The sequence below is a fragment of the Ziziphus jujuba genome, chromosome 10, assembly GCF_031755915.1.
Source record: "Ziziphus jujuba cultivar Dongzao chromosome 10, ASM3175591v1".
In the NCBI taxonomy this organism is placed as follows: Eukaryota; Viridiplantae; Streptophyta; class Magnoliopsida; order Rosales; family Rhamnaceae; genus Ziziphus; species Ziziphus jujuba.
The window spans coordinates 7868695-7929642 of NC_083388.1; the positions used below are offsets into that span (position 1 = coordinate 7868695).

General features: G+C 32.2%; 2 protein-coding genes and 1 pseudogene across 4 annotated transcripts; all 3 read right to left on the reverse strand.

The window, feature by feature from the left end:
• Positions 1-4478: 4478 nt before the first annotated feature.
• LOC125420803 (uncharacterized) lies at positions 4479-6721 on the reverse strand. Of its 2 annotated transcripts, XM_048467947.2 has the most exons (4): positions 6342-6715; positions 6070-6246; positions 5524-5964; positions 4479-4869 (listed from the first exon to the last, which is right to left on the reverse strand). In XM_048467947.2, the coding sequence occupies exons 1-4, from the start codon at positions 6561-6563 to the stop codon at positions 4633-4635; spliced, it is 1077 nt and encodes a 358-aa protein (XP_048323904.2). In that variant the 5' UTR covers positions 6564-6715; the 3' UTR covers positions 4479-4632. The 2 variants fall into 2 exon arrangements, with proteins under 2 accessions (XP_048323904.2, XP_048323903.2); XM_048467946.2 differs by having other exon boundaries at positions 5524-6246; positions 6342-6721.
• Positions 6722-32625: 25904 nt separating this feature from the next.
• On the reverse strand, positions 32626-49099 carry LOC112491114 (uncharacterized; annotated as a pseudogene).
• Positions 49100-49611: 512 nt separating this feature from the next.
• LOC107410961 (uncharacterized) lies at positions 49612-54087 on the reverse strand. 2 transcript variants are annotated; one of them, XM_060811753.1, is made up of 4 exons: positions 53952-54087; positions 51418-52129; positions 50579-51322; positions 49612-49937 (listed from the first exon to the last, which is right to left on the reverse strand). In XM_060811753.1, exons 2-4 carry the CDS (start codon positions 52048-52050, stop codon positions 49854-49856), a joined length of 1461 nt encoding a protein of 486 aa, XP_060667736.1. In that variant the 5' UTR covers positions 52051-52129; positions 53952-54087; the 3' UTR covers positions 49612-49853. The 2 variants fall into 2 exon arrangements, with proteins under 2 accessions (XP_060667736.1, XP_060667737.1); XM_060811754.1 differs by lacking the exon at positions 53952-54087 and having other exon boundaries at positions 51418-51904; positions 51985-52123.
• Positions 54088-60948: the final 6861 nt, after the last annotated feature.

A 60948-nucleotide genomic window follows, 5' to 3' on the forward strand; every position in this document is an offset into this window, starting at 1 on the left:
TTTAAATCTATCACTTAACATGGCATTATCAAATTTTTGATGTCATTGCTTTGGAGATTGTTTCAGGACTTCACCAATCTACAAACTTTCTTTTCTCGTCCTGGAGTGGATAAACCCTCGAGTTGCTCCACGTAGATCTCTTCATCAAGATTTCCATTAAGAAAGGTTGTTTTAACATCCATTTGATGTACTTAAAGATCCCACAAAGCAGCGATCGCTAGTACCATCCTTATGGAATTTATCCTCATTACTAGAGAATAAGTATCAAAATAATCAAGGCTTTCTTGTTGCTTGTATCCTTTAATTACAAGCCTTCCCTTGTATTTATCTATTATTCCATCTGCTTTCATCTTCCTTTTAAAAATTCATTTGTAATCCAAAGGTTTACAACCTAGAGGAAGATCTACTAACTTCCAAATGTGATTCTACAAGATGGAATCAATCTCACTTTTTATGGTTTCTTTCCATAAATTTCCTTCAAGAGAATTTACAGCTTATTGGAAGCTTTGAGGCTCACTTTCTAGCATATAAGTAAGAAAATCCAGATCGTGATATTTTTCGATTCTTCTCTCTTGTTACATTTAATCTCAACCTTAGTCTCAACTTAATTCTCTTGTTCTTGATGACTATCATGATTATCATAACTGATCGCATCGTAAGGTCATTTAGATGAACTCGATCCTTCTTCATATTTATACGGAAAAATGTGTTCAAAAAATGATATATTTCTCAATTCCATTATCGTGTTCTTATGAATATTAGAAATTTCTGACCTATACACGAGAAACTGATATGCACTACTATTTTGTGCATATCCTATGAAGATGCAATTAACTGTTTTAGGACCTATCTTTACTTTCTTAGGACCTATCTTTACTTTCTTAGGAGTAGGTACCACTATTTTGGCTAGACACCCCATACTCGTAAGTATTTATAGGAAGGTTGTCTTCCCTTCCAAAGCTTATAGGGTGTTTTTAACTGATCCTTCAGGGGCATCTTGTTTAAAAGGTCATTCACCGACAAAATGACTTCCCCCACAAGTTCTGAGGTGATAAGAATTTATAACATTTCATTCATCATTTCCTTCAAAGTTCTATTTTTCTGTTTAGCCACACCATTAAATTATGGCAAATATGGTGGAATAACTTCATGTATAATACCATGTTGAGCACAATACTCTCCAAAAGGAGTTACATACTCCCCACTATGATTACTTCTAATCACTTTAACTTTTCTGTAGAATTGATTCTCAACTTCAGTTTTATAAAGAATAAATTTCTCTGTTGCCTCATCTTTGCTTTTAAGTAAATATATATAGTAATATTTCGTGCTATCATCAATAAATGTGATAAAATACTTATTTCCACCTCTAATCGGTGCGAATTTCAAATCACATACATTACTATGTATTAAATCTAAATGTTCATTATTTATTTCTATCGTTTGATATGATAATCTCGTTGATTTTGCCTCTACACAAGTTTCACACTTATGTTTGGAATTTATTTCAAAAGTGGAAATAAGATTTAAGTTAATTAACCTCTGTAGAGAATTAAAATTAACATGACCTAGTCTACCATGCCATAAAATGGAAGACTTAAGTAAGTGAACAGAAGAAGTACTAGCTTCATTAATATTTTTTGGCTTTATAGCCATTACATTCAATTTAAATAAACCATTAACACATAGCCCTTTCCCACAAACATTCCATATTTGGACAAAATAACTTTTTCTGACTCAAACACTAAGCGAAAGCCATGCTTGCTCAGTACTGAGCCAGACACAAGATTCTTGGGAATGTCTGGAATATACAACACATTATTAAGAATCAGCTCCTTTCTAGAGGTCATCTTCAGGACTATCTTACCTCTCCTTGGATTTCTGAAGTGGTGGAGTTACCCATGAACAACTTTTCTCCATTTTTTTTTCGTTCGAAGGAAGTGAACATGTTCCTATCTGAACACATGTGGTGGGTCGCACCAGTATCTATCCACCACTTTCTAGGATTAGATCCCAACAAGTTCATCTCAGAGATAATAGCACTAAGGTCAATCTCATCAACCTCTAGAGTGATGTGCTTCATCATCTATGCCTTTTTGTTCTTCTTTCTTTTCGACAATCTACATTCCGCCGCTCTGTGACCCATCTTGTCACAGTTAAAGTACTTGCATTGAAACTTGGCCTTTTTGGAGATCCCTTCTTTAGGCTCTACCTTGAAATCTTCCCATGTTCCATAACATTGGCCTTCACTACGGCCTTCATGGATCTTTTCTCAGATCTTCTATTGTCATCTTCGATATGAAACTTGCCAACAGGAGGCTCCATATCCATTTTCTTTCTCTTGTGCTTGAGATAATTCCTGAAGTCTCCCGAATTAGGAGGCAGCTTCTCAATCATAACAGCTACTTGAAAGGCTCCATTAATCAACATCCCTTCAGTAATAAGTTCTTGAATAAGCACGTGTAAGTCATGTACTTGACTCTTAATGGCTTTGAATCCAGCATCACATAGTCCAAGAATTGGCCTACAACAACTTTTCGAACCCTACATTCTCAGTTTTGTATTTGCAGTCCAAAGTTTCCTGTGAAGTCCCACATCGGTTGAAGAAGGGAACGAAGCATGCCTTATAAGGGTGTGGATATCTCTCCCTTGTGGATGCGTTTTGACAAAACCGTGCGGGCTGGGCCCAAAACGGATAATATCCACATGCCGGTGGTTTAGGCGGTTACAGTTAGTATCAGAGCCAATACTCGGATCGGTGTGCCAGCGAGGATGCTGGACCCCAAAGGGGGAGGATTGTGAAGTCCCACATCGGTTGGAGAGGGGAACAAAGCATGCCTTATAGGGGTGTGGATACCTCTCTTTTGTGGACGTATTTTAACAAAACCGTGCGGGTTGGGCCCAAATCGGACAATATCCACATGCGGATGGTCTGGGCTGTTACATTTCCCATAGCTCTTTTGCTGACTTTGTGCCACAATACACTCTATGCAAAGCATCAGATAGGCTATTCAGGACGTAATTCCGACATAAATAATCAGAATACTTCCACGCATCCACCACCATGAGTGTCTCTTTATCACTCTTTTCATTACTTGGTGGTGCGTCTTCAGTCAAGAACCTCACAAGGTTTAATGTAGTTAAGTAGAACAGTATCTTCTGTTGCCACCTCTTAAAATTTGCTCCATTGAATTTCTCTGATCTCTCCACATGATTTGCAGGAGGAGACACTTCAATCAGTCAGAGTTGACACTTTTTCAATGGACACAATTACATTATCTCTACTTGCCATTTATGTAAAATCACAAAAACAAGAAATCAATTTGTTGTTATTTCTATCTTAACAAACTAATTACAACCAATTTCCAATAGAAAAATACAAAAAATGTGATTTTTTAGGGTTTCTATATACACCACAAAATTTATATATACACCCACAAGATTACTGTACATACCCACAAAATTAGTGTCTACACTCACAAAAATTGCTTTATACACCCATCAGGCTGACATAATTAATTACATATCAATGACATCATCATTAACGTATCACTGTGCTGATGTGGCAATGACAGGTGGCACCCATGCTATAATGGCATACCATGCTTACGCAGCACCTGCCATATGGCACCCATGCTGATGTAGCACTAGCCATGTGGCAAATCTAGTTGACATGGCACCGGCCAGGTGTCCATGGTGTTGATGTGGCATCTACCAAGTGGCAGTAGCAGCTGACATGACTATAGCCACATGGAATCCCACGCTGATGTGGCCATAACCACGTGGCGTATCACGTTGACATGGTAGTCGATGTGTCGGCTGACGTCATATAACATTAGGGCACATGGCCCCACTTAGGGTCACACGTGGTGCTCTCTTTGAAAGCATTGCCAGGAGAAAATCTTGATGCTTTTGTCCTAGACTACGAGACAAATGAAAACATTTATCAAGATCATCAATGGACTTACCAATGGCAGCTAAATTGGTGATCTTGAGAAAGTCATCAAGTGAAGAACTTCCATTTTTAAGTCCCATAAGACTATCTAATGAGAAATAATTCTTTCTTCTTGGTGGCTTGCAACAAATGCTATTCAATCTTGTTCTAAACAAGATATGTCGTACCCAAACCAAAAGAAAAGCTGAGAACATCCATCAAGAGTCCATCGTTACTTACCCGAAGAGAATAATTTGGATTAAGTATTTTCTGATCACTTGAATCCTTGATTTCCTTCTCAGGAATATTTGACAAAAAAATATGATGAGAGATCCCTAGACTTCGAATAAGAGGTAAAATTTGGGACCTCCATAAAAGTAATTTGTTGAATCAAGTTTAAGGGAAATCAATCTTAGCACTGATAGAACGATTGAATGGTTAATGTAGGTTCAATTTATGAGTTTGTGTTGAGATTTGGTAAAAGGATTTCACTCTGCTTTGATACCATTTGAAACTCATTATTGCTAAAAAAATATTACTCACATATATTCAATAAAGCTGTCTCTTTTTGTTTTACATTCTGTCAATAATTCATATATATATATATATAAAAGTAATTATAAGATAACTATAACAACACTTATCAAAGGTCTCACAAATAACTATTATTGGAGATAAAGCTCTTCTAGTTCGGTTGCTTATTCAGTAGCATCCTTATCACTCTGTTTTGGTTGCTCATCAACAAGGGTTATTGTATTGCTCTTTTGTTTATCAATAGTAACAGCTTGTAGTCTATCACATAATGCATCCTCTTTCTTTTCTATCTTTTGATACATATTATCCTTGGTTTCCTCATTTGCTCGCTTTAGATCTCTACTGAAGGTATTGGTCAGAGCTGATTCCGACTCAAAACAAGTTTGTAAAAGATTCAAAGCCTGCAATGCAAAACACTTTTAAAAGACTATATTAAGCGTAAATTGAAGGTTTAAAAAATGTGTATCAAACACACATTGATGGGGCAATTAAAAGTAGTAAAATAGGCTGCTTAACAAGGTAATTAGCTTCTGGGTTGATACAATAACATCCATCTGACAAGTAGGAAAAGGATTTGGCTTGATGTCTCTGCATATATTTTCGTAGTAAAGATTTTAACTTGAAAAATGGAAATTACATATGGGGATAACTATATTTTACCCCCTTAAGGATACTACTTGCTACATTTTGCCCACTATAATACAAAATCCTTTACACTTCCCTTTGAACTATTACTTTATTGTTAGTTAAATCCAATTATGTGAATTTGATCAAATTAAACATACACAACTCATGTAAGTCTGTTTAGAAAATGTTCTATCCTACTTTTATAGTAAGGCTAATATTGCCCAAATTATTATAGAAAATTGAATGATTGGACTAATTAAATTGATAAAAATATAATAGTTGGGGAAGGCAATATGAGGGTTTTTATATAGTGTGGGGGGCAAAGTGCAAAAAGTTGTATGGTTAAGGAGTGGACGAATGTAGTTACCCCTTTAAAAAAGAGTTAAGAAGATTAGTAGTTTAACATATACAAAAAGCTTTAAGCTTACCTCCTTCTTGCCCACAACCACAGTTTGCTCCTCAATGTCATTAAAAGGTACCTTCAAGTCATTGAGAATGGAGAGGCCTAAGCTTATTATCAGACTATCTGTCACTGTGAAAATTGCCTGTCCTGTTATAAATCCTCCACCATCTTTGTCATGAAATTTTGGATCCACAACTTTCAATTCGGTTATCTTTGTATCATTACCAGAAGGAATAAGACTTTTGTCACTGGTAAAATATGAACGATTGCTTTTGTACGCATAGTAATATGGAGGTTGTGAGGCTTCCTCAATTCCTAATAAATCATTCTCATAACCAATACTAGAAGGAAGCTTGGGACTGACTAGCATTTCCTTGTGGTAATTGGACTTCAAGCATTTCTCATCAAGATTTTGTATACTCTTGTACAAGTGATCTATGCATCCATTCAAAGAAGTGCTACATTTCTGTTTTATAAAATGTCCAAGTGGAATGGTCAGGAAACTGAAGAGCAAATTAACAAAGTCTTTCTTCGCTTCTGCATACCAAACTTTCTTTTTAGATTTGCTCACCATAAGCTTGATAGTAATCTTTCCATCTCGAATATTCTTCTCATCTTCCATTTGGTATTCAACAGGTTTACCTTGATCAAAATTTCCTGCGTTTAACTCGGTCACTGGTTTATGCTTCAGAAGAGTTTCTGTCAATGGCGTTTTTGATACTAATGAGCGCACCAGCAAATTCAGAACCTGAAAGAGGACATGATGAGGTGACAAAAAACTGAGTAACTTAGACATGTAAAGACACAATCTTTGACATTTAAAAAATTAAAATTTTGATGTACCTCACCAACCCCTAGATTGAAAATGTTCTTCTCAATGCCACTCCAATCCATGATTCCAAGCTTAGAAAACAAAGAGAAGCTTGCTGAAGTGGTCAGGGGCATCACTTGTAAATCATCACTAATTATGAATCTGCTCAACCCTTTTACAAATACACCTCCATCTTTATCACTAAAAGAATGCGTTTTCGACTCTCCTTCTTCTATCAATACTTCCCAATCCATGGAACTTCCACATCTACAAAGACAACCTCTGTAATGACTTAATAGCCCAGAACATGTTGTGGTTTTGCTGCAGGCGAAGTACCTAGTAGTCTGATGATCTATTTTCAGCTTCAGCTTACTGCATTGAGATTCGGCATTATTGCGGGGACTTAGCAACATCTACTTGAATGCTGCAGAATGGAAATGCTTATCATCAATATTCTCAATGCTTTTGTATAAGTTGTTCATGCAACCTATCTCCACTGCTGATTTCTTAGAGGAAAGCCTGATAATTGTTCCCAAAGGAATTGTCAAAAAACTAAAGAGAGTATCAACCAAATCATCATCAGACTCAGCAAAAATGACCCTTTTTTTCTCCTTGTCTACGAAGACTACCAAGCTAATCATATCATCCACTTGTGCATTTGCCATGGATTATTGTATGAAATCTTGAAAGTATGAAACTCAAATCCGTTTTCCTTTTTGCTTTGATTCGCTTCAGATAGCAGCTGGCACTGTCAAAAACAAAGGTTATGTGCAATTAAAACATTGGATTTCGACACTTTTGTTAGATGTGATTCGGTGTCATAATTGCAGATAATTACACTCTCATTAGAGGAAAACAATGCTGATTGCTGAGTTAAAGTCCATTATAAGGTCTATGAAATTTAACAAATAAAGAAAAGCAGGAAAAAAAAAAAAAAGCACTTGTGCTAAACTATTTTGTTGTTTCCAATTGATAAATCAATCAAAATACATACCAACGAAGTTTCAACTTCAGATAAAAAAATAAATAAATTGCTGTAAAGTTGGCAGAGGAAAATCGCTTATTTCTTTAATAAACGTTGTAAAATATATACATATATATATATATATGAGAAAAAAAGAAAAAAGAAAGAAGCATTTCCCTTGGGGTCGTTCCAGAAAACAGGCACAAATTTACATAGTAAAGACACATAACAAATTTACATAGTAAATGATAAGTTCAGCTAAAAATAAAACTAAAAATATGGTGATGATCTAGATTCTAGGGAGCAATTAACTTATAATTAGGCACATTATGCCCTAATATGAACTAAACAGACTATGAATCAAATATTTGTGTGCCTTCTCTCTTAATAAAACTTACCAAGCAACTGGCAACATTAAAAATAAAAAAAATAAAATAAAAAAAAAATCAATTTCAATATAATTAATTAAGCTAGCTTTTAAACTCACAGGTGTTTGTAAAAATGAAAGGAGCATCAAACAAACTATTATATTCGACGTGGAAGATTAATAAGCTTGAGAGAATTGTAAATAGTTATCACAGAATCAGCAACAAAATATTTCACACCTTAGCTGCAGATAGACAGAACAAAAAATAAATATATGAGAATGGGAAAACTATCAAGAGTAAAAAAAACTAAGAAATCTACCAGAAATAAATAAATAAATAACATAAAGTGGTTTTGACTAGATAACAACATAATTTCTATTCAAGTTGTCTTGTATTTTGGCCAGGTCAGGGCAATTGAACTCTTCAATTAATCATGTTTTTGCCAGTATTCAAGCAATTTTCAATCCACTATTATAAAATTGTGTACCTGCAAAGAGAGCTGACAGAGAAGTACCATTAGCAAATAAAAAAATCATGAATTTATAAAGGTTATGTCCAATTAAAACATGGGATTTCCATGCTTTAGTTATATATGATTCAGTGTTATAGTTACAGACAATTACATTCTCAATAGAGGAAAACAATGCTGATTGCTGAGTTAAAAGTCCATTATAAGGTCAAAGAAATTTAATAAATAAGAAAGCAGAAAAAAAAAAAGAAAAAAATTCACTTTGGAGTAAACTATTTTGTTGCCATTTGATAAATCAATCAAAATACATTCCGATGAAGTTTCAACCTCAGATAAAAAATAAATAAACTACCACAAAGTAGCAAGAGGAAAACCATAAGAAATGTTGTAAAATAAATGTTGTAAAATATTGAAAAGAAAAAAGAAGCAGCATTAATAAATGTTGTAAAATATTAAAAAGAAAAAAGAAGCAGCATTTCTTTTTGGGGCCCTCCACAAAACAGGCACAAATTTACACAGTAAAGACACATAAATCATAAGAAATTAATAAATATAAAGATGACAACTTCAGCTAAAAATAAAACTAAAAATACGGTGATGATCTAGATTCTAGGGAGCAATTAACTTATTATTAGATCCATTAGGCCCCATGTCAGTGAACTCTTTCAAGTATAGTCAATTCAAGGAAGAAACAAACTCCATATATAAATTTATAAAACAAGCATGCTAAAATTAAGTTACTTAAAAGAGGACCTTGTTTTTCATAAAACCTCAGTAAAATGAGAAAGTAAAAAAATTGTGATGCTGAATAGAGGACCATTTTCAGAAATTCACTCTGGCACATACCTGGGATTGGTAAACAAATGCCTGACGCAGAAAAAAATGTATGAAGGATGATGAATATAAATAAGAAAAAGAAGAATATATGTTTTGGACATAAATTAAGTAAGGGCCATTTGGGTTTTTGCACAAAGGCAAAGGTGACAAGGGTCAAGATCGACTTTTGAAAAAGAAAGAACTTAATCGGGAAGAAAACATAAAAGGCAAAAGTGCAAGTCAATATTGCTCAAGCTTTTCTTCTCGTTTTTCTTTTTTTATCGAAAAACAAAATTTTCTTTTTATACTAAAAATGAAATTGAAATGAAAACATGTACTATGTACTAATGCATATACTAATTTCTACATTAACAAATATATATATATATATATATATACATATGTTTACGTTAAACTTATGTGTTGAAATTGGCACCAGCTTTTAAAATGCATGTAATAAGAGAAAAAAGAAATACCATGGCACAAAAATAATGTCTTCGTCTTCAACAACATTATGTATGACATTTTTAAATATGTTACATTTTTGAACAAATTTAAATATATATATATATATGTATATAATTGTCAACACTTAAATATAATAATAACTTTTCATATGATAATGTTCTTTATATATATATATATATATATATATATATAGAGTGTTCATCGAAGATGGGCTAAAGGCGGATAGGCGGATTGGAAGCCACAATTTTTAGAGTTTGTTGCAAAGTTTGCTGTAGTTGGCAGCTACCACCTAGCAGCATGAAGAACATCGATTATATTTAATTTTTACCTTTTTAAAAAAACCATCACATATGCTCTAGAATAATAGAATTACTTTTTGCTCAAATAACTATCTCAGTTTGAATCATTACACTTCTAATATATATAAATTATCATGTATTCTATATAGAGAAATAAGGGTAAAAATACATAAAACCATCTTAAACTTTCAATAAAGTTTCAATTTACTTCCAAAACTTTGACATAAATAAATTTTCTCCCTTTTCAAATTTTTTTTATTATAATTTTGCAAAATTGATTAGATAATATTGAAATTGCTTGTTTATTTTTATAAAATTAGTAGTGCTACGTGCAACCAACTCTTTATCAAAAATATTTATAAAATGATATGTGTTCATTTATTATTTGTGAAATATCAATACAACCTACCTATAGATAAGTGAATATAACAAATCAAACCAATTAAATATTGTCATATTATTTAATAGTATTTTCATAACTCTAGCATTATTATAATAATACGTGTCTTGTATTGATCAAACTTAATAAAAAATAAAAGATAAATAAGGAGAGTATATTATTTTTGGTTTACTTTTTCAGCAACTTTGTTTAAGACATATTTTATTAATATAAGCAAGCAATTTTAATTTTAATATTGGCCAATCAATTTTGTCAAATTCTAACAAGAAAATTTAAAAATGGAGCCGAATGGTATTATATCAAAGTTAAGAGGGGACATTGCTAAAAAAATGTTTGGAGAGCAAATTGAAACTTGAGTGAAACCTCAACTGGCATTATGTAATTTTCCCAAAAAAAGAAAATAGAAGGGTAGAAAGACAACAGACTCAAGAATTGATAAAAATAACAAATAAAATAAATAAAAAATTCAGCCCTATACTCTGTAATTTCAGATTACTTTTTTATTTTGTTGAAATGAAACTTAGATAGACATGCGTAATAATTAACCAAAAAAAAATAATTGTTGAAACAAAATATTGTGAGGAACCATAGAAATGCCGTAAAACAAATATTTGAAAGATTTTACAAGTTTATTAATTGCCATCCGAAACAGAGACAAGAATTTACATTGTTTCTATAATCTTTATGCTACCAATAAAAATAGTTGGCTTGTGAAAGATTTTTTAAAAAAAAGACATAAAAGTTGGTTTCACAAAATAAAATAAAATAAAATAAATAAATAAAAGTTGGCAAAAGTGTTATGTTAGCACATACACTCGTTTATTACAGAAAGAATTATTATTCTTATTGAAAAGAAAGTTTCATTTTATTTTAAAATATTCTCTATTTTTGTTCACCAAAACAAATTATCTATTTTTCATTTGTAGCCTGTTACAGTAATTATTTAAAATGCTTGCTCTAAACATATGTAAATGACAGGTCGCATTCATCATACTTGTACAAATATATCTATCACCAAAAAATAAAAATTGTACAAATGCAATTATATTCTATCATATTTTAATGCTTTTTTTTTTTTTTAAACAAATCATCATAACCTTTCATCTTTTTTCAGTCAATAAAAATGAATGATTAAATTTAATAAAATAGTTATTAAAATTAAACAACTTTTAGAAGTTATAATTTATTTAAAATGAAACAGTTATAAACTGTTAGATGATACATGTAATGGCTAAGATGATTAGTTAAAAAAGTTTATATCGGAACTGGAAATTGGACTTTTTTTTTAATTAATAGCTAATTAAGATGGTTAATTAAAAAAGGTTTGCGTTGGATTCCTGAGGCAATGTGAGACCTATTAATTTTATGGAAATAAGAAATATATATATATATATATATATATATATATATATGTGAGCACAAGCTGGTTATGAAATTATGAAGAGACCACATATGGTCGATGAAGTAAACAAACATCTGTCTTTTTTCTTCTTCCACTTTGGTTGAAACAGTAAATCCAAAAATTAGTCATTGAATTTACTTAAAAGATTGCTTAAATATTTGGCTAGATAAAATAATTAAATACGATCAACGGTCTCATCAGAGAAAATTATGCATGTATGTCCTTGCATCAATAAACAAGGTTTGCACTTCCTGCCCCTTTAGTTAGTCCAACAAAATTATTAAAAAGTTGTGGACACCAAAATCAACATAAGTTATGACTCAAGCAAAAACACACTAGTTTTCACATTTTAAAATTAAGGTTACATTTGGTATACAAAATAACTATTCCATTAAAAATATGAATAACTATTCACAAAAATAGAAAATGGAAAAAGAATTGATAATTTCTATTTATATGTTTGGTAAAAATATCGACTTAAAATCAAGGTTTAGATTTTATAAATATTTTATTTTTTCAAAAATGTTCAAATTTGGTAAAAATTAATTAAAAATTAAATTTTATATTTATTTATATATTTTTAATATGTGATAATCAATTTAAATCCAAATATAATAAGAATATTTCAAAGTTTATCCAGATTAAAACATAAGAATATGAATTCTAAAATTTTAAAAAGGGATTGTTATTCTTTCAAGTGGAGACATATCTATGAATCTATAGAATAACTATTGCCAAATTCAAAAACTTACCATACATAGGAAAAATGAAATATATGAAATAAGAATTCTATTCTTATATTTATTCTATAAATCAAACATGCCCTAAGAGCATAATCCAAAACAAAATAAGCCACTAGAAGATGCAGAGCCTGAATGCAATTGAGGGAAAAAAAAAAAAAGTTTAGAGCCTGAATGCAATTTGGAAAAAAAAAATAACCAAAATCAAAATCAAATTCATACGCATAAAAATGCTGGTACAATATAATTAAGAGAAAATCAAATGAAAATTGGTGGCCAAAACCTTGAGATGAATGAATTAGGATAGTAGGATGTAAGAAACAGATCGAATGTTATAATTCATGGAACAATTATATTTTGCAAAGAATTGGTTAAGGAAAAATGTAAATGAGATTAAAGCTTTCAACATTTATACGAGAAAGTATCAAAGTATAAACTCACTTGTCTAACAAAAAATGATTGAAAATGTTATTCATTATTCAAGAGACTCAAATTAACTAGTTTCAATACTTATAATAGGATAGCTTGCGTACTCTTGCTTGCCAACATGCACAACTTTCAGCTCAATATCACTCAAAGGTACCTTCAACTCATTGAGGATGGAAATGACAAGGGCTGACGATATAGGTCTTATGATATCAGACTGTCTATCACTTTAAACATTGCATGTCCTTTTAGAAGCCCATCCCTGCTAGTGCTATATTTGGGATCCATTATAAAACGACTTCCTTGACAAACAAAAGGTGCTGGGTTATGCTTCAAAAGTGTTTCACCAAAAAGTTTCATTTTATTTTATAATTTCTCCATTTTAAAATATTTCTTTACATTCTTTTAAAAAATGATGTTTGTCACCAATGGTGATTGTCACCATCTTATATAGCAGTGGGTCCATGTATATATATCAATAAAAGAAATCTATATGATAGTGGATCCCATGTATATATAAAAGCTACATAAACATTGGATCCACTGCCATGTAAGATGGTGAAAATCATCACTAGTGACATAAAGTGGTACTCTGGGCATCAATGTTCTTAACACTTTCATAAATATTGTACAAGCAACTTGCTCCCATTGTTTTCGATTTAGAGCAAGAAAGCCTTGTAATTGTTCCCATGGGAATTGTCAAGAAACTAAAGAGGACTTTGACAAAATCATTATCTGATTCAACAAAAACAACTTTGTTCTTATGCTTGTCCACCATAGCCTTTAAGCTACTAGACATGGCTAGGAACTAAATAGAACATGAATCAAGTATTGGTGGCCCTTTCCCTTAATAAAACTTACCAAGCAACTAACATCATTCAAAAAACAAAAAAAAAATCAATATCAATATAATTAATTATGCCAGCTTTTAAACTCGCAGATGTTTGTAAAAATGAAAAGAGCATCAAACAAACTATTACAATAGAAATTTGCAGCAATGGCTATTTAAAGTTCGGAGAGGAAGATTAATAAGCCTAGGATAATTGTAAATAGTTATCACAGAACCAACAACAATATCACACACTTTATAGTTGCAGATAGACAAAATAAAAAATAAATATATGAGAATGGGAAAACTATCAAGAGTAAAAAAACTAACAAATCCACCAGAAATAAATAAATAAAACAAAATAAAATGGTTTTGACTAGATAACAACATAATTTGTATTCAAGTTGTCTTGTATTTTGGCGGGGTCGGGGCAATTGAACTCTTCAATTACTCATGTTTTTGCCAGTATTCAAGCAAATTTTAACCAACTATTATAAAATTTGTACGTACAGAGAGAGCTAACAGAGAAGTATGAGTAGCAAATAAAAAAATCATGAATTTTTAAATTAGTCAAGCAAATTTCTCACAAAACAACATTCAAACACTCCAAGAGCAAAACGATAAGCTAGTACTGCAAAACCATCATACCTGAATGAATATAGATGGTTTTGAAGAATTTTGTGATAATACGACATAATAGAGGGCGTTAGCAAATGGAGAAAATCTTCAGTGCTACTGTGGTACCACATTGTACTATACAATATCAAAACATTTATTGCCATCTGTTTAATATTTGCCACATGTATTGCCATATGTTACCTTTTTATTTTAAATTTTCTAGTTCATAATTAAGATGTTTCTTTTCAAAATTTAAAATTTTGAAGAGGTTTCCTTGCACATTCTTGAAGAACGATGTTTCATGTTCTGAACTCAAGTTCTCCTCCACGATTTCATTTGTCCATTTTTTGTTATGTTTGAGTGTGAAAGTATCCATATCTTAAATCATCTTGCATCTTGCTTCAGCTTAACTTGGGTATTCTGCATTCTTCATTTCTCCTTGGGCATCTTTCGAAACTATCTCAAACTGTCATTCAATTAACCTATAAGGTATGATAATATCACTACTCATATAAAACCTTCATTTATATACCCTCCACTGCTTCATTTATGTTTCTTTATTTTAAGTTTTTACTTTTTAACCTTGTTTGTTGTTCTAGTTTTAAAAGCCAAGCTGGTCCAAAATAAACTAATGGTTGGAAGTTACATTTTCTATGCATTTATAAATTGAACAATTCCACTTCAACAATTAATATCAACAAAATGATATTTGCATAATATGTTTATTATTTAAATATGTTTTTATAATATGCTGGATATAAACCATGCAATCTGTATAACATTTTGGTTCTTTAAAATTGTTATGGGAACACATTTTGGTGGACTCTGCTGGATTATATAATGAATATTGGGTATATTATCCAACATAAAAAAATAAAAAATGAATATTGGATATGCTTTAGGATCTTTCAATCCAAACACCTTTCTTATATTCATTTTTTTAGCTAAATTGTAAACGAGTGTAATTACACTCATCATATCTAATAGTTGTATGCTTTATTTTTATTTTTTTAAAATTTAGTTAGGAATGTTGTTTTAATTTGATTTATGTTCCTACATTATAAATTATGTATATGCGTTTTATACAGGATGGATGAGTTTATTGGAGGGATAGCTGATGGTGAAGGAAGTGGCAATATACAACAAGATGATAATGTCGTTTTGGACTACAATGAAGGAAGAGCTCATATGTGTTACTTTTTAATATTTAATTGATATTATTCTTGTGATAATTTTTTTTTCTGTCATGTGTGATTTATATTAATTTAAATATTCAAAATTTTGCATGAAATATACATTTTTTTCTCATTTTTTACAGTGAGGATTGATGAAAAAGAAATTGATGATGAAGAACTAAAATTGGGAATCGAGATCTTTTCTAAAGAAGAAGCTTATAATTTATGCAACATGTATACTTTGAGGAAAGGTTTTAGCATTTGGAAAGGCACTACTCGAAGAGATGCACAAAGGAATATATAACAATGAGAGTTTTTGTACTCAAAACAAGGATTTCAAGATGATGGAGACTTAGGTGAAGTGAAAAAATTAAGAAGATTAGAGACAAGGACAAGTTGTAAGGCTTTAATTTGATTCGCTATGGATAATGGTATATGGAAAATTACTTATCTAAACCTACAACACAACCATAAGCTTGATTTGAAGAAAGACAATTTTTGAGATCGAGACTAAGAATACCACAAGGGCATGCATAGGTTATCAGTTCTATAGTTGATGCAGGTATAAGAGCAACAAAATCTTATTCATACTAAGCAAATGAAGTTGGTGGCCCTGAAAATGTTGGGTTCACTAAGAAAGATTGCCAGAACTTTTTTGCAAAAAAGGAAGGAAAAAGTGATAGAAGTAGGGGATGGACAAAGTTTGATAAATCATTTTAAGCATAAGCAAGTTGAAGATCCTAATTTTTTTACGCTGTACAAGTAGATCAAAAAAATCGGATGACTAATTTTTTTGGGCGAGATGGTAGATCAAAATTGGATTATGAGTGCTTTGAAAATGTTATGTATTTTGACACTACCTTTCGAACCAAAAATATAATTTAATTTGTGCCCCGTTTGTTGGAGTCAATCATCATTGGAAAAATGTTCTGTTTGGTTGCGCATTTTTTAATGGATGAGAGCATCAACTCATTTGTTTGGTTTTTTGAAACATTTTTAGAAGCAATGGGAAATAAACAACCAAAGACTGTATTTAGGGATGAAGATAGATTAATGGCAAGTGCAATTGAAGTTGTACTTCCAAAAGCACGTCATCGGTTATGTACTTGGCATATTACTAAAAATGCTACTAAACATCTTGCTAGCTATTATGATAATCCAGATTTCAAGAAACATTTCAACAAATGCATTCATGGTTGTTACAATGAAGTTGAATTTCAAGCTGTATAGGATGATATGATTTTGAAATTCAATCTTGATAGTCATCCATGGCTAAAAAAGCTTCATGCACTTCGGCAAAAATGGTGTCTAGCTTTTAGCTTAGATACATTTTCAGCAAATATTAGATCCACCCAAAGAACTGAGAGCACAAATAATGTCTTCCACCAAATGTCCAAAAAAACTATGGATCTTGTGGATTTTGTACACCATTATGAGAATAAAATAGAAGAAATGCGACTAGTTGAGTTGGAAGGAGACTTCCATTGCAGGAATGGCATGCCTCATCTCAAACTAAAGAGTGAAATTTTTAAGCATGCGGCTAGTGAGTATACAATTAAAATATTTTCATTTTTCGAATAAGAGCATATGGGTTTCTTTGGAGTAAGGACGACTGAAATTAGTAACAATGGTATTGATTATATTTATGAAGCATTTGAAGAAGGTTGCAAAAGGATCTCAGCTTAGCTCTCTTACTTCTATAGTTTCATGTTCATGTAAATTATTTGAATCAATGGGATTATTATGTTGTTATGCTCTTAGAGTGCTAGATTCAAAAAATTTTACATGTATACCTGAATAATATATAATGAAAAGGTGGACCAAAATAGCAAAAAAGGGAAGTGTGGGTAGTTATGATTTGTTTGACTCACCTAATAAAGAGAAGAAATCTGCACAATCATTGTGTTTGGGTGAGTTGATGTGTGAAGAAAATTTTGTTTTTAGTGTCGGTTCCCTAAATGATTTGGAAACAAAGATCGTTAAACAAAAGTTAATGGAAGCCATGAAGATACTTGAAAATGATAAGGAAATTGCAAATATGATGGAAAACTTGAACAAAAGAGATAACCAGATAAATAATGATTTGTCATCCAATGAGTGCCTGGTGCTAAATTCCTTAATAATAAGAGCTAAAGGTGTGACAAATGTTCGAATAAAAAATAGCTTGGAAAAGAGGAAAAAGAAAAGTGCAAAAGTTGGGAGTTCATATAAATCTTTAAGGCCTAATATCATGAGTTTTAGTAATTTCATTTTATTACTCGCTTTGATAATTTAGTTGGTATTAAATCTTTGTTAGTTTAATATATATATAGGGGGTCTCTCTTTGTTTGGAGAGGTTTTCTTCTCATGCTTTCTGCATGAGGTTTTTGTCTTCTTGATTTTCCATAGAAGGTTTGTCTGCGTCTTAATTCTTACGATGGAGGAGGTTACTAATATGTTTCATCATCATTTAAAACTAATGTTGGAGGAAAAGGATGCTTTAGTTATTCATCGAACCGATAGTGCAGAAGGGAATGATATTTTGCCTTTTTGTCTTCTGGTACAAGTATATACGAAGTCCCACCATAATAAGCGGGCTTTTTTGGAGATGTTACAGACTTTATGGGGCAATTCATGGCCTATTTCATTTTGTGAGTTAAGTGATAATACTTTTCTTTGTGGTTTCTCTTTAGTTGGTGAGAAACAATGGGTTCTAAATGGTGCTCCTTAGCACTTCGAGAGATACTTAATTTTACTAGAAGAAATTTCGGGGGCTGTTCTACCCCGAAACATTGTTATTCACCATGCTGTTTTCTGGATTCAATTGCATAATGTTCCTTTACAATGCATGATAAAATCAGTTGGTATGGCAATTGGTTCTCAATGGGGGGATCTACTTTCTATTGATTCTGATGAGGAAGGCCATTGTTGGGGTAAATATATGTGAGTCCGGGTTAATATTAACATTACCAAACCTTTACGAAGGGGAATGTTAATCCGATTGGATGGTTTTGAGAGTTTTTAGGTTGAGTTTCAATATGAACGACTTCCTGAATTCTGTTTCAAATGTGGTATGCTTGGACATTTACAGAAAGATTGTGATTCTTTGGTGGTTGGCCCTGCCAACCAAGATGAGGCTTGGTTAAGAGCGTCATTCCTCAACATACTTCAAAGTTGAACAAACGAAATCTTTCCCGAGCAGCTGATGGTGGTGGTATTAACAATGAGGAAAATTCACAGTGCATGATTTTGTCGTCACCTATGCGATCGACCTCAAATTCCGGTGAGCGGATGGCTATCCTTCCGGCGGCCGAGACTGCAGATCCAGAAGTTGGTTACCATATCATTAAAGAAATGATTATAACTCCCTATGACCAGTTACTTTTGGCTGAGCAGTTTTCCACATCTAGTGCAGTTGGAGCGGTTGCAAAGACAGCACGTTCTAGCGATCCGAAGCCTATTGGAGAAACTTCCACTTCTACAAAATTTTATGGTCATAAACATCCTTGTGTCTCTAAGCAAGGTTCTTCCATTGTTCACAAGAAGTTCAGATACTCAAAAAAATCCAACAAAGATGATGATATCTTATCCGTGGTGGGGCAGGTGCAAAAGCCCTACCACGAGTCATGAAAATATTATGTTGGTATGTTTGGGGAATCGGGAATCCCCGGACATTCAGAGCATTGTTAAAATGCTCAAAGCTGAGACTCCCGATATTGTTTTTCTTATCTAAACTAGGTTGTTATGTAACCAATTGGAACGGTTACATGTGAAAGTGAATATGAGAGGTTGTTTTGGTGTTGATCGAGTTGGATTTGGTGGTGGATTAGCTCTGCTTTGGAACTCCTTGGTTACAGTCTAAGTTTAATCATTTTTGGTTGGGCATATTAATTCAGTGATTACTCATCCAACTAAGGGAAACTTTCACTTAACAGGTTTCTATGGAAACCAGGATGTAAGTCAACATTGTTTCTCTTGGTAATTGCTATGCTGTCTACGTACTCTCTCTAATCTGGCCTAGTTTGTTATTGGTGATTTTAATGAAATTTTGTTACCTTCTGACAAGTTGGGTGGTATTCCACGTTTACCCATTTTTATGGACAATTTTCGTCAAGCAATTGATACATGTCAATTATGGTGGGTCTCTTTCTCTGGTTATAAATATACGTGGAATAATGGTAGAGTGGGTGAGGATAATGTCAAGGAAGTGTTGGATCGTTGTTTTGCTACAAATGAGGTTTTTTTGTTTATTCCCTCTCTCTAGAGTTCGATACTTACCTAACTCTGTTTCTGATCACTTTGCTATTTTATTGGATCTGGATGCCTCCACGATGTAAACACCTAGATTTGGCCGCAGATTCCATTTTAAAGCAGTTTGGATTGATGATGCTAAATGTCATCAAATAGTTGAAAGCATTTGGAACTCCGGCCGACAAAGGAATAAAGATATGTCCTGTTTGAAGTCAATTATGGATGAGTGTGCCAGCAAGTTGCGTGTTTGGAATAAATATTCTTTCAAATATTTTATGACAACATTGGAGGAATGTACAAGACACTTACCTGAGCTTTATCTCGACCACCTACAGATGATAATATTAAGGAGCTTCATGAAGTTGAACATAAAATCAATTTCTTCTTAGAGAAAGAAGAAGTTAAGTGGAAGTAACATTCACGAATCTCTTGGCTGCGTGAAGGGGTTAGAGATACACGTTATTTCCATACTCATGCAACTACTCGAAGCCAACGTAATTACATCGGTGGGATATCTGACTCTTCTGGACTTTGGGTTGATAATCAAGCTGGTATCTCTTTGGTTTTCTTAGTCTATTTTTGCGATCTTTTTTCTTCTTCTGGGTCTTATGTTGAGTCAGAGGTTCTTTTTGGTTTACAAGGATGAGTCACCGCCTCCATGAATACTCTCTTATGTCATCCTTTTACTGCTGATGAGATTTCAGTTAGTTTGCATCAAATGCACCCTACCAAGGCCCCTGGTTGTGACGGTATGCCAGCAATTTTCTATCAAAAATACTGGACTATTGAAGGTTCAACAGTGATTGATGCTTGTTTGGAGGTCTTAAATAATGATGGGGATGTTAGTGCTATCAATCATACCCTCATTACATTGATTCCGAAGGTTCAACACCCAACTGTTGTGACTGATTTTAAACCAATAAGTTTGTGTACTGTGGTTTACAAGTTAATTTCAAAGACGCTAGTAAATAGGCTAAAATGTATTCTTCCTTCGATCCTTTCCGAAAAGCAAAGTGCATTTGTGCCTGGTCGACAAACTATTGATAACATTATGGTGGCTTTTGAAACAATGCATTTAATCACCAAGACAACTTCTGGTTTGGATGGGTTGATGGCAACTAAATTGGATATGTGTAAGGCCTACGATCATGTAGAATGGAGCTTCTTACGTCGACTGATGTTGGAGATGGGTTTTGCAGGGCAATGGGTCGATCTTGTAATGCATTTCATCTCTTTAGTGTCCTATTCGGTGCTTCTAAATGGTCATCTGTATGGTTCCATCTCACCTACTCGTGGTCTTCGACAAGGGGATCCATTATCCCCATATCTTTTTTTAATATCTTCTGAAGGTCTTTCCAGTCTCCATAAGCATGCACATGCCATTGGTGATATTAGAGGTCTTCAAGTCACTCCTCAAAGTCCTATTTTGACACATTTGTGTTTTGCTGATGACACCATTCTGTTTACACGGGCAACTCAACGTGATTGTGGAGTGATTTTACGTTTATTAGCAAAATATGAAGCTGCATCTGGTCAGAAAATTAATCTGTCCAAAACTGTGCTAACTTTCAATCCAAATACACCGGTTGCTGTGCGTAGTGATATCTCTCACCTTCTCCAGACCCAAAGACATGATGGCCATGTTAAATATCTGAGTTTACCATCCTTTATTGGCCGGAACAAAAATGCTCTATTTCGAGTAGTAAAAGATAGAATCTGGAAAAATTGGAAGGATGGAAGGAGAGGTTGTTATCACAGACAAGGAAGGAGATTTTAATTAAAGCAGTGGCTCAGTCAATCCTTACATTTTCTATGAGTGCTTTTAGGCTGCCAAAGGTTTTTATGCAGTGTATACAAGGCCTCATTTCGCGATTCTGGTGGGGAAATTCTGGTGGTAAACAGGGTATTGCTTGGATTAGTTGGCAAAGGTTATGTGAACCAAAGGCAATGGGGGGCCTGGGATTTCGATCTTTATAGGAGTTTAATCTGGCAATGTTAGCATAGCAATGTTGGCAGCTAATACGTGATCCAACATCTCTCGCAGGACGTGCGTTAAAGGGAAAGTATTTTCCTGCAGGTACGTTATGGACAGCAAAGCGAGGACGGTATCCTTCTCAGCTATGGCAAAGTTTAGTCTGGGGAAGAAAGGTGTTGGAAATGGGTGGTATCTGGCGTGTTGGTAACGGCATGTCTATAAAAGTGTATAAGGACCCTTGGCTTCCAAGAAAGGGTTCTTTGCATGTCCTTTCTCAACGTTCCCTATCTGAAGATGCCACTGTGAATTAGTTGTTGACTGCATCTGGAGCATGGAATGTTCCCTTAATACGGTCGGTTTTCAATTCTGAGGAAGCTACTTTGATTGAACAACTACCTATGGGTGGTTCCATGTGTCCAGATAAACTGGCATGGTCTCATCACTCGAGGGGTATTTACTCTGTTAAATCTGGCTATTGGGTAGCTAGGAAACTAGGACGTGGAGGACTGGTGGGACATTCCAGCAATTCTTACTCAATGAATTGGTGGGTGAAAATATGGCGCTTATCTATTCCTAATAAGGTTAAATTGTGTCTTTGGCGTGCTAGCAATGAGGCTCTACTGTGTATGTCTAATCTTGCTAGTTAGGCTATCGTCTGTGACATCTATATGTCCTATTTGTTTATCTGCTGCTGAAACGACTCTCCATGCTTTATGGGGTTGTTCTGCAACTAAAAGAGTGTGGAAACAGCTTGACCTCTATCAATGTTTGAAGAGTAGTTTTCATGATTCTTTTGTGTCTCTTTCCTGCTCTACTTTTTCTAGTTTTCATCTTATCAGTAGGAGCAATTTGCTTGGGTTATATGGAGCTTATGGCATGGGCGAAATGATTATGTGCATGGTCATATGCAGAAAAGTGATAAAAGTCTTCTAGATGGTGTGTTTTTATTGCAGAACGAATTTAAGGAGGCAAACAATTTAGTCCTGCCACAACCCGTGTGTAAACGAAATATATCTTGGACTCCACTAATTGGGAATCGCTTGAAGATAAATGTAGATGCTGCAACTTTGGGTAGTTCTGGTCAAGTAGGTATAGGTGTGGTTGTTCAAAACTGTAGAGGTGAGTTATTAGGAGCTTTAGCTTGTCCTGTTACAAATTGCTGGAGTGTCCTTTCTGCCAAACTGTTGGCCATCTGTCATGCTTTGGAGTTTTGTCTTCAAGCTGGGTTCTTTAATGGGGATATTATAGGTGATTCTATGATGGCAATAAAGTTGATTCAACAGTCCACTACTAGTTTGGATGAGAACTGCTTTTTAGTGGATGACATTAAGTCTTTGCTTACATGTTATTTTGATTTTTCTTGTGGTTTTGTGGGTAGGGCTACTAATATGGTTGCTCATTCACTTGCAAAACATGCTGTCCATTTAGTTTCATTTGTTCTTGGTTAGAAGTTGGCCCTGCGTGGCTTGATCCTTTATTACAAGCTAATATGTACTCTGTTGCTGGTATTTATTAATAATATTTCCTTTGATTCTCCAAAAACAAATATATATATATATATATATATATATTGGGGGTAACAATCAATGGATCATAACTAGTGGTGAATGTCAAGCAACCACCAATACTCCAAGTCAATTGCCAACATTTCATCATTTCGGTGTAATTATTATAAAATTTATTTTTGATTTTTTTTTCAAATATTAGTTAAACCTATTTAATTTTTTCTTTTTTAATTTTTTTAGGAAAATTAAAATTGACATGCTGGACATCCTAACCTTAACTTTACAATAATGCTTCCAACAAGAGATCAAATGCCGTACTTAACTCATGTATTCATAGGAATTGAATGTATGTATCTTTACATCATCAAATAGTTCCATATATTATAGACATCATCAACAATGTTAGCTACTATAACATAATTAATTTAAATGATAATGTTGATGGATTGTGTTGTAGGATCCACATTTCTATGGTTTTCATCATTTTCATGGACAAGAAGATTGATATTGATCAAAGTTATTCTTGAGGATGTGTTGCTGCAAACAAATTTGTTTTTTGATGTACTTAATGCTTATTTAGATGTTTTCATACCCATTCAGGATCCCTTCCTGGAACCCTAGACAAGTTCTGATCCCAGGAAGACCCTACCAGCAGTTCTATGGAAAATCCGGTAACATCTCCTCCAAAGGTAGGACATGCCCCAAAACTTAGCAGCACGAAAACATACTCCTCTATGATACCACCTTATTCCCCAACCTTACTAAAATAATTTTCAAAATTTGCAGCACTTCAATATCAAACTATATAAAAACATATAGAATAGAAATAAACTAATGAGTAAGGAGCAAAAATATAACTTTAAATGTTCGCATCCGCCCACACCACCCATTTAGTACCATATTGCATGTTAATATCGTTTTACCACATTCCAATTCATAACGTAAACAAGAGAAAATAGGACAATATTAATAATAGTAATATCAATAACAATAACATCATAACTTGCCCATAGGCTTCCACATTTGCTCACAAACTTACCCACTTGTCCGAATGCTTATATACTTGCCCGAAGGCTTACACACTTGCCCGAAGGCTTCTAAATAATACCAATAATAATAATAATAAAAATAACAATAAATGATAATAGTACCAATAAAAATAATAATAAGAACAATGATAATGATAAATAAAATAATAATAACAATAATAATAATAAATAAATAAATAAATAATGGAATCAATACTAAAAATAATAATAACAATTGAAGTAACAATAATAACAACTGTGACGATATTAATACTAATAATAATAGCAATATTAATAATATTAAAAATAATATTAATACTAATACTAGGAACAATAGCAAATGACACTGATAATAATAATGATAACAATAATGATTAACTAAATAGTTAAATACAAATAATAATAATAAGAATATAACAACCATAATAATAATAACAATAATGATAATAAAATCAATAAAGGATATTATTAAAATATCAAATCATGAATATATGAAGTAATATAAGATAAAATAATATATTATAATCCATAACATATAATGAAATATGTACACTCGTAATGGAGGTACATACGATACCATCTAACATGCTACGCGATCCATGATTTTAACTGTCATCAGTACTCTACTACCAATACAGACCAGGATGGTTGCCCATATTGGCAATCCGATCCTCTGGACTCATAGGCAACATAGTTACGAGGCTAGTTCTAAATGGACCACATTGGATCGTTGTCTCCATACGGTGTGGTATATACAAACACAATATAATATAATATAACATACTTGTATAATGAAAAGATACTTGATGCACCATACTATATACCAGTGATGCCAAACGGTATCCAGCATCCCGAGTACGGTCTGACGGGAGGTTAAAGAGAAAAACTTGCAAACGATCACCTTGGCATCCAAATGATGCTGCTGCTTATAATTTTCCATGGCTAAACGGTCGACCATAAGGGTGACTTATGCTCACTGTGCACAATACTTGCCATACCTCGGACCCATAACTCCCACAAGATGGCCATACATGTATGCACACTAGTCCATAATGGCAACCATCCTGTGGCCAAGGGCGGGGACGGCTGGTGCTCTATCTGTATTAAACTTGCCTACCCTTACAAGAATGATCATGAATGAAACTTGCACGCTTGATAAACATCCATCCTACAACCAAGGAGGGGGGCGACTGATACTAATTGTACATATATACTTGCTAACCCTCAAATCCATGGCACCATAAGATAATCAAAATATAATAAACAATAATCTTGGCCATGGAGGAGGACAACTTATGTGCACAATAAAAAACTTGCCAATTCTCAAGTTCTTGGCATCCTATAGGATGTCCATACGAACTTGCGTGCTTATCAGTAATACAGTACAAAACACCAGTAAGTGTATGATGCATCTAAAAACTATAAATTTTTATAGTATTATAAAAATATCGAATTTTGATAAAGAATATCAAATTTGTACACTTTTATCAATTTCATAAAATTTCATATCCTCTTCCAAGACATCATCATAAATCTATCGATTTAGTTATTTCAATTTCTATCATCATAACCCATATCCATTAATAAATAAATAAATAATCAAATGCATAAATACATATTTTTAATCACAGTAAATTAATATAATTATTTTCTCAAGCTTCAGATCAATTTATACCACAAGTTTCTCTAAAATCACATAATGTTTTATATATAATTAAATACATAAGAATACTTTTGTAATGTGTTAAACTTCAATGATAAAATTAACAATAATTTAACAACAATTGAAACTACAATTTCTTAATTTCAAAGATATAAGTGAAATGCTATATATATTTAATTCAACATAACTTTGGCATCATAACTTTAAATAAAAATTTTATTTAAGCATTAAACACATAAATTCCCATAACACAATATATATATACACATACATATGCATACACAAGCATATATGTATATGCATATATAAATATCTTCCATATATATATTTATTTATTTATTCACCCATACTTCTTCATATACGCATGCGCTTTAGATAAAGTATACACATTCTCATATACCCACAAAATATAAGTGCATATAGATATATATATATATATATCAGACTAGCACATATCATAGGATGCACCCACACTTATACACCCGCATATGTATATGTGAATGAAACACATATATATTTACAAACATACACCTACGTATGTATACGTAAACATATATATACACAAAACCCGATTGGCCTTAACTCGAAAGTTGGGGTTTTTCAACATCTTGAGGATTAATTTAATTTAATAATTTCTTTGGCATCTAACAATCATTAGGAACCTAGTTGTAATGACAATTGACTAAAGACTTGTCCAATTTCAACATAAACATAACTTAGCTTCATCAATGGAAACTTCCTAAATACTCAACTATAATGTCACCAATTTGAAGCTTATGATGAGAGCATCAAGAATATACGTTCCATTTGTTCAACCGACGCCAGAGGTGGCCAGAATCCCGCCGGGACCTTGTTGCCAAAATGGGTTTTGTCATATCTCCTAAACGAGTGATTTTTGAGCCGATCCAAGCTTGGAAATGGACTTAGGGGGTCCAAATTTGTGGGAAAGGACCACCCAATCGACGTCATTCTCATTGGAAGACGGCGATCGGAAAATGCACCCTTCACTGGTTTTCATGGCTTTCCGGCAAGTTTAGGCCATTTCATGGCGTGAAAAACATGGCTATGGTTTCCTGGGAATGTGGGTTTCAATTTGGTATAAACATTTCTTGGCGGGTGTCCAAAATTGAAAGGAAATTTGGTGATGGAAATGGTTGCCGTAAACGAACGGGGGTGGTTGGTTTCTTTCTTTTTTTTTTTTTTTCCAGTAATCGGGGAGGAGAGGATGAATAGGAGAGGGGAAGAGTCCAAAAGTATCTCCACCAAAAGAAATTAAAAAAATAATAAAATAATAAAATACTAATAATTTTGAAAAAAAAATAATATAATATGTATATATATATATATAAATGTAGTTAACAGGTTTGTGGGTTTTTAATTAGCCCAAAAAAATAATATTTTAATAACCAAAACTGTACAACACCTCTATGTGGGACGCAATTGTTAAATGATCAAAATGCCTTTAAAACTGTTTTGACAATAATTTTCTAATTTTAACTCTGACTTTGGCGTACTATTAGTCTATGAACTCGTATCGACGAGTACTTTTTCATAATAATTCGGTCGATATAAAATTTCTCTTACAATAAAAAGTCAACCTTGATCAACCCTGGTCAAACGTGGTCAAAAATTTCAATTCGGGCCACTTTTCTCATGTCGAGGCGTTACAGAGGTTGTATGATATCAATTGCTAGATGTAACACATCCATTCTGAGTACTTACTTTGAAGCTTTTATTCTTTTGGTTTGAAAGTTTGCAATTTATTTATAAAGTAGTACTGTTATAGCTTTAGTGCCTTTGTTATAACTTTCCTCAATAGTGCCTTTGCTTATAAATTTTATAGTTACTTTATTCCTTTGTACATCTCTTCGAATAATGCCTTTATATATGAATGCTAAAACCTTTCTATTAAGAAAAATAGAATAAAAACAATAGCAATAGAAGAATAAAATCAAAACACACACAGATTTACATGGAAAATCCTTAAGGGGAAAAAACCACGAGCAAAAATAGGCAAATATTTTATTAATAAAGATTTGTACAAAGGGTGAGCAAACAGAGAGGCAAAAACTCAATACATCCAAAAACCCTCGAAAATGTATAAACCTTAAAATTAGAAAGGTATCGGCTTTGATCTCCGCTACCACCACAGAGCCCCAAATTTTTTCTCAAAATAAATTTCACAAAATGGGTCGCACCATGAGGTTTTCGAGTCGGGTCAATAAGAATTCGGGTCACCAACTCTAACAATCTCCACCTTGACGAGAATTCCATACAAAGAATGAAAAACATAAAACTCCAATATTCAACAGAAGCTGTCATCCTCTTCCCCAAAAGCCTCTAAGGGCAAAGCTTAATAACAAACACCAACCAAGTCTAAGCAATGCTCAAACTTGGCTACTGGAAAGGTTTTGGTCATCATGTTAGTAGGATTATCATGAGTACTCACCTTGCTGACAACAATATCACCACAAGCAATAACATCACAGACAAAATGATACTGAACATCTATAAGCTTTGTCCTCTCATGAAACATTTGATTTTTTATGAGAAAGATTGCACTCTGACTGTCACAAAAGACTGTGGTAATCTGAAAATCATCACTAAGCTCACCAAATAATCCTTTCAACCAAATAGCTTCCTTACAAGCCTCAGTAATATCCATGTACTCTATCTCAGTAGTTGACAACGCAACTATATTCTATAAAGTAGCCTTCCAACTAATAGCACAGCCACTAACAGTAAACACATACCCAGTGAGAGATCTTCTTTTATCTAAGTCTCCAGTAAAATCAGAATCTACATACCCAATTACTCCATCTCTAGTCCTCCCAAACTGCAAACAAACATCAGAAGAACCACGCAAGTATCTGAAAATCCACTGAACTGCTTTCCAATTTTCTTTACCAGGGTTCGCCATGTATCTACTAACTGCACTAACTGCATATCCTAAATCTAGATGTGAACAAACCATAGCATACATGAAAGATCCCACTGCACTAGAATATGGAACTCGAGACATATAGTCAATATCATCATCTGATTATGGAGATAAAGCAGATGAAAGCATGAAATGAGCTGCTAATGGTGTACTAACAGGTTTGGCATTCTGCATATTGAACCTACTAAGAATTTTCTCAATATACCTTTTCTAACTTAGATATAATTTGCCTGCCTGTCTATCTCTAAAAATCTCCATTCCAAGATTCTTCTTTGCCACTCCCAAATCTTTCACTCAAACTCTCTACTAAGTTAGGCTTTAACTTTTCTTATCTCTCTCTTATCCTTGGCTGCTATCAACATGTCATCCACATACAAGAGTAAGTAAACAAATGACCCATTATCACTCCTCTTAAAATAAACACAACTATCATAACTGCATCTCTTAAAACTATTAGAGATCATAAATGAGTCAAACCTCTTGTACCATTACCTGGGAGACTGTTTCAGGTCATAAAGAGACTTTTTGAACAAGCACACATAGTCCTCTTTACCTGAAACTACAAAACCCTCTGGTTGTTGCATGTAGATGTCCTCCTCAAGTTCACCATGAAAAAATGTTGTCTTCATATCTAACTGCTCAAGCTTAAAATCATGCAAAGCCACAACACCAAGCAAAGCTCTAATTGAACTATGCTTTACAACTAGTGAAAACACATCTGTGAAGTCAATACCTGGAACCTGACTCTAATCCTTTGCAAGTAGTCTTGTCTTATATCTGACTTCTTCAACTCCAGGTATCCCTTCCTTTCTTTTGAACACCCATTTGCAATGAGCAACTTTCTTACCATTAGGCAATCTTACTGATTGCCATGTGCCATTCCTATGTAGAGACTCTATCTCCTCCTACACAGTAATCATCCACCTGCCAGAATCATCACAACTGACTGCCTCTGAAGTAGAAGGTTCTTCACTTAAATCGATACTTTCTGCTACATTTAGAGCATAGGCAACCAAATCAGCCTCAATATACCTTTGTGGAGGTCTAACATCTCTTCTAGGCCTGTCTTTAGTGATAGAATACTGTGGTGCTGGAGGTGGTGGTGTAGAAACAGCATCATGTATCTCTGAACTAGGCTGAGGTGTCAGCTCTGATGTAGATCCAGACCTAATCTGAAACTCCACCTGTGTACTTGATTTCTGTTGACTTGTATCAGAAAAGTCACTAGAAGGCAAATCTCACAGCATAGCATTTTCATTAAAAACAACATCTCTGCTAATTATGATCTTACCAGTTTCAAAACACCATAATTTATATCCTTTAACACCAGACTTATAATCCAGAAAGACACACTTAACATATCTGGGTTCTAGTTTTCCATTATCAACATGACCATATGCAGGACATCCAAAAATCTTCAAATTAAAGTAATCAACAGGAGTACCAAACCATACCTCTAGAGGAGTCTTTTTGTCAATAGAAGTTAAAGGAGACCGAATAATGAGAAAACAAGTTGTAGAAGCTGCTTCAGCCCAAAATGACTTTGGTAAACCAGCATTAGAAAGCATACGTTATACTTTCTCCATTATAGTTCTATTGATCCTCTATGCTACACCATTTTGTTATGGAGTTTTATGAACCGTATGGTGTCTCATAATTCCTTTTGACTTGCATAGGACATTAAACTCGTCAGAACAAAACTCCAAGCCATTGTCAGTGTGCAAATGTTGTATCTGCTTCCCTGTTTGCTTCACTATCATGGTCTTCCAATCTTTAAACATAGAAAAAACTTCACTCTTCTGTTTCAAAAAGAACACCCAAAGTCTCCTAGAGAAATCATCAATAATGGTCAACATATAACTATCACCTCATTTAGAAAGCACTCTAGATGGTCCCGATAGGTCAGAATGTATATAATCAAGTATCCCGTTGGTGTTGTGAATGCCTTTTGTGAATCTGACTCTCTTCTGCTTCCTAAAAACACAGTGCTCATAAAAGTCCAATTTACTAATACTCTGACCTCCAAAAAGTCCTCTTTTGCTCAACTCAGCCATACCATTCTCACTCATATGACCAAGACGCATATGCCAAAGTCTAGTGACATCAGAATCTGACAAAGAACACATAATAATAGCCACATCACCTATAATAGTAGAGCCCTACAAGACATGTCACTTGGTAGATTTTCTCTGCCCTTTCATCATAACAAGAGAACCTTTGCTAACCTTATGAACTCCACCTTCACTAGTGTACTTGTACCTTTTCAAATCAAGAGTACTCAATGAGATGAGATTCCTTTTCAAACCTGGGATGAGTTTCACATCCCCCAGTGTCCTGACAACTCCATCAAACATCTTAATCTTGACTGTTCTAACACCTGCGATCTTACAAGATGCATTATTTCCCATCAAGACGGCACCCTTAGATACAATTTCAAACGTTGAAAACCAATCCCGATTGGGACACATATGAAACATACAGCCAGAATCTAGAATCCACTCATCACAAGGTTTCGAGTCATTATTAGAAACAAAAAAGAGCTCTCCATTACTATAATTGCCTTCTACAACACTTGCCTGACAAGAATTGTTCGAATGTTTTCCCTTTTGATTAGCAGCAGCCCTCTTATTCTTATTCTGCAATTTATAATACTTTGATTTAATGTGCCCCTTCTTCTTGCAGTACCTACACACCTTTTCCTTATTGCTAGATTTTGATTTGCCTCTCCAATTGCCACAAAAATTCCTCTCTTGCATCCTGCCTCGAACAATAAGACCTTCTGCATGAGTCTCAGATCCTACTACAAGCTGCTTCATCTTTTCCTTAGAGAACAAAGGATAATAAACCTCTTCCAAAGTAAGAGTATCACGATTATACAAAATTGTATCTCTAAAAGTCGAATATGAAAAAGGCAACGAACATAGCAAAATCAACCCTAAATCCTCATCATCATACTTAACCTCCATAGCCTCTAAATCAGCAACAATTTCCTTAAAGACAATTAAGTAATCAGCCAAAGATGTACCTTCAGACATATGATGAGAATACAATCACAGCTTCAGATGTAATTTGCTAGTCAAACTTTTCATCATGCACAATTGCTCCAATTTTAGCCATAATGCAGCGGCAGTTTTCTCCTTCAAAACGTCCTGCAGAATTTGATTAGAGAGATGAAGTTGAATTTGAGTTTGGGCTTTACGATCCTTCCATTGTTTCTCATCTGCAGTCCAAGACGAGGGCATCTTATCAAACCTTAATAGCGCATATCCCAAATCCATCTGCACAAGAATAGCCCACATCTTAACTTGCCATAACACAAATCTAGTGGCGCGATCTAACAGCATAATATCATACTTCACAGATGCCATTGTCGAAATCGAGCTTAGCTCTAATACCACTTGTTACAAAAAATAGAACAAAAACAATAGCAATAGAAGAATAAAATCAAAACACACAGAGATTTACGTGGAAAACCCTTTATGGGAAAAAATCATGGGCAAAGAGAGGCAAAGCTTTTATTGATGAAGATTGGTACAAAAAGTGAGCAAACAGAGAGGCAAAAACTCAATACATCCGAAAAATCCTAAAAAAAAATAATATATATATATATATATATATATATATATATATATATATATATATATATATATATATATATATATATATATATATATTACGGATGGGATAAACCTTAAAATTGGAAAGGTATCGGCCCTCGACCTTTGCTACCACCATAGAGCCCCAAATTTTTCCTCAAAATAAATTTCATCTAACAGGTTGCACTGCTAACTTTTTGGGTCGGGTCAATAAAAATTCGGGTCACCAACTCTAACACTTTCTTTAAAGCATACATGTTGCATAAATTATAAGCTTCTTCTTTGGAAAAGACCTTAATTTCCAATTTTAATTCCTCATCAATTTCTTATTCATCAATCTTTCCTGTAAAAATGATAAATATATATATATATATATATATATATGTATATATTTCATACAAAATTTTTAATATTTGAATTAATTACATAAATTGCACATGGCAGGAAAGAAAAGAAAAACAAATTATCCCAAGAATGATATCAATTAAATATTAAAAAGTAACATATATGAGCTCTGCCTTTATTGTAGTCCAAAACGACATTATCATCTTAGTGTATATTGCTGCTTCCTTCACCATCATCTATCCCTCCAATAAACTCATCCATTTGTATAATTGAATGCTAGTGTGAGATAGCTTTGGAAAAAACCCAAGGAGAAATGAAGAATACAGAGCACCTAAGTCAAGCTGAAGAATAACTTGTCTTAGAAGCCAACCAAGCTGCAGAGGAATCGTATTTGCCAAACCAAAAATTATACTGCTCTTTCTGGGTTGAGTGGCTTGCAAGATGATTTAACACTAATGCTAAAACATAGCTAACAATGGGCAAATGAAACCATGAAAGAGAAACTTTAATTCGGAACATAAAACCTCGTTCTTCTAAAATGTGCAAGGAAACCTTTTTAAAATTTTAATTTTTGAGAAGAAAATTCAAAATAAAAAATAACAGGTGGCAATACATGTGACAAATATTAAACAGATAGCAATAAACGTTTTGATGTTGCATAGTATGATGTGGTACCATCGTGGTACTGAAGATTTTCTCCTAATGAAGGCTTTGGTCAGAGCAGATTCCGATGCAAGACAAGTCTGTAAAAGACTCAAAGCCTGCGATACAAAACACTTTAAATGACTATATTAAACATAAATTGAAGGTTTAATAAATGTGTATCAAACACACATTGAGGGGGCGATTAAAAGTAGAAAAAGAGGCTGCTTAACAGGGTAATTAGCTTCTGGGTTGATACGATAACATCAATCATGACAAGTAGGAAAAGGATTTGTATTAATGTCTTTGTATATACTTTCGTAGAAAACTTTTTAACTTGAAAAATGGAAATTACACATGGGGATAACTATATTTTACCCCCTCAACAGTACTACTTTCTACATTTTGCCCACTATACTATAAAATCGTTCACACTGCCCAGTGAACTAATACTTTATTGTCAGTTGGATCCAATCATGCATTTTGAAAAATGTTGATAAAATTATCATGCATTTTGAAAGATGAATTTGATAAAATTAAACATACACAACTCATGTAAGTCTGTTTAGAAAATGTTCTATTCTACTTTTAAAGTAAAGCTAATATTGCGCATGGTAATATGGAGGAGGTGAGGCTTCCTCAATACCTAATAAATCATTCTCATAACCAATACCAGAGGCAAGCTTGGGACTGACCAGCATTTCTTTGTGGTAATTGGACTTCAAGCGTTGCTCATCAAGATCTTGAACACTCTTATACAAGTGATCTATGCATCCATTCAAAGAACTGCTGCATTTTTGTTTCAAAAAATGCCCAAGTGGAATGGTTAGGAAACTAAGGAGCAAATTAACAAAGTCTTTCTTTGCTTCTGCATAACAAACTTTCTTCTTAGATTTGCTCACCATAAGCTTGATAGAGATCTTTCCATTTCTAATATTCTTCTTGTCTTCCATTTGGTACTCAACAGGTTTTCCTTGAACAAAATTTCCTGTGTCTAACACGGTCGCTGGTTTATGCTTCAGAAGAGTTTCTGTCAATGGTGTTTTACATACTAATGAGCACACGAGCAAATTCAGAACCTAAAAGAGAACATGACGAGGTGAGAAAAACTGAGTAACGTAGAGATGGAAAAACACAATCATTGACATTTTAAAAATTAAGATTTTGATGTACCTCACCAACTCCTAAAGTGAAAATGTTCTTCTCAATGCCATTCCAATCCATAATTCCAAGCTTGGAAACCAAATATAAGCTTGCTGCAGTGGACATGGACATCACTTGTAGATCATCTGACACAAAAAGATAGAAATTCGCACTCTTCGAGTCAGTGCCCAACTCCCCTCTAAAGGTTTTTCTTCATTCAACAACATCTTTACAGAATGCTGCCTCAGACTATATAGTTCCACCTCACACAATTTTTCAAATATTCAAATTTACAAATAATAGCAAAATAACAAAAATCAGATAACAAAAAACGGTTATGAACCAAGACTTTCCGCAAAAATCTCAACTCTGCCCTGGCATCACAAAATCGTTGAGCCAGCGTGGTTTCACACGTTTCCTAGCATTCCAAAGCGTGCCTGCCTCTCCAGAAAGCTTCTTCCCGTTTTCAACAGCTGCCTCTTTGATATCAGCTTCAAAACGACCCCCTGTTCTCTTAATTTCATCTTTAGCCTTGACTTGGGTCTTTTCCCCTTGGGCCTCAATTCTAGCCCACTTACCCATCTGTTCTTGGACCTGGTTGCTATCCAAAATCACTTCAGCATTACTAACATCATCACTGATTATGAATCTGCTCATCCCTTTGACAAATACACCTCCATCTTTATCACTAAAAGAAGGCGTTTTCGACTCTCCTTTTGTCATAGATACTTCTGCATCCATGAGTCTTCCACATCTACAAAGACAACCTTCGTAATGACTCAATAGCACGGAACAAGTTGTGCTTTTGCTGCAGCGAAAGTACCTAGTAGTCTGTTGATCTATTTTCAGCTTTAGCTTACTGCAATGAGATTCGACATTATTGCGGGGACTTTGCAACATCTGCTTGAATGCTCTAGAATGGAAATGCTTATCGTCAATATTCTCAATGCTTTTGTATAAGTTGTTTATGCAACCTATCTTCGCTGCTGATTTGTCAGAGGAAAGCCTGATAATTGTTCCCACAAGAATTGTCATAAAACTAAAGAAAGTGTCAACCAAATCATCATCAGACTCAGCAAAAATGACCCTTTTTTCTCCTTGTCCACCAAGACTACCAAGCTAATAATATTATCCACTTGTTTATTAGCCATGGATTGTATGAAAGCTTGAAAGTATGAAACTCGAATCCTTTTTCCTTTTTGCTTTAATCAGCTTCAGATAGCAGCTGGCACTATCAAAAACAAAGGTCATGTCCAATTAAAACGTGGGATTTCCACACTTTTGTTAGATATGATTCAGTGTCATAATTGCAGATAATTACATTCTCATTAGAGGAAAACAATGCTGATTGCTGAGTTAAAGTCCATTATAATGTCTACAAAATATAAAGGAAAGCAGAAAAAAAAAGAAAAAAAAAAAGAAAAGAAAATAAATTAAAGAAAAGCACTTGGAGTAAACTATATTGTTGTTGCCAATTGATAAATCAATCAATATACATACCAATGAAGTTTCAACTTCAGATAAAAATCAAATAAATTACTATAAGGTAGCCAGAGGAAAATCGCGTATTTCTTCAATAAATGTTGTAAAATATTAAAAGGAAAAAAGAAGCACCATTTCTTTTTGGTAGCTCCAGAAATAGGCACAAATTTACATGGTAAAGCCACATAAATCATAAGAAATTAATAAATATAAAGATGACAACTGCAGCTAAAAATAAAACTAAAAATATGGTGATGATCTAGATTCTAGGAAGCAATTAACTTACAATTAGGCCCCATGTCCGTGAACTCTTTCAAATATAGCCAATTCAAGGAAGAAACAAACTCCATATAAATTTACAAAATCAAGCATACTAAACTAAGTTACTGAAAAGAGGACCTTGTTTTTCATAAAACCTCAGTAAAATGAGATAAAGTAAAAATAAATAATTAAATAATTAACGGTAAACAATTGCTTTTAGCACATACCTGGGATTGGTAAACGGTCGCCTGACACATAAAAAATGTATGAAGGATGATGAATATAAATAAGAAAATTAAAGAAGAATATATGCTTTGGACATAAATTAAGCAAGGCCGATTTGGGTTTTTTGCATAATGGCAAAGGTGCAAGCGTCGACAACTACTTTTGAAAAAGAAAGAGCTTAAGCGGGAAGAAAGAACATAAAGGCAAAGGTGCAAGTCAATATTGGTCAAGTTTTTTTCTTTTTTAATTTATTAAAAAATAAATTGAAATGAAAACATGCATTAAAATGCATATGGTAATATCTATGTAAAACATATATATATATATATATATATGCTGGAATTCACATCAGCTTTTAAAATGCATACGGTAAAGAGAGAATAGAAATACCATGTCACAAAGTAGTAACTGACACCAACTCTTAAAATGCATATAGTAAAGAGAAAATAGAAATGTCATGGGCACAAAATAGTAAGTCTTCATCTTCAATATTGTGTTTGACATTCGAAAATTTGAAATGATGTTTTCAAATATGTTAGATTTTTAAACAAATTTAAACATATAATTGTGAATACTAAAATATGACAACAATAACTTTTTTTTATGATAGTGTTTATTTTCAGAAAAAAAAATAAAAAAATAAAAAAAATGATAGTGTTAATTAAAGGTGGGCTAAGGGCGAATTAGAAGCCACAATCGTTAGAGGTTGTCGCAAAGTTTACAGGAGCTAGTAGCTACTACCTACGGTACGAAGAACATCAATTTTATTTATTTTCATCCACTTTTGAAAAAGAAACAAAATAAAGGCAAAGGTACAAGTCAATATTGGTCAAGCTTTTTCTTTTATTATTATTAAAAAGAAAATTTTCTTTTTATTAAAAAAGGAAATTGAAATGAAAACATGTACTAAAATGCATATAGTAATATCTACCTTAAACTTATATATATATATATATATATAGATATATACAGTCCGTCTATGGTGCGGACGGTCTTCATGCGGACCATAGTATTGGTGACGGTTTTTCATAGTATTGGTGACGATTTTCTAAAAAACCGTCGTTAATACTATAAAAAACTGTCACTAATACAGCGATTCTCATGCGGACCGTCCTCACCATAGAATTTCCATATATATATATATATATATATGCTGAAATTGACACCAACTTTTAAAATGCATATAGTAAAAATAAAAATACCATAGCAAAAACTAATAATGTTTTCATCTTCAACATTATATTTGACATTTGAAATAATATTACTGAATATGTGACATTATTAAACAAATTTAAGCATATAATTGTCAAATTATTAATACTAAAATATGATAATAATAACTTTTCTAATGATATTGTACTCATGTTTTTGTTTTTCAAAAAAAATATATATATATATATATATATATATGATAGCGTTCATTAAACATGGCTACGGCGAATTGGAAGCCACAATTTGTAGAGTTTGTTGCCAAGTTTGTAGTAGCTAGTAGCTGCCATCCACTTATGAAGAACATCGATTTTATTTATTTTTACCTTTTCATAAAAATCATCAGATATGCTGTAGAACAATTAAATTACTATTCTCTCAAATAATTATGTGAATTTGAATCCTTCCATCTATTATATATATAAATTATCATGTCTTCTGTATAGAGAAATAAGGGAAAATACATAAAACCATCCTAAACTTTATTGTAAGTTTCAATTTTTGCTCCCCATAATTGTTTTTGTTGCAATGTCCTTCTTAAACTTTCACATAATATCAATTTGCTCCCTTTTAAACTTTTTATTAAAATTAGGAAAAATTGATTAAATAATTGAAATTGCTTGTTTATATTAATAAAATTATTAGTGCTACATGTAGCAAATTATTTACCAAAAGCATTTATCGAATGGCATATGTTCATATATTATTAATGAAATAGCAATATATATAACCTACATATAGATGAGTAAATTTTTTTTAAATGAATAAGTGAATAAAAAAATAAATCAATAAACTATTGCTATATTATTATTTTTCTGAGAAGAATATTATTATATTATTTGGTAAATATATAGGTATCTAGCATTACTGCAATAAAATATGTCTAAACAAAATTTTGTTTTGATCAAATTTAATAAAAAAAATAAATAAAAGATTGGAAAAATTGCAGTTTAATGCCCTGAAGTTTGGGGTTGACATGATTTTGGCATTGAGTTTTAATTTCAGTAATTTTGGCTTTAAAGTTTCAAAATTGATGCAAATTGATCCAAAATCTGACAGAACAATTTAATTCAATGGTAATCACATCATACTAATATCATAATTCATTTTAAAAATAAAAAATATTTCTTAAAAAATTGAAAAAACATATTTGTTTTTTTTTTCATTTTATATTTATGTATTTTTATTTGGAAAATTGTATTTATTTCTTTTTATTCAAATTAAAATACCCACAATCTTAATTAACTATTTTTTTAATCTAAAATTAGGCCAAAAATTTAAAATTAAAATAAAACTGGAATTTTTTATCTAATAAAAATAAATTTATTAGACCAAAAATTAAAAATAATTTTATATGCCCAAACACCCAAAAAAAAAACACCAAAATAAAAATTAGACCAAAAATTAAAAATAATTTTATATGCCCAAACACCAAAAAAAAAAAAAAGGCCAAAATAAAAATTAGACCAAAAATTAAAAAAACAAAAACAAAATTTTAAAAACAATAAAGTTATTTTTTAACAAAACTAAAAAAATACATTTCTTATTTTTCCATTTTATTTTTATGGTTTTTTTATTTGAAAAATTGTATTCATTCTTTTTTTATTTAAATCGAAATAACCATAATCATAATTAAGTATTTTTGGACCTAAAATTAGATAAAAAAAAATAAAAGTTAAAATAAAATTAGAATTTTGGCCTACTAAATATAATTTTATTAGACCAAAAATTAAAATTAATTGCACCAAAATACCAAAATAAAAATTAGACCAAGAATTAAAAGAATTTTTTTTTAAAAAAAAACAATTTTTCTAAAAATATTGAAAAATATTAGACCATTTTATAAATTTTTATTTTACCATTTTTGAAAGGTTTATTTTTTGGTCAATGAAAATATAGATCATAATTCATTTCCATATTGGTATTTTGGTCTATAATTTATTTGATCAAATGAATTTGGACAAGCGTTCAAAAATGGAAAATTAGTCCATTTGTGTAATGCCCCAACTAGAGAAAATGTTTAAAACTTGAATTTTTTATCGAAGTTGACTAAGTATGGACACAGGGTTGACTTTTTATTAGTATGAGTTCTGAATTTATCCCTTGTATGATTGCAGAGGACTTATTGATATGAGTTCATAGACAAGTTGCATGTTTAATTCGGAATTAAGATAGAATAGTTATAGTAAACAAAGTTTGACTGAATTTAAAAAAGTGTGTTCAAAGGTTGATTTTTTCTTTGCTCAAAGGCCCATTAGGGCCCATGTCAGTGAACTCTTTCAAATATAGTCAACTCAAGGAAGAAAAAAACTTACATATAAATTTACAAATCAAGCATGCTAAAACTAAGCTACTTGAAAGAGGACCTTGTTTTTATATAAAACCTCAAAAAAATGAGCAAGTAAAAAAATTGTGCTACTGAATAGGGGACCATTTTAAGAAATTCACTCTAGCACATGCCTGGGATTGGTAAACAAATGCCTGACGCAGAAAAAATGTATGAAGGGTGATGAATATAAATAAGAAAAAGAAGAATATATGTTTTGGACATAACTTAAGTAAGGGCCAATTCGGTTTTTTGAATAAAGGCAAAGGTGCTAGTGTCAACATCTACTTTGGAAAAAGAAAGAACTTAACCGGCCGCGAAGAAAACATAAAGCAAAGGTGCAAGTCAATATTGGTCAATCTTTTCTTTTTTACTTTTTTCTTTGTATAATAAAAAAAAATTCTTTTTATATTCAGAAAGAAATTGAAATGAAAACATGTACTAAAAGGCATATACTAATATCTACATTACAAATATATTTATATATATACACACATTAAACTTATATGCTGAGATTGACGCCAACTTTTAAAATGCATGTAATAAGAGAAAAAAAAAATACCATGACACAAAAATAATATCTTCATCTTCAATATTATTCATGACATTTGAAAGGATATTGTTAAATATGTTATATTTTTGAACAAAATTAAATATATAATTGTCAATACTAAATATGATAATAACTTTTCATATGATGGTGTTCTTTATATATATATATATATATATATATAGGAAGCCACAACATTTTAGAGTTTGTTACAAAGTTTGCTGTAGCTAGTAGCTACCACCTACCAGTATGAAGAACATCGATGTTATTTGATTTTTACCTTTTTAATAAAACCATCACATATGCTCTAGAATAATAAAATCACTATTTTCTCAAACAACTATCTCAGTATGAATTATTACACCTCTAATATATATAAATTACCATGTATTCTATATAGAGAAATAAGGAAAAAATACATAAAACCATCCTAAACTTTCAATAAAGTTTCAATTTGCTTCCAAAACTTTTTTCATTGCAATTTCCTCCCTAAACTTTGACATAATATCAAGTTTCCCCCTTTTAAACTTTCTTTTTATTAGAATTTTGCAGAATTGATTAGATAATATTGAAATTGCTTGTTTATTTTAATAAAATCTATAATGCTGCATGTAATAAATTGTTTACCAAAAATATTTATTAAATGATATGCGTTCATTTATTATTGGTGAAATATCAATACAACATAGTATATATAAGTGAACATAAAAAACAAACAAATTAAATACTGTCATATTATTTAATAGTATTTTCGTAACTCTAACATTATTATGATAAAAAATGTCTTATTTTGATCAAATTTAATAAAAAATAAAAGATAAATAAGGAGAGTATATTGTTTTTGGTCTACTTTTTTAGAAACTTTATTTTAAAAAGTTTTGTTTAAGACATATTTTATTAATATAAGCAAGCAATTTTAATATTAGCCAATCAATTTTGTCAAATTCTAACAAGAAAATTTAAAAAAGGAGCAGAATTGGATCATGTCAAATTTAAGAGGGGACATTGCTATAAAAAATGTTTGGAGAGCAAATTGAAACTTGAGTGAAAGCTCAAATGGCATTAAGTAATTTTCCCAAAAAAAGAAAATGGAAGGGTACTAAGACTAACACACTCAAGAATTGATAAAAATAACAAATAAAATAAAATAAAAACTCAGCCTATATCCTGTAATTTCAGATTACTTTTTTATTTTGTTGAAATGAAACTTAGATAGACATGCATAATAGTTAACCAAAAAAAAATAAATGTTGAAATAAAATACTGTGAGGAACCATAGAAATGCGGTAAAACAAATATTTAAAACATTTTACAAGTTTATTGATTGACATCCAAAACATTGACAAGAATTTACATTGTTTAAAAAATCTTTATGCTACCAATAAAAATAGTTGCCTTGTGAAAGAGTTTCCCCAAAAAAGCTGAAAAAAAAAATTAAATAAATAAATAAAAGTTGGCAAAAGTGTTATGCTAGCACATGCACTAGTTTATTACACAAAGAATTATCATTCTTACTGAAACGAAGGTTTCATTTTATTTTAAAGTATTCTCTATTTTTGTTCACCAAAACAAAATTATCTAATTATTTAAAATGCTTACTCTAAAAATATGTAAATGGCAGATCGCATTCATCATAATTGTCAAACATATCTATCATCATAACAACTATTAAATTGTAAATAAAATATCATAAAATAATACCACAATTAAAATTTATATTAGAGGAATTTGGAATAAAAACAAAATTAATCTCCATACATATTTTTTCAAAGTTTTGAATAATTAAATTAATGAAATAATAATAATAAAGGAAATATTTAAATTAAATTGAGATCCTCAATTTAAATAGCAATTAAAATACAATAAAATTCATGATACATTTTTTTTATTAAAATAACAAATTAATTTAAATAAATGCTAAAAACATGATTAAATCAATTTTTAGAATTAAATACATTTCAAATCATTTTGTTTTGAAATCCTATCCAAAAATATCCTGACGCACCACATTATATACAAGTGGTGCCAGGCAGTACCCAACGCCCCAAGACAGAGAAGTTAAAGAGAGAAGCTACATCCGATCGCCTTGGCGTTCCACCAGCGCCGATACTATCAACAATCATCCTGGCCATGGCGAGGGTGACTAATCCTTACTCTACCTTATACCTGCCTATCCTCAAACTCATAGCTCCCTCAGAAAGATCCTTTAAACTTGCACGCTAATTACATATACAGTACAGAATACCAATATTGTATGGTGCATTTAAAAACTATCAAATCTGATATCTCGCAAATACCAATTTTTTTAAATCAACAGGTTTAATTTATTATTAAACCCATAAAATTTCTATTTTTACTTTTAATCCATCATCATAAATTCATCAGCGTAAATATAAAATTTTCAATGCCAGAAAACAAATTCCACAACTATTTAATTGCATAAATATAATTTTGGAGCATAATAATTTTAATCAAATATTTTTCTTCAAATCCTTGAAGTTAATCTATACCAAAAATAATATTAAAAACACATAAAATTCATATATAATTAAAATAATACAAACACATGATGTATGCATCATAAATTCAGCATTTTACTCAACAATAATTTAATACGACTTTAAATCATAATTTCTTAAAATCAAATTGTAATTTTTATGCAACAAATATTTTTATTTTACCCCAATTTGGATCATAAATCAAATTAGAATTTTTACAAACTATTCAACACATAAAATATATTTTTTTTCAAATATCTAATTAACACAAACATTCGTAATTTAACAACCCAAAAATAGATTTGAAGATGGATCACTCACCTCAAGCACGTGAATCAATTAAGATCCTCCACGAGATCGGTCCCATAACTCACACATGCACCTAAAATATCAATGTTATATAAAACTGATTAAACTAATATTTTAATCGGATATATTACATATGGTGTTGTTCAAAATTTACAAATTACATACCGAAATGAAGCTTATGAAGCAAGGATTATGGATTAAGTTTCTTATCTCGCAGAGATCGAACTTGTGGGGGCTGAAATCTCACCAAAAAGGTATCGAAATTAATGTTCTCAAATCTCTCAATCTGTTAAGAATTGGGGGAAAATAACCTTAAATTTAGGTTCAAGGAGATCAAATTAGTGGGAAAACGTAGACGGGGTTATCGAAAACTCATTGGAATGGTGTTTTACAGTAATTAGTCGTGGTTACCGGAAAACAGCACTGCTGGCGACGCGTCCAATAACCATTGGCCGTGATTTTTGTTGGGAAGGTATATCAGAGGATGAGAGACACAATGGGAGGGGCGGTGTCAAAAATAGATAGCTAATTCGGGAGAAATCGCCAATGAAAGGAAATGGCACCATCACCGGCAATCTAACCGTGCATTTAGGGTGGCCAGCCGATTTTGAGGTGTGGATCATGGTGCTTCGGCGGGTGTGACTGTGTGGTGGCCGAAAAATGGTCAATGGCGGTTGGACAATTTTTCCCCTCTCTCTCCTTGTAGAAGTATCAAAGTATAAACTCACTTGTCTAACAAAAAATGATTGAAAATGTTATTCATTATCCAAGAGATTCAAATTAACTAGTTTTTAATACTTATAATATGATAGCTTGTGTACCTCTTGCTTGCCAACATGCACAATTTTCACCTAAATATCACTTGACGATACCTTCAACTCATTGAGGATGGAAATGACAAAGACTGACGATATAGATCTTGTGATATCAAACTATTTGTCACTTTGAACATTGCATGTCCTTTTAGAAACCCATCCCTGCTAGTGCTATATTTGAGATCCATGACACAACTGAGTACTGGAGCTTTGGATGCAAATTTTCAACAGAGACATTCAGCGCATTGTACAATGAAAGACGACCATCTCCAACCGAACTCGCATAAATGTAGTGGATGAGAGGCTACCTCAATACCTATAAGACCATTTTGATAGCCAAAACCTGGTGCAAGAGCATGGGACTGGAGAAAATACTGAAGCGTTATCTCTTGGCATTTCAACTTCAAGCATTGTTCATCATCAAGTTCCACAACAATCTTGTACAAATGATCTATGCATCCTTTCAAAGACCTAATCAAACAATCTTTGTTTCAATATATGACCAATTGGAACATCAAGAGAACTCAATGTAAATTTACAAAGTTGTCCTTTGCTTCTGCATAACAAACAATCTTGTTGGATTTGCTTACCATAAGCTTTGCAGTAATATTATTTCCTTGATCTTGATTTATATTAGTCTCACTCTCTTGCTTTACTACTATTAGAGATATAAAACTACTTCCTTGACAAACAAGAGGTGCTGGCTTATGCTTAAAAAGGGTTTCACCAAAAAGTTTCATTTTATTTTAAAACATTCTCTATTTTAAAATATTTCTTCAGATTCTTTGGTCCGGAAAAGCTGGACATCAATGTTCTTAACACTTTCACACATATTGTACAAGCAACTTGTTCCCACTGTTTTTTATTTAGAGCAAGAAAGCCTTGTAATTGTTACCATGGGAATTGTCAAGAAACCAAAGAGGACTTCAACAAAATCATTATCTGATTCAACAAAAACAACTTTGTTCTTATGCTTGTCCACCATAGCCTCTAATCTAATAGACATGGCTAGGAACTAAATAGAATTTGAATGGTGTCCCTTTTCTCTTAATTAAACTCACCAAACAACTGACAACATTCTCTTAATAAAACTCACCAAACAACTGACAACATTCTCTTAATAAAACTCACCAAGCAACTGACAACATTAAAAAAAAAAAGATCAATTTCAATATAATTAATTACGCTAGCTTTTAGACTCATAGATATTTGTAAAAATGAAAAGAGCATCAAAAAAACTATTACAAGAGAAATTTGCAGCAACGGCTATTTAAAGTTCGAAGAGGAAGATTAATAAGCTTGAGAGAATTGTAAATATTTATCACAGAATCAGCAACAATATTGCACACCTTATAGTCGCAGATAGGCAAAACATAAGTTAAGGTCCAGTTTGGCCATGTTTTCTGTTTTTTGTTTTCAAGACATTGTTTTCAGAAATGAAAATAGAAAATTCTTTTTCCTTGCTTAACGAAAATAATGAGCGTTTGCCCATTGCTGTTTGAAAACAGTTTTCAACACCAAAAAACAGAAAACATGTTTGGTTAAATAGTTTTCAAAATTTTTTTAAACAGTTTTCGTTTTTTTTTTTTTTTTTTTTTTCATACAAAGAACCTTGCATATAATATATATAGCTATAAAATATTTATATATATATATATATATACACATAATATTAATTCATTCACATATTAATGAATTATATACATATATCTATATATATAATATAAAATATATATTAAAATATAATATAACATTCTTTTTTCTGTTGAACTTTTTTTTCTATTATTATTGATTCATTGATATTATAATGTATATATATATATATATATTTCTAGAAAAAATAAACAACAGAATTGAAGCAATCATCATAAACATTTCTAGGAATTTAAAAGCTTCACCATAAGTGTATGGACTGTAAAGTTAGAATGATGCTAAATTATTCAAAGTGTGCAAGAATTTTAGCATACTAAAAAAAAAAATTATAAAAAAAAAAAAAAAAAAAAAAAAAAAAAAAAACAATGACAGAACCAGTAAAATGATAAGAACAAATCCTTTTCCTAATTTAGCATTGGTAGAATGTCGTTTATAAGCCTCTTTAACTAAAGCAAGAGCTAAGTCCAAACAAGCTTAGACATTTAAGATGCAGCATTCACAATTAAACATACAAGAAAAACTACAGCTGCAGAGTTCAATCACTACCAAAAGATATATATTGATCGGTGTATCTATCTGATGAAAGACTCTCTAACTTTTTTTAACTTACAGAATTTGGTTGCAACAGAGCAAAAAATTCCTCCTCAATGCCAACAACAACTGCCATTCTTTTCAGATGGGAAGCGAAGTGGTGTCTCTGAATAATCTGAACAGCATTGCCTCCTCCCCTGTGGTGACAATAGAAACAAAATCAGCATACCAAAAATCTTCCATAATCATATAAATGAAGCTCAACATCACTGTCAGCCTTTGATCAAATATTCTGTTTTTTCAATCTAATCTAATGAAGTGCTGAAAGAATAAATAGTCAGAATTTAGCATTAATACCTCACCTTACTTTTAGTATCTCAGTTCTAAATATGCTTTGCAATTTTTTTGGTGAAAAAATATGTATACTATACTCATTGCATTTTAGCATTGAAGTTTCTTTGATTTCATGAAACATGATATTTGATAAACAATAGACCAGGAAATCAAGTCATGAAAGGGTCTCCCTATGACCAAGAACCACCAGCACCTAACAAAATTATGAACCCAAAAAGGGAAAGTGATGAACAAAAGAGTCAGTTAAGAAGCAAATACCCGTCCATATAATTAAGCACAGGCAAGATTCAAATTAAGACTATTAATATCTGAATTAGTGACACAAAAAAAAAAGAAAAAGAATAAAAAGTCCATCTTACCTCCTTGGCATGGCTTTATCATCAGATTTATATGTCCAGTCTATTCCTTTCAGTGCAGCCTTTTCGAGAGGATCACCAACCTGGAGGCCATTGTGGAGTACTATAGAATTATATAGAAATTTAGTAAAAAATACAGTGTGAATCGTCAACTAGAGAACACATCCCTATCAGTGTGTGAAAGCTCATAGATATAATTGTCAGAATCAGTTACCAGATATGCAAGGAGTAAACATAAGTTGAAAGATTCCATTTTATAAAAATGTAACTATACAGAGTAACAGAATGACAATGCCGGAGAGAACAACAAAACTCAATAGTGAAGTACAGCATGGTTTTCATAGTGGCTATTTATTTTCAGCGAGTTCACAGGTTCTTTCCTAACTTTTACCATAGAAATTGCTATCGTCCTTCAAAATTGGTCTCATTTAGGAACAGTATCCCAAACTATTTAGCAAAAATAACTTGGAACCCAAATAGGCGAAAATATAAAGAGAATAGAAGAAAGTTTGCAGAAGTGCAAAGCTCATCTTTCTAAGCCAAATAGCTACCAAAATTTCTGTGATAGAGGTAACACAAAAAGAGGATCCAGATCTCTTGATATAAGGGCTAGGATGGCTCAATAAAGTGGCAATTGCCTTCTCTCTCACTGCCAAGGATGTATTGGCAATTTCTGGAAATTGGAAAGCAAAACCCCACATTCTGTTATAGAAAATTTATTGATTGCAGCAACTAGATTCCCTGGCTCACCAATACCGCAAAATACCTCAAAACTCTTGGCTGATTCTTCTATTCCTAAGTGATATTTCGGACAATATTACCAGTGAAAAGCACAAACAAAAAGCCAAAATCAAAACAGGGTGTTTTTGCTCATTCTCTAAGTTGTTCTCCTAAACATAAATACAAACACATTGAGAGAGAGAGAGAGAGAGAGAGAGAGAGAGAGAGGGATTAAACTTACAGGCTAAGGATGTGAGGGATTATACTATCAGAAAGACCCTTTGTTGGAAACACATCGCATGATGCAAGCTTCCCTTATCTGATCTGCATCTTCCTTACCTTACAAAACCCACATTAACAAAAGCAACCAAAATCAAAATCCCTTGAGATATATACAAGCAAAAGGACATGTTTGGCAAGAAAGAAAAGCTATATAACCCAAAACCAGAGAATAAAAATACAGGTAGCCTTCAAGGGAAATAAGAGAAAATACAGGGGATATGCAGAAAAAAAACATTAGCAGAAACAGGAATAACAGCCTATAGAGGTTGACGTTGAAAGATTTGAGAAGAGAAGAAAAACCTAGATCAGTGAACTCCAAGAGCCGAGATCTGTTCGAAACTTGTCGAAGGAATGGCTATTCGAGATCTGTTCGAAGAGCAGTGAAAAGTTTCGAAGAGCGGTGAAGGAGCGGATGTGAGCGGCGAAGGTGAAAACAGATGGTTTCAAAACAGTGGAAACATTTTTTTTTTTAATTTATTTTCTAGAATTATTTAAAAAAAAAAAACAAATATATAATTATTTTACAATAATTTTTTATTTTAGAAACTTTTCTCTGATTTATAAAATGGAAAATTGTTTTGAAAAAGATGGCGAAACAGGCCTAAACATCTGTGAATGGGAAAACTATCCGGAGTAAAAAGCTAATGAAATCCACCTAAAACAAATAAATAAAACAAAATAAAATGGTTTTGACTGGATGACAACATTTTTAGTCGATATTTTTATTCAAGTTGTCCTGTATTTTGGCCAGGTCAGGGCAATTGAACTCTTCAATTACTCATGTTTTTCCCAGTATTCAAACAATTTTCAACCAACTATTATAAAATTTGTACGTAGAGAGAGAGCTGACAGAGAAGCACCGATACCAATTAAAAAAAATCATGAATTTGTAAATTAATCAAGCAAATTTCTCACAAAACAACATTCAAACACTCCTGGAGCAAAACGATAAGCTAGTACTGCAAAACCGTCATGCCTGAATTAATATAGACGCTTTTGAAGAATTTTGTTATAATCCCACATAACAGAGAGGGTCAGCAAATGGGGTTTAAATAAAAGGTAGAGTTAAAAGGGCTATTAAATTAGTTAGATTCTTGCATAGATCGTGCATGCGAAAAGGTCGTTTATATTTTTTTATGTAATGAAAAATGTTTCTTTATTTACCAAGACCTTCAATGTACTTGGGAATTAGTTTATGATTGATATTCATCAACAAATTAGTTTATGATTAATAAAGTTATTGGAAAAGGGAAAACACTATAAATGCAAGCCATCGAAATTGTGACCCTCGCAAATATTAGCTAGCTGGAACCCTTGTTTACTACGTATATTTTTATTTTTATTACTTTTTTTTTTTTTTTTGGGTTCATAATAACCCATATGAATCATTATATTCTCCATTATTAGACTATAATGTAACTTACGATATATTTTTTTTTTTATGAATAATTCTGACTTCAATAATATATATATTTTTTAAAAGTATCGACTGAAAATGTTGATGAATGTTATTGTTTGCTTTATAAAGTCAAGTGTTAATATCAATTTACCTTCTAAAATATGATATATTTTTCACTTTTATAAATTTGTTCACACGTTGCCCTTCAAATTACTACTGCTTTTGTATCACTTTTTTAGTCCAATTATGCAATTTACTCTAATGAATTCAGTCAAATTAATCATGTTCACTGCATTAAAAAATAATAATAATAATAAAATTGTTTATATTCACTTCCTCACTTCCTGTGCTCTCGTCCATCACCCTCTGAGCAGATATTACATTATATGAAAATGTTCACACACACAGAGTTATGTGTATATATATATATATATATGCTTTGACATATGTATTATATATATGCATATATAGTTGAAAACAAAATGCATCCTCTTTCTTTTCTATCTTCTGATACATGCTATCCTTGGTTTCTTCATTTGCATTGCTTTGGATCCCTGATGAAGGCATTGGTCAGAGCAGATTCCGACTCAAAACTAGTCTGTAAAAGACTCAAAGCCTGCAGTGCAAAACACTTTTAAATGACTATATTAAGCATAACTTGAAGGTCTAAAAAATGTGTATCAAACACACACTGGGGGCAATTAAAAGTAGGAAAAGAGGCTGCTTAACAAGGTAATTAGCTTCTGGGTTAATACAATAACATCAATCATGACAAGTAGGAAAAGGATTTGGCTTGATGTCTTTGTATATTTTCGTAGTAAAGATTTTAACTTGAAAATGGAAATTACACATGGGGATAACTATATTTTACCATACTAGTTTCTACATTTTGCCCAATATATTACAAAATCCTTTACACTTCCCTGTGAAGTATTACTTTATTGTTAGTTAAACCCAATCATGTGAATTTGACAAAATTAAACATACACAACTGGTGTAAGTCTGTTTAGAAAATGTTCTATCCGTCTTTTAAAGTAAGGCTAATATTGCCAAATTTATTATAGAAAATTGAATGATTGGACTAATTAAATTGACAAAAATATAATAGTTCGGGAAGGCAATATGGGGGTTTTTTATATAGTTTGTGGGGCAAAGTGCAAAAAGTTGTACGGTTAAGGAGTGGAACAATGTAGTTAACTTTTAAAAAAGAGTTAAGAAGATTAGTAGTTGTACGTATACGAAAAGCTTTAAGCTTACCTCCTCCTTGCCCACAAGCACAGTTTGCTCCTCAATGTCATTAAAAGGTACCTTCAAGTCATTGATAATGGAGAGGCCTAAGATTGGAGATATAGGTCTTATTATCAGACTATCTGTCACTGTGAAACTTGCCTGTGCTGTTATAAATCCTCCACCATCATTGTTATGAGATTTTGGATCCACAACTTTCAGTTCGGTTATATTTGTATCATTACCAGAAGGAATAAGACTTTTATCACTGGTTAAATATGAATGATAGGTATGGGTTCCGTCATCAAAGAAATATGTAGGATGTGAGGCTTCCTCAATTTCTAGTAAATCATTCTCATAACCAATACCAGAAGCAAGCTTGGGACTGACTAGCATTTCCTTATGGTAATTGGACTTCAAGAATTGCTCATCAAGATCTTGTACACTCTTGTACAAGTGATCTATGCATCCATTCAAAGAAGTGCTACATTTTTGTTTCATAAAATGCCCAAGTGGAATGGTTAGGAAACTGAAGAGCAAATTAACAAAGTCTTTCTTTGCTTCTGCATAACAAACTTTCTTTTTAGATTTGCTCACCATAAGCTTGATAGTAATCTTTCCATCTCGAATATTCTTCTCGTCTTCCATTTTGTGTTCAACAGGTTTTCCTTGATCAAAATTTCCTGCGTTTAACTCGGTTGGTGGTTTATGCTTGAGAAGAGTTTCTGTCAATGGTGTTTTTGATACTAATGAGCGCACTAGCAAATTCAAAACCTGAAATAGGACATGATGAGGTGACAAGCAACTGAGTAACTTAGAGATGTAAAAACACAATCTTTGACATTTAAAAAATTAAAATTTTGATGTACCTCACCAACCCCTAGATTGAATATGTTCTTCTCAATACCACTCCCATCCATGATTCCAAGCTTGGAAAACAAGGAGAAGCTTGCTGCAGTGGTCAGGGGCATCACTTGTAAATCATCACTGATTATGAATCTGCTCAACCCTTTGACAAATACACCTCCATCTTTATCACTAAAAGAAGGCGTTTTCGACTCTTCTTGTTGCATAGATACTGCAACATTCAAGGATCTTCCACATCTACAAAGACAGTCTTTGTAATGACTTAATAGCCCGGAACAAGTTGCGCCGTTCCAGCAGCCAAAGTACCTAGTAATCTGATGATCTATTTTCAGCTTCAACTTACTGCAATGAGATTCGGCATTATTGCGGGGACTTAGCAACATCTGCTTGAATGCTCTAGAATGGAAATGCTTATCCTCAATATTCTCAACGCTTTTGTATAAGTTGTTCATGCAACCTATCTCCACTGCTGATTTGTCAGAGGAAAGCCTGATAATTGTTCCCAATGGAATTGTCAAAAAACTAAAGAGAGTATCAACCAAATTATCATCAGACTCGGCAAAAATGACCTTTTTTTTCTCCTTGTCCACCAAGACTACCAAGCTAATCATATCATCCACTTGTTTATTAGCCATGGATTGTATGAAAGCTTGGAAGTATGAAACTCGAATCCGTTTTCCTTTTTGCTTTGATCAGCTTAGATAGCAGCTGGCACTGTCAAAAATAAAGGTTATGTATAATTAAAACATTGGATTTCCACACTTTTGTTAGATGTGATTCAGTGTCATAATTGCAGATAATTACATTCTCATAAGAGGAAAACAATGCTGATTGCTGAGTTAAAGTTCATTATAAGGTCTACGAAATTTAACAAATAAAAGAAAGCAGGAAAAAAGAAGCACTTGGACTGAACTATTTTGTTGTTGCCAATTGATAAATCAATCAAAATACAATAAACGTCGTAAAAAAAAAAAAATATATATATATATATATATATATAAGAAAAAAGAAAAAAGAAAGAAGCATTTCCTTTGGGGTCGTTCCAGAAAACAGGCAAATTTGCATAGTAAAGACACATAACAAATTTACATAGTAAAAATACATAAATCATAAGAAATTAATAAATATAAAGATGATAACTTCAGCTAAAAATACTAAAAAATGGTGATGATGTAGATTCTAGGGAGCAATTAACTTATAATTAGGCCAATTAGGCCCTAATATGAACTACACATGGCTAGGAACTAAACAGAATATGAATCAAATATTTTTGTGCCTTCTCTCTTAATAAAACTTACCAAGCAACAGGCAACACTCAAAAAAAAAAAAAAAATCAATTTCAATATAATTAATTAAGCTAGCTTTTAAACTTACAGATGTTTGCAAAAATGAAAAGAGCATCAAACAAACTATTACAATATAAATTTGCAGCAACGGCTATTTAAGGACGAAGTGGAAGATTAATAAGCTTGAGAGAATTGTAAATAATTATCACAGAATCAGCAACAAAATATTTCACACCTTAATTGCAGATAGACAGAACAAAAAATAGATATATGAGAATGGGAAAACTATCAAGAGTAAAAAAAACTAAGAAATCCACCATAAATAAATAAATAAATAAGTAAATAAAATAAAGTGGTTTTGACTAGATAACAACATATAATTTCTATTCAAGTTGTCTTGTATTTTGGCCAGGTCAGGACAATTGAACTCTTCAATAATCATATTTTTGCCAGTACTATTCAGCAGTTTTCAACCAACTATTATATAATTGTGCACCTTCAAAGAGAGCTAACAGAGCAGTGCCAGTAGCAAATAATAAAAATAATGAATTTATAAAGGTTATGTCCAATTAAAACATTTTCAATGGAGGAAAACAATGCTGATTGCTAAGTTAAAAAGTCCATTACAAGGTCTACGAAATTTAATAAATAAAGGAAAGCAGAAAAAAAATGAAAAAAAAAAAAAAAAAAGCACTTGGAGTAAACCATTTTGTTGTTGCCAATTGATAAATCAATCAAAATACATACCAATGAAGTTTCAACTTCAGATCAAAAATAACTAAACTACCACATAGGTGCCAGAGGAAAATCAATTATTTCTCCAATAAATGTTGTAAATCACTTATTTCTTCAATAAATGTTGTAAAATATTGAAAAGAAATAAGAACCAGCATTTCTTTTTGGGGCCCTCCACAAAACAGGCACAAATTTACGTAGTAAAGACACATAAATCATAAGAAATTAATAAATATAAAGATGACAACTTCAGCTAAAAATAGAACTAAAAATATGGTGATGATCTAGATTCTAGGGATCAATTAACTTATAATTCCCATGTCTGTGAACTCTTTCAAATATAGTCAATTCAAGGAAGAAACAAACTCGATATATGAATTTACAGATCAAGCATGCTAAAATTAAGCTACTTAAAAGAGGACCTTATTTTACATAAAACCTCAATAAAATGAGAAAGTAAAAAAATTGTGCCACTGAATAGAGGACCATTTTCAGAAATTCACTCTAGCACATACCTGGGATTGGTAAACAAATGCCCGACGCAGAAAAAATGTATGAAGAAGGATGATGGATATAAATAAGAAAATGAAGAATATATGTTTTGGACATAAATTAAGTAAGGGCCATTTGGGTTTTTTCCACAAACGCAAAAGGTGCCAGTGTCAAAATCTACTTTCGAAAAAGAAAGAACTTAACGGGGAACAAAACATAAAGGCCAAGGTGCAAGTCATTATGGGTCAAGCTTTTCTTTTCTTTTCTTTTCTTTTTTTAATTGAAAAGGAAAATTTTCTTTTTATATTAAAAATGACATTGAAATGAAAACATGTACTAAAATGCATATACTAATGTCTACATTAACAAATATATATATATATATATATATACACACACGTTAAACTTATATGCTGAAATTGGGACCAGCTCTTAACATGCATGTAGTAAGAGAAAAAAGAAATACCATGGTACAAAATTAATGTCTTCATCTTCGACATTATGTATGACATTTGAAATGATATTGTTAAATGTGTTACATTTTTTAACAAATTTAAATATATAATTGTCATTATTAAAATATAATAATACCTTTTCATATGATAGTGTTTTTTTTTTTTTTAATATATATATATATATATATATATATATATATGTATATATATATATATATGTATATATATAGTGTTCATTGAAGATGGGCTAAAGGCGAATTGAAAGCCACAATCTTTGGAGTTTGTTGCAAAGTTTGCTATTGGTAGCTAAGGCGAATTGAAAGCCACAATCTTTGGAGTTTGTTGCAAAGTTTGCTATAGCTAGTAGCTACCACTTACCAGTACGAAGAACATCGATTATATTTAATGTTTACCTTTTTAAAAAAACCATACATATGCTCCAGAATAATAAAATTACTATTTTCTCAAACAATTATCTCAGTTTGAATCATTACACTTCTAATATATATAAATTATCATATATTCTATATAAAGAAATAAGGTAAAAATACATAAAACCATCTTAAACTTTCAATAAACTTTCAATTTACTTCCAAAACTTTTTTCATTGCAATGTCCTCCCTAAACTTTGACATAAATCAATTTTCTCCCTTTTAAACCTTTTTTTTATTTATTAGAATTTGGCAAAATTGAATAGATAATATTGAAATTGCTTGTTTATTCTTATAAAATCAGTTGTGCTGCATGCAACCAACTGTTTATCAAAAAAAAATTTGAAATGATATGTATTCATTTATTATTCGTGAAATATCAATATAACCTACGTATAGATGAATGAATATAAAAAAATAAACCAATTAAATATTGTCATATTATTTGGTAGTATTTTCGTAACTCTAGCATTATTATAATAAAATGTGTCTTGTTTTGATCAAATTGAATAAAAAATAAAAGATAAACAAGGAGAGTATATTGTTTTTGGTTTACTTTTTTAGCAACTTTGTTTAAGACATATTTTATTAATATAAGCAAGCACTACCAAAACAAAAAGACAAAAAAAAAAAAAAGAGGAAATTAGCGACTGAATCTTTTGCAACCAAAATTTTTTGGTCGTTAAAGACGAACATTACTGACCATATGATGGTCAAAAATTTGGTATCTCGTATTGGAAAAATGGTAAGGTACCATTTTCAGCAACCAAGGATTAGTCACTAATCATAGTTTTTAGTGACCAATTAAATTTTGGTAACTCAATGTGAAAGCGGAAAATCTTTCCCGCATCTTTTTTTAGTGGGAAAAAGATTTTCAATGACCAAACTTATATTGGTCACTAAAATTAATTATCATTGACCAATATTTGGTTACTAATAGTCTAAGTAATTAAAAGTAAAAATAAATATAAATACATGAAATTAGTGACCATTGTTTGGTCACCTAAAATTTGTGTTAGTAGCCAATGAATTGGTCACTAATACTAATAATAAGTGAGCAGACGTAGTTTGGTTGCTTAAAAAAAGAAAAAATAAATTGTTTTCTATATGCAACTTTTGGTGAGTACATAATTGTTATATATAGTTGTAATAAATAAAATAATGTAACAAAAAATATAAATATAAGACCTTTTTTTTTTGGAGGAGGGGGGGGGGGGGGGGTAGAATATGAATATAACACCTTAAGCCATCTAAAAGTTTTTATTGTTAAAATGTTGCATGAGTGATCAAAAGGTTGATTGTTAAAATTTTTTGAAATTAAAAAAAAAATAATGATATAGTACATCTTTACCTACTAAACATGAGCAACCAAGTGATAGTATAAATAATTAAAAAAATAAAAATAAAGGATTTTTATTGATAAAAACATTAGTCATTTGAGAATTTCTTTTTTTTTTTTTGTATTCTTTAGAATATAATATAAAAAAATACCTCTCTCGATCTCTCTCTCTCTCTCTCTCTCTCTCTCTCTCTCTATCTCTCTCTCTCTCTCTCTATATATATATATATATGCATATTTGTAATTGGTACTTGTGTATTTGAATTCATATATATGTGTGTGTGTGTGTGTGTGTGTGGAAATGTATTATCGTACATATATACATACATTGGATCTTGAATTTTTTTTTTTGGTTTTAACTATTAAAGTGTGTGCCTGTCAACTTATGCGCAAGACAACTAATCAGGCATTCTTAAGGGTACTGTAACAACCCATACCAAAATACACAAATTTGACCAAGTTTGACCAGGTTTGATCAAGTGAACAATATATGAGTCGAAGTTGACTTTTTTTTAATGGTCAATATTTTTTATTTAACTGAGGTACCATTGCGTAGATCTTGTCGATACGAGTTCATAGATTGACGGCACGCCAAATCCCGAGTTATGGATAAAAAGTTATGGTTCTGAGAAATTTTAAGCATAAGTTTTATATCAGTATCCAAACCAATCCCCAAGTTTTTGTCTATTAGTGACCTAGGCTCTATATAAGCCTCGATAAGCATGCCAAATAGGAAACCAAATTCCAAAATACCCTTTTTAGCCTCAAAACCCCAGAAATTCTCCCCTCAAATCCGTGGGTCCGAACTGAATCGTTTCGACCCGTTTGCCGTTGAACTGGGTCACCACCGTTTTTGCCCATTCCGACCACCAACCTTGTACACGTGCCAGCCAGGAGGAATCCCACGTCGAGGTGAGCTTGACCGTAAAATTTCACGGCGAATGGTGGCCGGACGCGCCTGGATCTGGCCGGCAAAGGTGGCTGCAGCTGGCGAGGTAGGTCACCGGATTTTCACTATTTTTGGCTATTTTAGGCCAACTCATACACCTTTTCCACTATTTTCAACCCCTATGAACTCATTTTCGTGGTTCTTTTGCCCTGATTCCTTACCATTTGGGAGATCCGATGACAGGAAGTTCGGCCGAAGCTTCAACAAAGTTTTTCGGCCACCGGAGGAAACTTTGGACCAAGGTGAGCATACTAGTGGGTTCCTTATCTCTTGGGCTTTCCGTCAATATAAATTTGTGAATTTTGGAGGTCGTTTGATAATTTTTTCATTTTTGGGTCAATTAGTTAATTTTCGAATAAGTTGGGACTATGTTTGGACAAAATTGGTCAAATTAGTCAAAATTGAAGTTGGATCAGTGAAATTGGATATTAGTAGGACCCATTATATGGTTCAATTTTGAAATATTAGGTTTCGGGTGAAAATCCCCAATTTTGGGTACTGGATCCTAAGGACACGCTCTATAATTGGATTGTCCGATGTTCAATTTATGCAATTTCATAGTACTATAAATTATTTTGAGACATTTGGGTTATACAAGTGTCTCTGGTTTAGTTGTTTAGAGCCTGAAGAATATTTTATTATATTACAGACACTCGAGTTAAGCCTGGAGGCGATCTTGTAGATGAGCATACGTGAGCATTTACAGTACTGTGAGTGGTTATAATTTTAAAAATGTTTTGGGTGTATAGTATAATATATATGTGGTTTGAGTGTTTTACTTATACCTATTGTTTGATTTGAATGTTCATTTTATGGATATATGAGAATCTGCTTTTACATATATGTGTTGTCATTTTATATTACTTTTGTCAATATTTTAAATGTTTGGCAATTCTAATGAGTTCATGAATAAACTTGTGGTATTTAAATATTTTGGTATTTGAATTGAGGTTTTAAATCACTTTGGAAAATAATTGATTTGAGAAAGCAGATTGAAAAATTATATGATTTTAAGCATGTTCAAGTATTTTAAAATTTTATATGCTTAAAATTGGTTTATGGTGAATATGTTTCACTATGGTATTTCTGGTTTTATATGAAATGGTGATTTGAAATTTTTGGAATATTTAAATAAGCAGATAAATTTGGAAATTAAATAAGGACGCATGATACAGTATTGTTCGGAAAAGTATTTGAGATATTACAAGATTGTTTTAAGAATACTGTATCGGTTATTTTTAAATTAATGTAACATGTAATGCCAATATCTTGGATCAGTATTATATTATATTATATTACAGCACGCTAGGGTTTGCTACCATACCGTGAGGTTGGGTTCAGCCCACAGAATATTATTGCCACAGACCATGAGGTTGGGATGTTCCCATAGGTTATTATTGCCACGGTATCGTGAGGTTGGGCTCAGCCCACAAGATATTATTACTACGGACCGTGAGGTTGGGTTTATTCGACGGTTTATTATTATTGTTATGGTACCGTGAGATTGGGCTCGGCCCATAGAATATTATTATCATGGACCATGAGGTTGGGTACGTCCCGACGGTTATTTATTATTTCCACGACACTGTTCGTATATTGAGGGTTGTGAGGTGGATGTATCTCATGGTTTACAAATTGGTACATCGTATGGTACATTGTATACGTTTGAATATATTGGTGATTTACAAATATTGTGGTTATTTCTGTATTTTCATATTTATTTGGTGGAACTGCGTTTATTATATTTTATGCTCAAATATTTATATCTTGATTTGAGACATTTCATAATATTACAATGATCATTCATTCATACTTTTGAGCATCGATTTTTATGATATTAAATTGGGATACAAGTTTGGGTTAATGGAGAACTTTTCAAACGAGTGGAACGAGAGGTCTTGAGAGAAAGATTTTTAAGAAATAAATTATTAATTTTCTATTATACTATGCCACTCACTGAGATTTCTTTATCTCATGTTTTATTATTTTAAATTCGTTCCCCTAAGCCCAGGTAGCTAGTAGCAATCTACCTCGCGCACAACTTATCGCTTTGTTCCTTCCACGACAGCAGCTGTATTTATCTTTCCTTTGTCTATTGTTATCTTCTGGACTTACTTATTAGTTATTTGTACTCCTAGACTTTGTTGCCACTCTTAGAATGCTCTGATTTTAAATATGAGACTCAGTAGAGACCATGGTACTTATGTGTGTAGTGATGGCCTGTAGTACAGTAGGTCGGTTGTGGACTTTATGCTGTTATTGATTTATTTATATATATATATATTGAGGTATTATTGTTAATGCTAGTGTTCGGTTGTCCATATTTTATGGTGAGGTTCCATTGGATATTCCCTAGGGATTGTCCAGTGGGATTTCACTAGGCAGGACCACCCGAGAGATTCTAGGAGGGTTCTTGGGATGGGTCCTGTCAACTTGGTATCAGAGCTTTAGGTTCTAAATTCCTTGGGGTTGTGCATTGCTTATGACTCATCCTCTGTTTCGCCTTCCATACCTACCATTTTGTTGGTGTTAATTATATCTTGACCGGTTCTATCATATAGAATTTTTCTTGATGTCGCGAGGAGGTAGATGTGGTTGTCGACATATTACAGCTAGAAGTACAGATGCATCCACTTATGAGGAGCATCTTGTCGAGCGCCTAGCTCAATCACTCGAGGGGAGTGAGTTTACTAGGTATTTTGTTAATTAAGCTCGTAGACTTGGAGCAGTGAGTTGTGGTGGCTCCATGGATCTTATGCAATATTCAGAGGAGGATAAGATCGCATTATCTAGCTTTATGCTAGAGGGAAACTCAAGGAAGTGGTGGACATATTTTAAAAACTAGAAGATGTCACCCTTGGACATAGTTTAAGACTACATTTTACACCAAGTTTTGTCCTCCAACTTTTGTTAATATTAAGATGTTAAAGTTGAGACACCTACTAAGGGTTTAGGACAGTGGATAGTGAACAACCATAACAGTAATTTTTTTTTTTTCAAGAGATCTACAGTCTGAGGTAGCTTATGTGGCAAGTTTCATGATGAGCTGTAACAGTGGGATGGATCATTCTTTCATTACATGCAATTGGAACACTTTAAAAATGATTGCCTCTATCAAGAACATAGCCATGCTAGCTTTAAGGTCAGTGCACAATTTAAGCTGATTGAGAGGTACAAAGTACATGATAGATAAATAGGCCAGACTTCATGAGGGTTTACCAACAATAGACAACAGTCGTCATCCACAGCTAGAGGCAAAGGTCAGAGAGGACTACTACTTACCAGAAGCAAGGTATATGCTATAATCAGTTAAGAGGCACAAATCACCCCGATATTGTGACAGATATATTATCTATGTTTGATAATGACAGACCCATTTTATTGGCTCAAGGATCATATGCTCTTTTGTTTACTTGATTATGTTGCATAAGTCAGGATGACTCCAGTTCCTTTAGAATGTCACTTGGAAATTTCCACCTTCACAAGAGGGTTCATGACCTATTCAGATGTTCGAGAGTAGTTGTTTTCGTTTCATGGAAATTAAGATATTAATATTAGAATCTGGTATAAACCAAGTTTGGTTGATGCATTCTGGTGATCTTGTAGAACAACTTGTTGAGAACTAAGCTGTAAATCTCATTAGTTGGTTTTATGGCATCTGCTTTTTGGTGATGATTTTAGATCTTAGTTTTGATATTTTGTTTTCTTGGAGATTGAGGGTTTTTGCCAACAATGTTTTATGGATCTAAGGTGGTTGATGTTCTTGATGATAACTTAATCTCCTAAGTAATATGATTTTTTTGGGGCGTAGCTAGAATATAAGAAAGTGATGAATGTTTTCTTATG

What these genes read in the sequence shown, in the direction of transcription:
- LOC125420803 (XM_048467946.2), bottom strand. Translation starts at nt 6,563, where the DNA reads ATGGATTGGGAAGTATTGATAGAAGAAGGAGAGTCGAAAACGCATTCT. An exon ending in TCAATCTAGGGGTTGGTGAG is followed by an intron (nt 6,247 to 6,341) that starts GTACATCAAAAT and finishes GTCCTCTTTCAG; the next exon opens with GTTCTGAATTTGCTGGTGCG. An exon ending in TGGTTGTGGGCAAGAAGGAG is followed by an intron (nt 4,870 to 5,523) that starts GTAAGCTTAAAG and finishes TTTGCATTGCAG; the next exon opens with GCTTTGAATCTTTTACAAAC.
- LOC107410961 (XM_060811753.1), bottom strand. Translation starts at nt 52,050, where the DNA reads ATGGCTAATAAACAAGTGGATGATATGATTAGCTTGGTAGTCTTGGTG. An exon ending in TCAATCTAGGGGTTGGTGAG is followed by an intron (nt 51,323 to 51,417) that starts GTACATCAAAAT and finishes GTCCTATTTCAG; the next exon opens with GTTTTGAATTTGCTAGTGCG. An exon ending in TGCTTGTGGGCAAGGAGGAG is followed by an intron (nt 49,938 to 50,578) that starts GTAAGCTTAAAG and finishes TTTGCACTGCAG; the next exon opens with GCTTTGAGTCTTTTACAGAC.